The 72089-nt window shown below is 47.5% G+C and overlaps 2 protein-coding genes and 1 pseudogene across 5 annotated transcripts; 2 read left to right on the top strand and 1 right to left on the bottom strand.

Moving 5' to 3' along the window:
* Nucleotides 1-29113: 29113 nt before the first annotated feature.
* LOC109770405 (uncharacterized) lies at nucleotides 29114-30170 on the bottom strand (annotated as a pseudogene).
* A 1887-nt stretch (nucleotides 30171-32057) lies between these two features.
* Nucleotides 32058-39281, top strand: LOC109770404 (uncharacterized). 4 transcript variants are annotated; one of them, XM_040399639.3, is made up of 9 exons: nucleotides 32058-32547; nucleotides 34038-35634; nucleotides 35714-35781; nucleotides 36715-36839; nucleotides 36927-37110; nucleotides 37198-37632; nucleotides 37719-38036; nucleotides 38120-38179; nucleotides 39045-39281. In XM_040399639.3, the coding sequence occupies exons 1-9, from the start codon at nucleotides 32161-32163 to the stop codon at nucleotides 39117-39119; spliced, it is 3249 nt and encodes a 1082-aa protein (XP_040255573.1). In that variant the 5' UTR covers nucleotides 32058-32160; the 3' UTR covers nucleotides 39120-39281. The 4 variants fall into 4 exon arrangements, with proteins under 4 accessions (XP_040255573.1, XP_020184693.1, XP_073365067.1 ...); XM_020329104.4 differs by having other exon boundaries at nucleotides 36706-36839; XM_073508966.1 differs by having other exon boundaries at nucleotides 32067-32547; nucleotides 34041-35634.
* A 14821-nt stretch (nucleotides 39282-54102) lies between these two features.
* On the top strand, nucleotides 54103-55239 carry LOC109770403 (uncharacterized). Its single transcript, XM_020329103.3, has one exon. The coding sequence runs from the start codon at nucleotides 54204-54206 to the stop codon at nucleotides 54855-54857; it is 654 nt and encodes a 217-aa protein (XP_020184692.1). The 5' UTR covers nucleotides 54103-54203; the 3' UTR covers nucleotides 54858-55239.
* The last annotated feature ends 16850 nt before the right edge of the window (nucleotides 55240-72089 follow it).

The raw sequence follows: 72089 nt of genomic DNA, 5'->3' as shown, positions 1-72089 counted from the left end.
GCATTAACGTAATTTAAATATATCTTCAAAGTACTTTAAATCTGGCTCGACATTTCGGTATTAAAAATATTTTGGAACCCATAGAAATATGCGAAATTGGCCCTGGCCAACCAAAAAAATGGACTGCAATAAATTGCATAAGAAGTCACAATGAGCTATATATATATTATTAAAAAAAGAGGGAATGGTCTGACTTATGGGCCTATTAAGTTGACGCGTATGCAAGATTTTTTTAGTTATTATATACGTCAACAAACGATTCTAGCAGACGTAACCATTGGATGTCAATCCAACGCCCGTCGTATTTCTTCAATCTCTGATCTTCTTGCTCCAGCCGCCAAATCCAGCGCCGGCGGGACTGCCTGCTCCCGCCTCGCGTGCAGGCCTCACCACCCCCTACTACTCTCACCGCTGGCCAGGGCATCCCTCTACTCACCCACACCCCTTGTTATTCTGCAGTGACGGCAGCCTCACACCGCAGCCGAACTAGTGAACCCTCGTACTCCTCTCCGCGTGGGCATCCACTGCCGCGTCTTCCCCGGCTCCGCGTTGTCCCCTTCCTAGGCCTCGTCGTCGTCCACCGCCCTGGTGCTCTCGGCGCGGCATGGTCAACGTGGTCAAGGAACGACTTCCATCGGAAGAGTACTGTCGTGGAGAGGCTGACAGCTGGGTCCACGGCAGCCGCAAGGAAATGCCTCCTTATTACGCGGAAAATAATTATTCCTCCACCTGACAGCAGGGACCCACTGGACGGGCCACCGTATTTGGCGAAAAAAAATGTTTCCCCCCTGACTGTTGGGACCCACCGGACGGGCCGCCGTATTTCGTGAAAAAAACGTTCCCCCCGCTGTCAGCTCGGACCCACCGGAAGTGCCTCCTTATTACGCACAAAAAATGAATACTCCCCCTGCTAGCTGGGACCCCGTATAGTGGGAGGCTGACTTGTGGGCCTACTAAGTTGACGGGGACGGAGGGCTTTGTCAACTTAGTCAATATGCACGATTCTAGCTCCATTGACCGTACGATGTCCATCCAACGGCCGTAGTGCTTCTTCAACCTCTGGTCTTCTTGCCCCAGCCGCCCAAACCAGCGTCGGTCGTGCCTCGTGCTCCTGCCTCCCGTGGCCGGCTACGATGCCGCGGAGGCCTCACCGCCCCCTACTACTCCCACCGCTGGCCAGGCCATCCCTCTACTCACCCACACCCCCTGTTATTCTGCGGCGATGGCAGCCTCACACCGCAACCGAACCAGTGAACCCTTGTACTCCTCTCCACGCGGGCTTCCACTGCCGCATCTTCCGCGGCTCCGTGTCGTCCCCTTCCTAGGCCTCGCCGTCGTCCACCGCCCTGGTGCTCTCGGCGCGGCATGGTCAACGTGGTCAAGGAACGACTTCCATCGGAAGAGTACTGTACGTGGAGAGGCTGACAGCTGGGTCCACGGCCGCAGCAAGGAAGTGCCTCCTTAATACGCGCAAAATAATCATTCCTCCAACTGACAGCGGGGACCCACCGGACGGGCCACCGTATTTCACGAAAAAAACGTTTCCCCATGACTGCTGGGACCCACCAGCTACATCTTCGCACGCAAGGAAGTGCATCCGGGCAAAAAAAATGATTTGCCCCCCTGACTGCTGGGACCCACCAGCTACATCTTCGCAGGCAACGAAGTGCCTGACAGTCAGGACCCACCTGGTTGAAACGTATGCAGCGTTGTCATTCTGGTCACGAACGTGTAACTACATACTGGTCGATGTAGAGGCGCGCACGTGTCGTAGTAGAGGCGCGCACGTAGCATGTACACGTACGTATAGCGGCCAGGGTGCAAGAAAGTAAATACGGCGACGTATGTACATACGGGCGGGGTCTTGAACGCCTACTCGCGCGTACGTATGGCCAGGGCTCATGTACATGGCTGGGTCAAAACGGAGAAACAGCGTCTTCGTCGTGTTCATGGGGAGCCAACCGGCTGGGTCGGAACGGAATGCGTCGTCGTGTTCATCGGGAGGGCTTGGACGGAACAGCCGATGGAAACGAGGCCTGGCATACCGCAGAACGGAGGAAACGGCCTTGTGTTCGACCGGCCATGTTCGAAACGGGATCTTGTTCATCGGGAGGGGTCTGGCGTACCGCAAAACAGAGGAAACGGACCTCCTACGGTCGAAACGGGGGTCCTGTTGATCGGGAGGGGTGTGGCATACCGCAAAATGGAGGAAACGGACTTGTGTTGGAGCGCTACGATCGAAACGGGGGTCCTGTTCATCGGGAGGGGTGTGGCGTACCGCAAAACGAGACTCCACGGGATACTGTTCATCTCCACCGTTGACCCCCTCCAGCCTCCACGGGCTACTGTTCTTCCACCGTCGACCTCCTCCAGCCTCCACCTGCGACTGTTCATCCACGGGCTCCTGTTCATCCAGCCTCCACCGCGCGCTACTCCACCGGCTACTGTTCAACCAGCCCTCTCCACGGGCTCCTATTCAACCACCCCTCCACGGGCTACTGTTCATCCAGCCCTCCACCGTCTACTGTTCATCCTGCCCTCCACGGGGTGGTCCTGTTCATCCTGCCCTCCACGGGGTCCTGTTCATCCAGCCCCAACCGGCTCGAAAGATCGGGGTCCTGTTCATCCAGAGGCAACGCCACGGGGTCCTGTTCATCCACCCCCACCGGGAACTGTTCATCCAACCCCCCCCCCAGCAACGCTCACTGTTAATCCAGAGGCAGCATCGATCGGCTTCAGTTAGCAGCAGTAGCGAAGGAATCGCTCGATTGGGTTCAGTTAACAGCCATCGATCGATCGCTCGGGTTCAGTAACGCGTAGCCTGCAGTGCAATCGCTCGGGTTCAGTTAGAGCCCAACGCCTCGCTCGGGTTCAGTTAGAGCCCAACGCCTCGCCCCCACGCGTGTGCGTATACGAGAGAAACGCGCATCGCTCGGCCCCGACCACCCACCGTAACCAGGAACACCCCGATATTTTCCTCGCCCTCGCTTCTACCACAGTTTTTTCTGTCATGGACGGCCCAAAGAATGTCATGCAGCTGTGTCTCCGGCCCGCCCAGGACGAAAAGCCCATTTTCTGTCATGATTTTTTGTCATAGAAGTAGGACCCCACCACATCTATGATGATACCGTGTTTTGTCATAATTATTGTCATAGAAGTGTCATAAGTATGACAGAAAAAAAATTCATTCGGCCCAAAATGTCACGGATGTGTCTTTTTTTGTAGTGGATCGACACATGGACAAAGTCATGCTTGTCGAGTCCTTAGGATACAACCTCATGTCAGTCTCAATGCTTTGTGATCTTGATATGGTTGTTATCTTTGGCAAGTATCGTTGTGTTGTGATCATGGAAGCTGACAATTCCAAATTCTTCGAAGGCTTTAGGAGAGGAGATCTATATATTGTTGATTTCTCTACAGGACCACAACCAGCTATATGTCTACTTGCAAAAGCTTCAGAAGGTTGGCTATGGCATCGACGACTAGGTCATGCTGGCATGAGGAGCTTGCACACACTCGCGAAGAAGAAGCATGTCATTGGCATTGAGAATGTCAAATTCCTCAAGGATCACTTATGTGGAGCCTGTGAAGCTGGAAAGATGACCAAGGCTAGGCATCCGGCGAAGACTATCATGACTACCACTCGACCATTTGAATTGCTTCACATGGATCTCTTTGGTCCTAACCATTACTCTGCATTCACTAATGAAGCATCTCAATATGGCTTTGTTATTGTTGATGATTACTCTCGTTACACATGGGTGCATATTGTCACTTACAAACGTGAAGTGCAGGAAGTCTTCAAACGATTTTCCTCAAGGGCTTCAACCAACTTTGGTGTGAAGATCAAGCACATCAGAAGTGACATCAACATTCCAGGTCCTCTCACACGCTCAAGAGCTTCACATTTGTCTAACTTTTGTGGGCACTTTGCTTTCGTCTCTATCACAGAGCCCACTAAGGTAGATGAAGCATTTCTGGAGCCTGAGTGGATTCAAGCTATGCAAGAGGAATTACATCAATTCGAGCTCAACAACGTCTGGGAACTGGTCAAACGTCCAGATCCTCGCAAGCACAATATCATTGGCACAAAGTGGATCTACCGCAACAAGCAAGATGAAAATGGCCTTGTGGTTAGGAATAAGGCACGGCTTGTAGCTCAAGGCTACACACAGGTTGAAGGAATTGATTTCGATGAAACTTTTGCACCTGTTGCTAGACTTGAGGCTATTCGCATATTACTTGCTTATGCTAACCATCATAATATCATCTTATATCAAATGGATGTGAAAAGTGCATTCCTCAATGATAAGCTTGAGGAAGAAGTATATGTTGCTCAACCCCTAGGTTTTGAAGATCCAAAGCATCCTGACAAAGTCTTCAGACTCAATAAGGCCCTCTATGGCCAAAAGCAGACCCCTCGGGCGCGGTATGATACTTTGAAGGAATTCCTCATGAAGAAAGGCTTCAAACCCGGTTCACTTGACCCAACTCTTTTCACTAAATCCTATGATGGTGAATTGTTTGTGTGCCAAATATATGTTGATGATATCATTTTTGGCTGTACTGACCAACGTTACAATGATGAATTTGCCTATATGATGAGTGAAGAATATCAAATGTCTATGATGAGAGAATTGAAATTCTTCTTAGGTCTTCAAATTCGTCAACGGCGCAATGGCATATTCATATCTCAGGAGAAATACCTCAAGGATTTATTGAGGAAATTCGGCATGCAAGATTGCAAAGGCGTCAAAATTCCTATGCCCACAAATGGCCATCTATGCACTGATGAAAATGGTATTGACTTCGATCAAAAGGTATACCGCTCCATGATTGGTTCTTTATTGTACTTATGTGCATCTAGGCCAGATATTATGCTTAATTAGTGTTTGCATGTGTGCCCGATTTCAAGCTACACCGAAGGAATCACACCATAAGGCTGTGAAACATATTCTTCGATATCTAGCTCACACACCAACACTTGGATTATGGTATCCCAAGGGCTCGGCTTTTGATCTCATTGGATATTCAGACTCTGACTATGCTAGTGATCGTGTGGACCGCAAGTCAACAGCAGGCACATGCCATTTCCTCGGACGATCCTTGGTCTGTTGGTCCTCGAAGAAACAGAACTACGTATCACTGTCTACTGCTGAAGCTGAGTACATTGCTGCTGGTTCTTGTTGTGCTCAATTGCTATGGATGAAGCAAACCCTCAAGGACTACGGCATCAACATGAAGAATGTGCCTCTCTACTGTGACAATGAGAGTGCCATCAAGATTGCTCATAACCCAGTTCAGCACTCGAAGACAAAGCACATTCAGATTCGTCATCATTTTCTTCGTGATCATGTGTTGAACGGTGACATCTCTATTGAGCATGTGAAGACTGAAGAACAGCTAGCCGATATCTTCACAAAGCCCTTGCATGAAAAGAGATTTAGCAAGTTGCGGTGTGAGCTAAATATCCTAGAATCTTTGAATGTCCTTTGAAAAGGATACACATCCTAACACTTATACAAAATTGATGACTTAGATGTGCAACACGCGAAGAAACGTTTTTCTTCAATCAATGAAGACTAACACTCTAAGTGTGAATAAATTAACGAAGAATTTGATTCTCAGAACCCTACGACAATTGTATGCGGTCTCTGAAATCATCATTCTTATACGGTGGGTCACGCCTCATTCTTCAATTTGAGTTTTTCCTCATTTTTGAAATTCCTCAGTTGATCAATTTCTTCAACTTTGCATTGTCTTCACTCTTTCCGTTGTTGTTCTTCATTGGCAATATATATATATATGAGTTTATGTCCTCTACAGCATTCACTTATTGCTATTTCTTCAAGTTGTTTTTCTGCTAAGTGAATGTGATCGGACCCTTCCCCCTCTATGCTAAACTCAACCCAGTCTACTCACAAATTCTTCACGTGCGTTCTATTTGAAACTCGTTCAAAATCTTCACTGTGTCCTTGTCAGCTGAAGAATTTGTGAATGAAACTTCAAAAATTATCTTATCTGAATTTTCGGTGTTTGCCGCTAAAACCGTTCCACATTCCATGATGGACTTATCCATTCACCCACAATCTCGCACGATCGCCACCTCTTAGTACGTGGGTGACACATGTCACACGAATGAGAAGGGTCAGGGGCACGTTCGTCCAATTTCCTCGGGCGAGCAGTTTTTCACTTCGGCTATAAATACCCCCTCCCTTCCTCACTTTGTTTTTACTCCGCTCGACCTCGCTCCCTCTCTCGAGCTCTCAAAACCCAGCGCCGCCGCTACTTCCATCGTCGCCGGTGAGGAAGAGCTTCACTGCCTCGACCTCGTCGCCGTCGTACTCGCGCCGGCCGCGGATTTCTTCACTCCGCCGCCGCCGTAGTTGTCTTCCTCTGCCAAGTTAGGGCGTGGAAGATCCAAACTGACGAACTTCTAAATCTACACCTCACAGTTCGTCGTGTTCTTCGTCAAGGGTAAATGAAAGTTACTTTTACTGCCCTTGTTGATTCTGATGTTCTCTACAAAATCTTCAAAAGGTGTTTATTCTTCAAATCTTCACACACTAAACACCTCACACAACATCTGTTCTAGATCTGTTTCCCTAAGCAACATTTTTCTTCAAGATTCCTCAGTTGTGTGGATTTTCAATCTATACAACTCTGGAACCTAAGTCAAAGAACGCTTAGTGAAATTCCTCAAGACTCATCTGGCCATATTCCTCAAACTTGTTCTATTTGCAAAAACTTCTGAGAACGCATATGACCTCTCCAAATTCTTCACAACTATATTCTTTTCATAGGTACCCATGTCCGCTGCTGAATCTCTAGGTTCTCATCAACTTAACTCATTTGCAGCGTTCCTCGAAGAAAAGTTACACACCTCTTCAGAGAATTCTATTGTTCAAATTCCTCAGCTGAAGAAAATGGCTGACGGCAAGAAACCTCAGAAGGGAGGAAAGAAATTGGAAGTCAACACAGCGTTCGAAATCCCTGAGGATATTTATGATGAATATTGCACACCTAATGAGGCCAAACATGGCAAGGAGACCAAGAATGAGCGCAAAGTGCACATTCAAAGGATAGAGAGGAGATGGGCCAGAAAATGGAGGAAATATCGATATGTTACACCCAAGTACATGAAGAAATTCGTTGTATACCCTCCATGCCCAAGACCTCCATTGGCACCTGGCCAAGTTGCTGATCCCTCTAGCATCAGAAGAGGTGAAGAATTCCCAAAGGAATGGGCTAAGCGTCAAGCCAAGCTGGCCAAAGTGGCAAAAGAAGCAGTGAAGAAATTCAATGAAGATTCTGCTACTGCTATTGAGGCCTCTACAAGCAAGCCTAAGAAGGCCATGCCAAAGAAGCCCGCGCACAAGCCCATGGCTTCTGCATCAAAGTCCTCACAGCCAAGCTCATCTGCAATGCCCTCATGGCCCAGCTCCTCAGCAAAGCCCTCACGGCAAATTCCTCAAGCTGCACCAGCTCCTCCAAAGTCCTCAGCTCCTCCTTCCAAATCCTCAGCACCAGCGCATCTTGCCTCGTGCCAAAGTACAATAGGCATCTCTATTGCCTCAGGAGTCTCTGCAAGTTCTTCTGCTCCTCCGCATTCTTCAACTGGCCCCACTCTGCTGAAGACTAAGGCCACTACTGGACGAGGCTCTCGACCAAGTCCGCACAAGAAGCAGGTCGCCTTCCATGTGCCTTCTGATGATGATGAAGCTGATGATGAGGAACTCACTGAAATCATCATAGACAGGCAGCATAGGGCTGCTAGAGCCAAAGGCAGCAATGTGCCATTGATGCTGGATCCAAAGCTGATCCTCGACTTCATCGACTTGTGGCACAAGGACCCCAAGACACCTCTGCCTGAGATGAACCTCACTCCTGGTCAAAGTCATGTGTTGACTGCCTTCATTGATGAGGAGAAATGGAAATTTGAATAGGGGCGGAAGGTGAAGAAAGCGCAATACAAGAAAGAGCGCTTTCTGAAGCAAAACGTTTTGAAGCTTTCACCTGAAGAACTTGTAGCTTTGCAATCAGAAATCAAGAGTCTGAGTGAGGAATTTGATCGCTACTATGCTGACTGGCTTGGAGCCAAAGTCAGGTTTGTGTAGTTAACTGAGAAATTCACTACCAATGTTGCAGCATCAATGCAACAAGAAATTCCTCAGGCTGAGATATCAGCTCAGTCGACTGAAGAACATGCCAGCACCGCTGATGAAAATCAGGCTGTTGATGAAACTGCTAGCACCAGGGCTGATGACTGCATTCCAGCCGCTGATAACTCTGCCAGGGCAACCACTAGTGTTGCGCCTGAAGAAACTGTCAGGACAGCTGAAGCTTCAACCGATGTGCTTGAAGAAATTGATAATGCCAGGGCAACTGCATCAGTTGTGCCTGAAGAAAATGAACCAATTTCCTCTGCTCCTCCTACACCTACACCAAGTCCAATTCTTCCTTCTGCATCAGATGCGAAGAAGACCAAGGCTGCGGAGCGTGCAGCCGTGAAGAAAAGGAAAACATCAACTTCATCAGAATCTTCAGCTCCGAAGAAGATGAAGAAATTGACAAGCTCTTTTGAGCATCCTATTGATGATGTTCCTGTCTCAAGCATGCCATCAAAGGAACTCGTTCCCTTTGGTGAAGACTATGTGATCCCAAGCGGATCCGATGATGATATTCCTTCTGCTGCGACTTCAGAGCAGTTGGATGAAGAAATTGAAGTGGATACCATACCTTCAACTCCAGTTGTCTCATCGCCTATGGCTCAGTTCACAGATGAAGAGGCCAGCGTTGAAGAAATGAGTGAAGAAGATGAGGATGTGGACATTGGGAGCACAACACCAGTGATGAATGACGACTTTTGGGAAAGTCAGCACCCCAATTCTCCTTTGTTCACTCCTCTGCAACAAATTCCTCAGGCCCCTGTGCATACTGAAGTTCAAATGGGCTCTGCCGAACATCACTCCACTCCTTCCATTCATGAAGAGATTCCAGCCACTAGTGCTGATGAAATTGCTGCTGAAGAATTGAAGACCCAGGCTGCCACTGAAGAAGAAACTGAAATTCCTCAGCCTGTGGATCCTGATATTGTGATTCCTGAGGCCGTGATGCAATTGACTGACACTCCTCAGCCCAAGCCAAAGGATCCCTTCTCAAAGAAGCAAAAATTCAAGGCTGATGACTTCTTCCACGAGCACGTATTCTTCACGGACTACAACCCCTATGACTCTGCTCATCTTAGAAGGAAGCGTTTCTGGACTGCCAGCCAAGCCAACTTCTATTCTTCACTGCTTTTCAACAAAGTCAAAGTCTTCGACCATGAGCATATTCCTCACGTGGACATGGAATCACTGCCTTGCTTCACGCCAGTCCTCAGTGTTCTTCCTGACACTGGACTGCTCAACTTCTGCACTGATATTGTTGATTGGAATGAAGAGCTAATTCTTCAGTTCTATGCAATGCTGCACATCACAGGTGATGTTGCCGATGTGAACTCTTGGGTATTGGACTGGATGACAGAGAATACTCACTTCAAAGCACCGGCCTCTGAATTGCTTCATGCCCTACCTGTCAGTCCTCCCTTTGAAGGAGCTCGTTGCATATACCATGAACCTGAACTTACCGCTCACTACATGCAAGTGTTGATGAAGCCGCTGAAGCCCGGTCAAGCCCCAAGGACCAAATTCCTCGTGAAGGAATTGATGTATGTGCCTAGAACTGTCAATCGCATTCTGACGAAGACTTTGAGTCCAATCAAAGGCCACGACTCGAATGATGAAGAAGTCGTTGGCATCATGAAGAATCTGCTATTCAATATCATGCATGGCATTCCTGTCAACTATCATGATTTCTTCATGAGGACTCTGGCAAATGTTGCACTCTCTCCGTTTGAGTTGAAGCCTTACGCTCCTTGGATTATGAGATTCCTCAGAACAAGGTCTTCACTCAACTACAAGGCTGACTTTGAGAATCATCTCAGCTACTTGCCCCCCATTGAAGTCCTCAAACGGACATTTTCCTTAGCTGATGAAAAGGGCAAGGCCACTGCTGTTATTGATGAAGGCTTTCGTCCATTGGATGGTCAATTCCGCAAAGCTGCATCCTACTCCACCAATGATGACTCTGCCACTCATGACTCTACCGCAAATGCTTCAAAGCGAAATCCTCAAGGCATAGCTGCAAGGGTGATGACTGATCGTGAGCTTCTCCTCAGTCTTCACCAGAAGGTCGATCGCAACCAAAAATGGGTTAAGCGTCAGTTTGGTTCAATTCTTCACAACATGACTGCTACACACAATGCAGTGAAGAAAAACCATTACTACCTCCATGAAGTCTTCGGTCGCACCTGGGCTGTTCTGTCACATCTTTATGGTGAAGAAGATCTGAAGCAAATGGGTCTCAAGCAGGACTTTGACTGGTCTCAACCACCAGCGAAGAAATTCAAGAAGGTCAAAGTTCCCTCCTTGGTGGACAGCTCATATTCTTCATCACGCGACACGGGCGAGCATGAAGATTTGGACGACACTGCGGCAGGCCCTACTACAACAACCGACCCCAACAACGCTGGCGCTCCTCCATGTACATGATATTCTTCAGGGGCGTTAGTCCTCATTTTTCCATCCTTTTGGTCATTCGATGACAAAGGGGAGAAATTTGAGTTAGTCTTCAAGCGGGTCTACATATATGGGCGTTTTTTTTTACTAAGTCACAACTCTCGTTCTTTTGAAGACTTTGCTGGATCGAGTTGTAAACTTAAACCGGATGGTGGTCTGATACTTTTGTTGTGTTCTTCTACATGCTTATTCCTCATATATGTTAATGCACGCATGCTGAACTACATCAGTCACCATATTTCATCATGCATTTCAAATTCTTCATATCATATGTTAAATGCTTGTATGAATTACAAGATATAGGGGGAGATCTCCATGATTCTACTCTTCAAGTGTGCATTGCTTCAAAAGCAAATTCCTCACTGTGCACATCTTTAGGGGGAGTTCTTCTATATCTTGCAATCAAATTCCTCAATTACAGTATTTACACTTCATATGTTTATCCCCGTTGAAAACTTAACCTATATTGTCATCAATCAACAAAAAGGGCGAGATTGTAAGTGCATCTAGTGCCCCTTAGTGATTTTGGTGTATTGAAGACTCATAGGTTAAGGAACTAATGTGTTTGTGAGTGTACACAGGTCTATAAGTCTATGAGGAGTTTGATATTTACAGAGAAAGTTGACCCCTAAAAATGAATGTCTTCGACTGAAGACTTTGGATTTCTGAAGACTTTGAAAATGAAGAAATTGGTGTGACCATGAAGACTTGGTATTCATACGAGGAACATGAAGCGTGAAGACTTTTGTTTTCGTAGTTTCTTTTTCTTTTTCTTGAGTCATAGGAAACACCGTACTGTTAAAGGGGGTCGAGGAAATACTAAGGAAAAATTTCCAAGTGATGCTCAACTCAAAATCATACACCTACCAATCCTTTTGAGTGAAGCCATTGGAAATCTCATACAACTCAGTCAATTTCTTCAGTGACAGAGACGAAGTTCTTCTGGTCTCTGAGGAATTTGTTCTGACTGAGGAGTTAGGAATTCGCCTGTGCGGATTGCCTACAAGTGAGGAACATGATAGCCCTGAGGAATTTGAGCCTCAAATTTCCGACCGTTGCTGTGCTACACGCCAGTTGTCCCAAAATATCTACCCACCTAACGGGCATATCATTGAAGGGCATTTATGTCTTATCATGTCGGGCTGCTCCCTAGGCTATAAATAGCCGCCCCCTACAACCACTAGCTGGTTGGCTGCTCCGAGAGAAACTGACACTCGTCATTTGAGAGCATCCCATCCTCCGAGGACTTTGAGCGAAAATCATCAGGTGAGGAAAACCTGAACACCTACAATCCCAAAGTGATTGAGCATCACTGAAGAGATTGATCCTGCGTGGATCCGATACTTGTTACCGTTGAAGACTGTGCATCTTCCAGACGGTTAGGCGTCATGGTCTAGAGCATCCAAAAGGAAATTGTGGATCGCTGAGTGACCGACTTTGTGAAGGTTTGGAAGTCACCTGAAGACTTACCACGAGTGATTGGGCGAGGTCTGTGTGACCTTAGCTCAAGGAGAATACGGTGAGGACTGTGTGTCCGGGACTGTGTGTCCTCGGGTTTAAATACCAAGCCGCTCCAACCAGACGTAGAACTGTCACGGTAGTTGGAACTGGTCTACCAAATCATTGTCTTCACCAAGCCTACTGGTTCTATTTCCTCAACTCTTTCATTTCCTCATAACTGTGTTGTGTGCTTGTTCATATCTGTTTGAAGACTTTGACTGAAGACTTTCTCAATTTCCTCAGTTCAATTTCTTCAGTCTGTTTGTCTTCATCCTGTTTTATCCTGTGTTTACACTTCCTGTACTCTGTGTCTGTTTTCATTTCATCATGATGTCCATGTTAATGTTCTGTCATGTATGCATCTGAGTACTTATTCCGCTGCAAGTAGTTCTTCGCTTAGGAATTTCCTCACCCTAAAATTCCTCAGTGAAGAACTCATAAAAATCGCCTATTCACCCCCCCTCTAGTCGACTTAATGCACTTTCAACGTCGGGTTGCGAGGTGTTGTTTTTTTGTCTGCAGGTGCTGCTTACGTTGTGTTGCTTGGTTCTCCTACTGGTTCGATACCTTGGTTTCATAACTGAGGGAAATACCTACCGTCACTGTGCTACATCATCCCTCCCTCTCCAGGGAAATACCAACGTAGTTCCAGCTACCATCAAGGAAGAATTTCTGGCACCGTTGCCGGGGAGGATCTTCAACATAACCAGGTTCCTAATCACAAATCTCATCTCCTTGAAATTTACATTATTTGCCATTTGCCTCTTGTTTTCCTCTCCCCCACTTCACAAAAATTTGTCGTTTTATTAGCCTTCTTTTTCGTTTGCCTTTTTCTCGTCAGATCTCATGTTTGCTTGTGTTGCCATGTGTCTTCTATTTGCTTGCATCTTCGCTTGCTAAAGATCTATTGATATGGATCCTCATCCACTTGCTAATCTTTTCAAGAGATCCAATTATGATGAACCCATTGCTAGTGAATTGAGTTCACTAGATTATCTTGATGAAGTTTTGCTTGACATTCGTCAATCTGAAAATTGTGATGAATAAATTTATGAAGTGATTCATGATAGCTCCTTGAATGAAAAGCATGATTGCAATGATTTTACTATAAATTCTATTAATGTCAATTGTGCTAATAATATGCAAAACCCCAAGCTTGGGGATGCTAATTTTGCTATGTCCACTACTTTGGAGAATTATCAATCTTGTGAATTTTTTGGTAAAAGTGGGTATGGAGAGGTTATGACTTTATTTGATGATAATCCCACTATTTGGAAGAGTGTCAACTTTGCATGCATGTGGATCATATAGATAATATGTTATGTGATAGCTATATTGTTGAATTTGAATATGATCCTACACGTAATTATTATAAGAGAGGAAAATATGGTTGTAGAAATTTTCATGTTACTAAATTACCTCTCGTTATGTTGAGATCGGCAATGTTTTATTTCTCTCCTTTGCATATGCTAGATATTTGTTGTCTTGAAAATTTGTTTTCCTATAAAATTCCTATGCATAGGAAGTATGTTAGACTTAAATGTGTTTGTCACATGTTTCATGATGCTCTCTTCGTGTTTCAATTATTATCTTTCGTGTGAGCATCATTGAAATTTTATGCCTAGCTAAGGGCGTAAAACTATAGCGCTTGTTGGGAAGCAACCCAATGAATAAAATTTATTTTTGCTTTTTGCTTTCCGTTCTTGAGTGTTTACACAATTATGCTACTGGTATGATTGTGCTTTTTATGTTTTAATTATTGTTTGAGCCAAGTAAAGCCTTTAGGATCTTCTTGGGTGATAGTTGTTTGATCTTGCTGAAAAATACAGAAACTTTGTGCTCACGAAAATAATTTTCATAAATCACAGAAAAGAGCTTTTGCTCATATTCTTTTTGCAGAAGATTAATATACAAATTACCCTGGTCTTCCTAATTTGGTTGAATCTTTGGAGTTCCAGAAGTATTCGCTAAAGTCAGATTACTACAGACTGTTCTGTTTTAACAGATTCTGTTTTCTTTGTGTTGTGTGCTTATTTGACGGCTCTATGGTTTTCTTTGATGAGTTTTTGCCATGGGAAAGTTGGAATACAGTAGATATAATACAAAAACAAAATATGAATTGGTTTGATACAGCACTTATAGTAGTGGTTTGCTTTCTTATACTAACGGATCTCACAAAGGTTTTGTTGAGTTTTGTGTGATTAAAGTTTTCAAGTTTTGGGTTATCTTACGATGGATGAAGGAAGGATTCAAGAGCCTAAGCTTGGGGATGCCCCGGCTGTTGGGGAACGTAGTAATTTCAAAAAAATTCCTATGCACACGCAAGATCATGGTGATGCATAGCAACGAGAGGGGAGAGTGTTATCCACGTACCCTCGTAGACCGATAGCGGAAGCGTTATCACAACGCGGTTGATGTAGTCGTACGTCTTCACGATCCGACCGATCAAGTACCGAACGTACGGCACCTCCGAGTTCTACACACGTTCAGCTCGATGACGTCCCTCGAACTCCGATCCAGCCGAGTGTTGAGGGAGAGTTTCGTCAGCACGACGGCGTGGTGACGATGATGATGTTCCACCGACGCAGGGCTTCGCCTAAGCTCCGCAACGGTATTATCGAGGTGCAATTTGGTGGAGGGGGGCACCGCACACGGCTAAGAGATCTCAAGGATCAATTGTTGTGTCTCTGGGGTGCCCCCTGCCCCCGTATATAAAGGAGCAAGGGAGGAGGAGGCCGGCCCTAGGAGGGGGCGCACCAAGTGTGGAGTCCTACTAGGACTCCCTAGTCCTAGTAGGATTCCACCTCCCATATGGAATAGGAAAAGAGGAAGGGAAAAAGAGAAGGAAGGAAGGGGGCACCCCCCTTCCCTAGTCCAATTCGGACCAGACCAAGGGGAGGGGTGCGGCCACCCTTGAGGCCCTTTTTCTTCTTTCCCGTATGGCCCAATAAGGCCCAATACGTATTCCCGTAACTCTCCGGTACTCCGAAAAATACCCGAATCACTCGGAACCTTTCCGAAGTCCGAATATAGTCGTCCAATATATCGACCTTTACGTCTCCACCATTTCGAGACTCCTCGTCATGTCCCCGATCTCATCCGGGACTCCGAACTCCTTCGGTACATCAACATACATAAACTCATAATAAAACTGTCATCGTAACTTTAAACGTGCGAACCCTACGGGTTCGAGAACTATATAGACATGACCGAGACACGTCTCCGGTCAATAACCAATAGTGGGACCTGGATGCCCATATTGGCTCCCACATATTCTACGAAGATCTTTATCGGTCAGACCGCATAACAACATACGTTGTTCCCTTTGTCATCAGTATGTTACTTGCCCGAGATTCGATCGTCGGTATCTCGATACCTAGTTCAATCTCGTTACCGGCAAGTCTCTTTACTCGTTCCGTAACACATCATCCCGCAACTAACTTATTAGTCACAATGCTTGCAAGGCTTATAGTGATGTGCATTACCGAGTGGGCCCAGAGATACCTCTCCGACAATCGGAGTGACAAATCCTAATCTCGAAATACACCAACCCAACAAGTACCTTTGGAGACACCTGTAGAGCACCTTTATAATCACCCATTTACGTTGTGACGTTTGGTAGCACACAAAGTGTTCCTCCGGTAAACGGGAGTTGCATAATCTCATAGTCATAGGAACATGTATAAGTCATGAAGAAAGCAATAGCAACATACTAAACGATCGGGTGCTAAGCTAACGGAATGGGTCAAGTCAATCACGTCATTCTCCTAATGAGGTGATATCGTTAATCAAATGACAACTCATGTCTATGGCTAGGAAACATAACCATCTTTGATTAACGAGCTAGTCAAGTAGAGGCATACTAGTGACACTCTGTTTGTCTATGTATTCACACATGTATTATGTTTCCGGTTAATACAATTCTAGCATGAATAATAAACATTTATCATGATATAAGGAAATAAATAATACTTTATTATTGCCTCTAGGGCATATTTCCTTCAGTCTCCCACTTGCACTAGAGTCAATAATCTAGTTTACACAGTAATGATTCTTACACCCATGGAGCCTTGGTGCTGATCATGTTTTGCTCGTGGAAGAGGCTTAGTCAATGGGTCTGCAACATTCAGATCCGTATGTATCTTGCAAATTTCTATGTCTCCCACCTGGACTAAACCCCGGATGGAATTGAAGCGTCTTTTGATGTGCTTGGTTCTCTTGTGAAATCTGGATTCCTTTGCCAAGGCAATTGAACCAGTATTGTCACAAAAGATTTTCATAGGACCCGATGCACTAGGTATGACACCTAGATCGGATATGAACTCCCTCATCCAGACTCCTTCATTTGCTGCTTCCGAAGCAGCTATGTACTCCGCTTCACATGTAGATCCCGCCACGACGCTTTGTTTAGAACTGCACCAACTGACAGCTCCACCGTTCAATGTAAATACGTATCCGGTTTGCGGTTTAGAATCGACCGGATCAGTGTCAAAGCTTGCATCAACGTAACCATTTACGATGAGCTCTTTGTCACCTCCATATACGAGAAACATATCCTTAGTCCTTTTCAGGTATTTCAGGATGTTCTTGACCGCTGTCCAGTGATCCACTCCTGGATTACTTTGGTACCTCCCTGCTAAACTTATAGCAAGGGACACATCAGGTCTAGTACACAGCATTGCACACATGATAGAGCCTATGGCTGAAGCATAGGGAACATCTTTCATTTTCTCTCTATCTTCTGCAGTGGTCGGGCATTGAGTCTTACTCAATCTCACACCTTGTAGTACAGGCAAGAACCCTTTCTTTGCTTGATCCATTTTCAACTTCTTCAAAACTTTGTCAAGGTATGTGCTTTGTGAAAGTCCAATTAAGCGTCTTGATCTATCTCTATAGATCTTAATGCCTAATATATATGCAGCTTCACCGAGGTCTTTCATTGAAAAACTCTTATTCAAGTATCCCTTTATGCTATCCAGAAATTCTATATCATTTCCAATTAGTAATATGTCATCCACATATAATATCAGAAATGCTATCGAGCTCCCACTCACTTTCTTGTAAATACAGGCTTCTCCAAAAGTCTGTATAAAACCAAATGCTTTGATCACACTATCAAAGCGTTTATTCCAACTCCGAGAGGCTTGCACCAGTCCATAAATGGATCGCTGGAGCTTGCACACTTTGTTAGCTCCTTTTGGGTCGACAAAACCTTCCGGTTGCATCATATACAACTCTTCTTCCAGAAATCCATTCAGGAATGCAGTTTTGACATCCATTTGCCAAATTTCATAATCATAAAATGCGGCAACTGCTAACATGAGTCGGACAGACTTAAGCATCGCTACGGGTGAGAAGGTCTCATCGTAGTCAATCCCTTGAACTTGTCGAAAACCTTTTGCAACAAGTCGAGCTTTATAGACAGTAACATTACCATCAGCGTCAGTCTTCTTCTTGAAGATCCCTTTGTTTTCAATGGCTTGCCGACCATCGGGCAAGTCAACCAAAGTCCATACTTTGTTCTCATACATGGATCCCATCTCGGATTTCATGGCTTCAAGCCATTTTGCGGAATCTGGGCTCACCATCGCTTCTTCATAGTTCGTAGGTTCGCCATGGTCTAGTAACATGACCTTCAGAACAGGATTACCGTACCACTCTGGTGCGGTTCTTGATCTAGTTGACCTACGAAGTTCAGTAATAACTTGATCTGAAGTTTCATGATCATTATCATTAACTTCCTCACTATTTGGTGTAGGTGTCGCAGAAACTGATTTCTGTGATGATCTACTTTCCAATAATGGAGCAGGTACAGTTACCTCATCAAGTTCTACTTTCCTCCCACTCACATCTTTCGAGAGAAACTCCTTCTCTAGAAAGGATCCATTCCTAGCAACGAATATCTTGCCTTCGGATCTGTGATAGAAGGTATACCCAGCAGTCTCTTTTGGGTATCCTATGAAGACACATTTCTCCGATTTGGGTTCGAGCTTATCAGGTTGAAGTTTCTTCACATAAGCATCGCAACCCCAAACTTTAAGATACGACAACTTTGGTTTCTTGCCAAACCATAGTTCATAAGGCGTCGTCTCAACGGATTTTGATGGTGCCCTATTTAACGTGAATGCAGCCGTCTCTAAAGCATAACCCCAAAACGATAGCGGTAAATCAGTAAGAGACATCATAGATCGCACCATATCTAGTAAAGTGCGATTACGACGTTCGGACACACCATTACGCTGTGGTGTTCCGGGTGGCGTGAGTTGCGAAACTATTCCACATTGTTTCAAATGTAGACCAAACTCGTAACTCAAATATTCTCCTCCACGATCTGATCGTAGAAACTTTATTTTCTTGTTACGATGATTTTCAACTTCACTCTGAAATTCTTAAAACTTTTCAAATGTTTCAGACTTATGTTTCATTAAGTAGATATACCCATATCTGCTTAAATCATCTGTGAAGGTGAGAAAATAACGATATCCGCCACGAGCCTCAATATTCATAGGACCACATACATCTGTATGTATAATTTCCAACAAATCTGTTGCTCTCTCCATAGTACCGGAGAACGGTGTTTTGGTCATCTTGCCCATGAGGCACGGTTCGCAAGTACCAAGTGATTCCAAAATTCCATCAGTATGGAGTTTCTTCATGCGCTTTACACTGATATGACCCAAACGGCAGTGCCACAAATAAGTTGCACTGTCATTATTAACTCTGCATCTTTTGGCTTCAACATTATGAATATGTGTATCACTACTATCGAGATTCATTAAAAATAGACCACTCTTCAAGGGTGCATGACCATAAAAGATATTATTCATATAAATAGAACAACCATTATTCTCTGATTTAAATGAATAACCGTCTCGCATTAAACAAGATCCAAATATAATGTTCATGCTCAACGCTGTCACCAAATAACAATTATTTAGGTCTAATATTAATCCCGAAGGTAGATGTAGAGGTAGCGTGCCGACGGCGATCACATCGACTTTGGAACCATTTCCCACGCGCATCGTCACCTCGTCCTTAGCCAATATCCGCTCAATCCGTAGCCCCTGTTTCGAGTTGCAAATATTAGCAACAGAACCAGTATCAAATACCCAGGTGCTACTACGAGCATTGGTAAGGTACACATCGATAACATGTATATCACATATACCTTTGTTAACCTTGCCATCCTTCTTTTCCGCCAAAAACTTGGGGCAGTTCCGCTTCCAGTGGCCAGACTGCTTACAGTAGAAACACTCAGTTTCAGGCTTAGGTCCAGACTTGGATTTCTTCTCCTGAACAGCAACTTGCTTGCTGTTCTTCTTGAAGTTTCCTTTCTTCTTCCCTTTGCCCTTTTTCTTGAAACTAGTGGTTTTACTGACCATCAACACTTGATGCTCCTTTTTGATTTCTACCTCCGCAGCCTTTAGCATTGCGAAGAGCTCGGGAATTGTCTTACTCATCCCTTGCATATTATAGTTCATCACGAAGCTCTTGTAGCTTGGTGGCAGTGATTGAAGAATTCTGTCAATGACGCTATCATCCGGAAGATTAACTCCCAGTTGAATCAAGTGATTGTTATACCCAGACATTTTGAGTATATGCTCACTGACAGAACTATTCTCTTCCATCTTGTAGCTATAGAACTTATTGGAGACTTCATATCTCTCAATCCGGGCATTTGCTTGAAATATTAACTTCAACTCCTGGAACATCTCATATGCTCCATGACGTTCAAAACGTCGTTGAAGACCCGGTTCTAAGCCGTAAAGCATGGCACACTGAACTATCGAGTAGTCATCAACACGTGACTGCCAGGCATTCACAATGTCTGCAGTTGCTGGTGCAGGTGGTACACCTAGCGGTGCTTCCAGGACGTAATTTTTCTGTGCAGCAATGAGGATAATCCTCAAGTTATGGACCCAGTCCGTGTAATTGCTACCATCATCTTTCAACTTTGCTTTCTCAAGGAACGCATTAAAATTCAACGGAACAACAGCACGGGCCATTTATCTACAATTAACATAGACAAGCAAGATACTATCAGGTACTAAGTTCATGATGAATTTAAGTTCAATTAATCATATTACTTAAGAACTCCCACTTAGATAGACATCTCTCTAATCATCTAAGTGATTACGTGATCCAAAGCAACTAAACCATGTCCGATTAACACGTGAGATGGAGTAGTTTCAATGGTGAACATCACTATGTTGATCATATCTACTATATGATTCACGCTCGACCTTTCGGTCTCTGTGTTCCGAGGCCATATCTGTATATGCTAGGCTCGTCATGTTTAACCTGAGTATTCCGCGTGTGCAACTGTTTTGCACCCGTTGTATTTGAACGTAGAGCCTATCACACCCGATTAACACGTGGTGTCTCAGCACGAAGAACTTTTGCAACGGTCCATACTCAGGGAGAACACTTTTATCTTGAAATTTTAGTGAGAGATCATCTTATAATGCTACCGTCAATCAAAGCAAGATAAGATGCATAAAGGATTAACATCACATGCAATCAATATAAGTGATATGATATGGCCATCATCATCTTGTGCTTGTGATCTCCATCTCCGAAGCACCGTGCTTGTGATCTCCATCTCCGAAGCACCGTCATGATCACCATCGTCACCGGCACGACACCTTGATCTCCATCGTAACATCGTTGTCGTCTCGCCAACTTATTGCTTTTACGACTATCGCTACCGCTTAGTGATAAAGTAAAACTATTACATGGCGATTGCATCTCATACAATAAAGCGACAACCATATGGCTCCTGCCAGTTGCCGATAACTCGGTTACAAAACATGATCATCTCATACAACACATTATATCACATCATGCCTTGACCATATCACATCACAACATGCCCTGCAAAAACAAGTTAGACGTCCTCTACTTTGTTGTTGCAAGTTTTACGTGGCTGCTACGGGCTTAGCAAGAACCGTTCTTACCTACGCATCAAAACCACAACGATAGTTTGTCAAGTTGGTGCTGTTTTAACCTTCGCAAGGACTGGGCGTAGCCACACTCGGTTCAACTAAAGTGAGAGAGACAGACACCCGCCAGTCACCTTTAAGCAACGAGTGCTCCGAGCGGTGAAACCAGTCTCGCGTAAGCGTACGCGTAATGTCGGTCCGGGCCGCTTCATCTCACAATACCGCTGAACCAAAGTATGACATGCTGGTAAGCAGTATGACTTATATCGCCCACAACTCACTTGTGTTCTACTCGTGCATAGCATCAACGCATAAAACCAGGCTCGGATGCCACTGTTGGGGAACGTAGTAATTTCAAAAAAATTCCTACGCACACGCAAAATCATGGTGATGCATAGCAACGAGAGGGGAAAGTGTTGTCCACGTACGCTCGTAGACCGACAGCGGAAGCGTTATCACAACGCGGTTGATGTAGTCGTACGTCTTCACGATCCGACCGATCAAGTACCGAACGTACGGCACCTCCAAGTTCTACACACATTCAGCTCGATGACGTCCCTCGAACTCCGATCCAGCCGAGTGTTGAGGGAGAGTTTCGTCAGCACGACGGCGTGGTGACGATGATGATGTTCCACCGACGCAGGGCTTCGCCTAAGCTCCGCAACGGTATTATCGAGGTGTAATATGGTGGAGGGGGGCACCGCACACGGCTAAGAGATCTCAAGGATCAATTGTTGTGTCTCTGGGGTGCCCCCCTGCCCCCGTATATAAAGGAGCAAGGGAGGAGGAGGCCGGCCCTAGGAGGGGGCGCACCAAGTGTGGAGTCCTACTAGGACTCCCTAGTCCTAGTAGGATTCCACCTCCCATATGGAATAGGAAAAGAGGAAGGGAAAAAGAGAAGGAAGGAAGGGGGCGCCCCCCTTCCCTAGTCCAATTCGGACCAGACCAAGGGGAGGGGTGCGGCCACCCTTGAGGCCCTTTTTCTTCTTTCCCGTATGGCCCAATAAGGCCCAATACGTATTCCCGTAACTCTCCGGTACTCCGAAAAATACCCGAATCACTCGGAACCTTTCCGAAGTCCGAATATAGTCGTCCAATATATCGATCTTTACGTCTCGACCATTTCGAGACTCCTCGTCATGTCCCCGATCTCATCCGGGACTCCGAACTCCTTCGGTACATCAACATACATAAACTCATAATAAAACTGTCATCGTAACTTTAAGCGTGCGGACCCTACGGGTTCGAGAACTATGTAGACATGACCGAGACACGTCTCCGGTCAATAACCAATAGCGGGACCTGGATGCCCATATTGGCTCCCACATATTCTACGAAGATCTTTATCGGTCAGACCGCATAACAACATACGTTGTTCCCTTTGTCATCAGTATGTTACTTGCCCGAGATTCGATCGTCGGTATCTCGATACCTAGTTCAATCTCGTTACCGGCAAGTCTCTTTACTCGTTCCATAACACATCATCCCGCAACTAACTTATTAGTCACAATGCTTGCAAGGCTTATAGTGATGTGCATTACCGAGTGGGCCCAGAGATACCTCTCCGACAATCGGAGTGACAAATCCTAATCTTGAAATACGCCAACCCAACAAGTACCTTTGGAGACACCTGTAGAGCACCTTTATAATCACCCATTTACGTTGTGACGTTTGGTAGCACACAAAGTGTTCCTCCGGTAAACGGGAGTTGCATAATCTCATAGTCATAGGAACATGTATAAGTCATGAAGAAAGCAATAGCAACATACTAAACAATCGGGTGCTAAGCTAACGGAATGGGTCAAGTCAATCACGTCATTCTCCTAATGAGGTGATCTCGTTAATCAAATGACAACTCATGTCTATGGCTAGGAAACATAACCATCTTTGATTAACGAGCTAGTCAAGTAGAGGCATACTAGTGACACTCTGTTTGTCTATGTATTCACACATGTATTATGTTTCCGGTTAATACAATTCTAGCATGAATAATAAACATTTATCATGATATAAGGAAATAAATAATACTTTATTATTGCCTCTAGGGCATATTTCCTTCACCGACATCCCAATCTATTATCCAAGAATGAGCAACCACCTAAGCTTGGGGATGCCCCCGAGTAGCATCCCCGCTTTCTTCCAACAACTATCGGTATTTTACTCGAGGCTATATTTTTATTCGTCACATGATATGTGTTTTGCTTGGAGCGTCTTGTATGATATGTGTCTTTGCTTGCTTTATTTTGTGTTTTAAGTCATCAATCCTTGCTGGACACACCTATTTGAGAGAGCCAAAATTATATCATGACTTGTTAGAATTGCTCTCTGTGCTTCACTTAAATCTTTTATGAGCTAGGACTTGCTCTCTTGCTTCACTTAGATTTATTTGAGAGTTAGTAAAATTTGGAAGAAATTCTCTCTTGCTTCAATTAAATTATTTTGAGAGAAAGAAAATTTGTTATGCTCATGATCGTCACTTATATTTGTTTGAGCTTATGAAAAGCAACACATGAAAATTAGTCCCAAAGTGATAGATATCCAAGAAGGATAAAAGAAAAAATGTAATGAAGATCATTGGACAAAATAACCTTGATTCTTAGTAATAGTTTTGAGATATGATGATGTGATATGTGAGTTATGATGAGTAATTGTGCTCTAGTAAGAATATTGGTGTTAAGGTTTGTGATTCCCTATGCATGCACGAAAGTCAATAATCATGCAATGAAAATTATATCCTACTTGTGGTGCATTATTCGGTGTTACTTATGCTTAATGCTTGCTTCACGAGATTATTCGTTTCTTGGTTGGTCGCTTCTCAATCTTTTTGCTAGCCTTCATTTTGCACCAAGTATGATCTCTACTTGTGCATCCAAAATCCTTTAAACCAATTTTGCCACATGAGTCCACTATATCTACCTATATGCGGTATTCTTTTGCCGTTCTAAGAAAATTTGTATGTGCCATCTGTAATTTTCAAAATAAACTTCTCTTTTGTGTATTTGTTTCGCTCGTGAAACGGTAACGGGTGGCTAATATTTTCCATGTTGGATGTGTTATTCTCACGATGAGTGTTTATTCACTTGTCATTGCACGAGAGTAAGGCAAAGGTTTTAGGGATTCCCAGTCCTGAAATGCAAAAATGAATTTACTTTATGTTGTCAAATAATAAATTCCTTGGAAAGTGTTGGTATGGAAGGCACCTGTGGATATGGCTAGCCATGGAAAGTGAAAGTATGGTGGAAAAAGGAATAAATTTTATTTCTGTTTGGGAACCGCCTATGGCATATCTAGCATGGAAAGTGTTTGTAGCTCTACGTCGTTTTTGTTGGTGTGATGGATACACCACCCAAAATGTTTTTTATCTCAAATTTTTTGCTTTGAGCTCTGGCACCTCTACAGATCCCTACTTCCCTCTGCGAAGGGCCTTTCTTTTACTTTATGCAATTTTTATTTTGAGTCTGCATCTTCTCTTACAAAGGCACCAACTAAGAGGCAATATGATCGTACTTAAGTATTGGGTGTAGCTAATATTCGAGTGTGTTTCATGAATGGATCAATGTTTGAGCATGATGGACTAGGGATAACTTGTTTTAGCATTGATATTTTGAAAGACATGGTTGCTCGTTGACATGCTTGAGTATCTAAATTTTTATGTCAAAACTAGACTATTGCTTTGAATCACATAAAAAGTCCAAATGTCCATGCTATAAAGAAAATAATATGATATGACTTGATGAACAGCACTCCACATCAAAAATTCTATTTTTATCACTTACCTACTCGAGGACGAGTAGGAGTTAAGCTTGGGGATGCTGATACGTCTCCAACGTATCTATTATTTTTTATTGTTCCATGTTGTTTTATTGTCAATCTTGGATGTTTTATAATCATTTTATAGTCATTTTATATCATTTTTTGGTACTAACCTATTGACATAGTGCCAAGTGCCAGTTGCTGTTTTTTCCATGTTTTTTACATCGCAGGAAATCAATATCAAACGAAGTCCAAATGCCACGAAACTCCACAATGATTTTTATGGGCTAGAAGGAAGGCAATGGGCCCTGGTTGCACTTGGGGGGTACCCCGAGGGGGCACAGGCCACCAGGGCGTGCCAGGAGGCCCTGGCGCGCCCTGGTGGGTTGTGCCCACCTCGGGTGCCCCCCGAACCGCCTCTTTGCTCTATAAATACCCCAATATTCCAGAAACCCTAGATACATCGACGAATATTCATCCAGCCACCGCAGAGTCCAGAACCACCAGATACAATCTAGACACCATCACGGAGGGATTCACCACTTCCATTGGTGCCTCTCTGATGATGCGTGAGTAGTTCTTTGTAGACCTTCGGGTCCGTAGTTAGTAGCTAGATGGCTTTCTCTCTCTCGCTGAATTCTCAATACAATGGTCTCTTGGACATCCATATGATGTATCTCTTTTGCGATGTGTTTGTTGGGATCTGATGAACCTCGAGTTTATGATCAGTTATATATGTTTATATCCATGAAAGTTATTTGAGTTTCTTCGATATCTTATATGCATGATCTCTTATAGCCTCGTATTTATTCTCCGATATTTGGGTTTTTTTGGCCAACTTGATCTATTTATCTTGCAATGGGAAGAGGTGCCCGGTAGTGGGTTTGATCTTACGGTGCTTGATCCCAGTGACAAAAGGGGAACCGACACGTATGTATCGTTGCTACTAAGGATGAAAAGACGAGATCTATATCTACCGCCATATAGATAAACGGACCTTGTCTACATCATGTCATCGTTCTTATTGCATTACTCTGTTTTTCCATGAACTTAATACACTAGATGCATGCTGGATAGCGGTCGATGTGTGGAGTAATAGTAGTAGATGCAGGCATGAGTCGGTCTACTAATCTTGGATGTGATGCATATGTAATGATCATTGCCTGGATATCGTCATGATTATTTGAAGCTCTATCAATTGCCCAACAGTAATTTGTTTACTCACCGTTTGCTATTTTTCTCGAGAGAAGACACTAGTGAAACCTACGGCCCCCGGGTCTTCTTCCTCATATATTTGCCTTGCGATCTACTTTTTTGTTGCATTTTTATTCAGATCTATTAAACCAAAAATACAAAAATATTTTGCTGCACTTTATTTTATTTATGATCTATTATTTCAATCTATCATAATTTTATCCTGTCTCCTTGCCAATTTCTGGCGCCGTACCCCGGAAGGGATTGACAACCCCTTTAACACGTCAGGTTGCGAGGTGTTGTCATTTGTGTGCAGGTGCTGCTTACGTTGTGTTGCTTGGTTCTCCTACTGGTTGATACCTTGGTTTCATAACTGAGGGAAATACCTGCCGCGCTGTGCTACATCATCCCTCCCTCTCCATGGAAATACCGACGTAGTTCCAACTACCATCAGACACTCATAGGCGGTAGGGTTCACCGGTGATGATCTAAGTGTGTGTGTTTCCTAGAGTTTGTGAAGTTTGGTGGTCACCTTAAGGTCTATAACTAGTGAGCCCTCAAAAAGTTCTACCACTAGTGGACTGAGATCATACTTTGTGGGCCTAGGTTCAAGGACAAGAATGTGTGACTTTGTGTCGTGGGAATACTTTGTGTTCCCCACAACTATCCAACGTAGATTAGCTTCCCTTAAAAGGAAGTGATACATCCGATGAATACCATGCTAGTGAAAAAATTACCATTCTACAACAAAGAAAATTGCCACACATGTCCATGAATTGACATGCTACATCATGGAGAATTGTCGTGCTACAATAGAGAAAAACGCCATCCTATAATAGAGAAAAATGTCATGCTATAACAAAGAAATTGCCACACATGTTTCAGGTATTGTCATGTTACTTCAAAGGGAACTGCCATGTTTCATAGAGAAATTGACATCTTACGTGACTCATGTTACATCAGAGGGACATGTCGTGCTATACCCCTTTGCTCCAGCCCTCGTGCGAACTCTCGTCTAGGGTTTCCCTGCCTCTCGCCGGCGCCGGTGCCGGTCCTTCTCATCTCCTATGGTCCTTGGACCATGTAGGCAGGGACGGGCCCAGGATTTAGGAGTCTGTATTCAAAATTCAAAGGCACATTTTTTTCACAACCACTTGTTTTTGTCATGTATAAATGATTACAACACTATTTATATATGAATCGTATAGTATACAAAAGATAAAAAACAAGGGAAGAGTACCACAGATTCATATAATTGATCATAACTTGATTTTTTTACCTGAGATCATAACTCGAAATTGTTCAACATATGAAAGTACTGATTATTCAACATATCAAAGTGGCAACATATGATAGAAATGGAAGGTACAATAACTAATACTCACTCTGTACCGGTGCATAAGTCATCTTACAAAAACCAAATAATCCTGGAACACTTAGGCATGGTGCATTAACTCCATCCTTGTTTCTTGTTTCTTGACATGAATGAAGAAATTAACCAATAAGAGACGTGGGGCGTGTATATTTTTAATGACTTGAGACTACCTAGCACGACATGCAGTGGTTAGTTCATTGCATACAATGGTATTAATTAGAAAATAAAAATTAAGTTCCCTCGTTTACCCCTCCGACTTGGTGGCGGTGCACAACGTAAGGTGACTTATGCACTCGTACGGAGGGAGTATTAATGCCAATATAAAATAAATCCACCCAGTATTACTAATGCCAATGTGCCCAAAACAAAAGAAGATTTGACCAACAAACAACTCTGAATCTGAAGCACCTCCATAAAAATGAATCCTAGAAAACCATCTAAGAATTAACTAAAATGGCCGTAAGGAAAGCACATCCCGTGGAGAAAAAATAGAAAACATATCTGAAAAGAGCAATCTGTCGATTGTCGAACGAGCTCGGTGAATCGACTCAAAACCTCCACCATGGATGCATGCGTGGCACCATCGCATGCCAGCATAGCACCGCGACCGATTCCCCTGCCACCTTGCGGCTGCACAGCGTACTTTCTAGCGATGAGATCTGAGAGGAAGCATCGGTTTGTGTTATTTTAGCAGATCGATCAAGGCTGCATGCGATTACCCCCATGTCCACTATGGGCGTGTTTGGTTGCCGTTTCCTACAGTTCCTTCATCGCATACATTTGTCAACCCAGCCTGGTTGAGCAAAAACAGGCCCTAATACGCCATCTGCAACTCGTTTGGTTGCCTGCATCTAGTGTCCCTGCATTAGGTAATACGCAAGTGCACTTTGTTTGGTTGCCTGCATTGGCCCAAGCGGCACATGAACACGGCGTTTGGTTGCATACGACGTACACGTTGTACTTATCTTGTACCCTAGTTGGTGAGCTTACCCACACCTAGCACACCAACACCACAGCACAGCAATGGCGATGAACTGGGCGAAGATGATGAAGTTCTTCAGCATCAGCCCAAACTGACGATCCACCTTGACACCTCCAACCTTGCCACCGACAACACTGCTGCCTCCGTGCTGTCGCACCTAGTCGGAGTAAGCTTGTTCTGCTGCCTGCCTAGTCTTGAACCCTCTATGGCTGTTGTTGCTATACGATGCCACTTGTGCACTGGCTTCTTCCCATGAACTATAAACCCCTAGAACCTTACCGATGAACACGGCATAGCACTTGCCCTAGCAATGCACAAGAGCAAGAGTTGAAGCAGCAAATCAATGGAGCACACAAATAGCAAGCAAAGCAGCACACAAACAACAATGGAGCAGAAGAGAAGAAGTAAAGCATGCATGATCATACGGCATAGCAAGTTCTTCCTGGCACTACCTTGGTGTTAACCTACCACCACATCCAAAAGAGGGTGTCGTCCTACCACTGCAAGTTCACCATCAGCGTGAGGGGTTAGTATATACCACCTCACCAAAATATACAGACCATCAAATAGTTGTTGAGCCCTAGCTAAACAAAATGTACGTCGTCATCGTCATCGTCGTCGCCACCGCCATCACCGTCGGGGATCATGCACGCTCACAGGCAACACTGCTCTAGTAGTAGTGCTTGCCCAGCCAGCTCCTGAGCCACAGCACCCTGTGAGCGTCGGCCATGGCAACGAACCCAACACCCTAGGCCTTGTTGTCAAGCAGGTGGCTGAGAGCTGCCATGAGAGCCTCCTCGCTGAAGCCACCCTGGGTCATGACAGCGCCATATAGGTCAGGGTGGACGTCGAGGGGCTTGTACTCCCTGATGGTTGTTGCCACCTCCTTCACCGCCTCCGTCATGCTGCAAAAGACATTGATCTCCTCCTCCATCAGGCCTCCTCTCTTCCTCTTCCTATCATGGACGGGGTCAAATGGCTTGTCGAAGGGCTTCGCAGCGGGCTTGTCAGGGCCATCAAGGACCTCGACGTCCGGGGTCCGAGGGAAGTCTGGCATGGGAGACCAAGAGGCTCCCCCGAGCCCATGGCATGCTTCCCAGTTGCCAGACCGAAGGAGAAGATGTGCTGCATCTGGCTGTAGTTCTGTATGGGTGTGTTGAAGAACTCAGCGTCCCTTGGGTGGTCCTAATAATGAAACACGAGTGTTGTTAGTTGCGATTAGGAGTAGGCAATGGTGGACAGTATGAAAAGGAAGAGGGTTGTGAGCTAACCGCGACATGGCCGGCATAGTGCTCTGCCTCCAGAACTATGGAGCAAGTGTTCTCATCCCATGAGGCACCGCTAAGGTCTCTTAGCTTGGACACTTGGATCCATCGACCTCTCCATTTCCTCAGGTGGTTGTACACCTGGGTGGCAGACACCTCCTGCCCACAGAACTCGAACACCTGCTTCGCAACGGTGTTCAAGTGCACCTCCTTGAAGCCCTTGTCAGTCCTAACCCCACTAGAGATGAGCTCACACATCTTGTTCAGCACGAACGTGGACATGAACGGCTGCCACTTCATGTTGTTGGACCTACCATCCTTCTTTGCCTTTGCTGCTACTAGCTTGAGTGCAGCGGCAGCAGCAGCAACAACAGGAGTTGGCTCAACGAGCACTACTGGCACATAGAGGGAATCAGACGCGAACACCTCTGAATCAGGTGCCATCTCGAACATAGACTGCGAGTCCTCGACAAACAATGGAGCAAACTGGTCGTCGGACAGGACAAGGGCCTGACTAAGATCTTGTGTCTGCGTGGTCATGTCCTACAATTGTAGCACGCTTTGACGGTAAGCATAGCACACAACATACCGGACAATCCATGAAAGCAGAAGCATACATGTACATGGTTCATCACTATCATACTAAGCACATATGGTTCATCGCTATCATACTAAGCATACCAGACAACCTATGAGCACGAACATACATCTACAACAAATAACATGCTACAAATGGACCACCAATAGGTAAAAATCACAAATCTAAGCACGAATCAACACAAGCACAAGGTTCAACTTCAAACTCTACTACTAATCTAGCCTACCACATGCTTGAACATCTAGCCCTACCATAAATTGCAACCGCAACATGGCAATAAACCATATCAGCTCACAAATTAGACCACTAATCAACCATGCATCTAGATCAAACCCTAGCTGCAGCTCAGATCTAGTTAGAAGGAACAGAGAGAAAGGGGGATTGAACTCACAGAGGCCATGGCTGCAGCTCGAGGACGAGGGGGGCAGTCGAGGAAGATCAACGTCGGCCGGTGAAGGAGCGCCGACCCCGTGGACCGCCGGCCGATGAAGATGCGCCGCTTACTTGCTCGTCGGTGCTGATGGGCGTCGGTGGGAAAGCTCGAACTGAGGGAGAATGGTGGAGGGAGTTGGGGCGGTGAGGGAGGTGGCTAAATAGGGTGGACTCGGCGGGAGGTGAGCCGAAATCCTCCCGCCGATTTTTCGGCGACGCGGGCGAGCTCGCGCCATCTCCTTGCTCGCATGAGGGGAGAAGCACGTCGCCCTCCCCTGCCTCGCCCGAGCCAGGCTCGCGAGCTACTGCCGATTCGGGCGTTTCCCCTGGGCCTGGCCTGGCCTGGACGTGCTTTAAGTTCCGTGCGATGCGGGCCGCACAGTGAACGCAGGCTACCAAACGGGCTCAATCTTTCCCGCACGGGCCAGGCTGGGCTCTATGCGGGCAACCAAACACGCCCTATAAGAATTTCGAATTGGGATGGGACATGGCAGATACGTGAAGGAGAATCGGGCCATTAGGCCATGTTGGAGCGAAAAGGGAGAGAAACAAGAGCAGGTGGGCTGGCTAATCCATGGGGGTAAGGCCGCGTGAGGGCTCCATTTTTAGATGTTTTTTTGAATTTTGTTAAGGTTTATGCCATGTGTTAGGAAGATGAGGCGGCGACGACTTCTTGAAGATGGAATAAGGTTCTTCCAGCCTAGCCCAGTCCTGGTGATGCTTCACGCGTTGTTGGAGGGCGTGTGGAGGTGTGTCTCCGGCGAATCTTGTGGGATTCGGTCGGCGTTTGTCTTTTGTGGATCCACCTGGATCCGATCTTCGTTTGCTTACGTATGTGTGTTTGGAGGTTGGATCCTTCTGATCCATGCTTCTCTTAATCGGCGACAGTTGATGTTCTGATGCGCTGGTCCTATGAAGCCGACCGCCCACTACAACAATGTTTGCCCGGCTTGCTCCAGTGCTTGTAGTCGTCGCTAGGTGGCCTACGGGCCTGAATATAAATTTTACTTCTAATGTTCTTTGTACTAGCTTCACAACTGATGAATAGATCAGAAGTTTCTCGTAAAAAAAGAGGGACATGAGGGGGGGGGGGGGGAGTAAAGGGGTAAGATGCGGCTTGTGTTGTTCTCTCGTATTGCCACGGTACCCCCACGACAATTGTTATGTGTCATTTGCGCTCAAACACGTCACACACCATTCCCAAAGAACGGTCTTTCTATAACAGTTGACAAAATCAAAAATTGCAGAATGTTGACGACTTTATATGAGATTTGCAAGAAAAATTGATAACCAACCGTTCACTAGCAAACATTTGACATTTGTCAAATATTGGTGGCATGGCAACTTGTGCCGCTTTTCCATGACAGAAAACAACTGACGGGAGAGTAGCCAGGAAACTCTGTTTCGCGTAAGTAGCTGTCGGCATAATCATCTCACACAGAACAGAACAGTAGCGCTCACAGGGGGAAAGTAAAACCCTATCAGCCGCCGCGTCCTCCCATGGCGGCGCCGCCGGGGATCCTCGAGGTGCGATGCGCGGGGTGCGGCGAGACCCTGGAGGTGGAGCATGGCCTCACGGAGTTCGCCTGCCCCGACTGCGGCATGGCCCAGTCGCTCCCGCCGGAGCTCATGCCGCCCCGCCCTCGCCGCGCGCTCCCGCTCCCCGGACGAGGCGCCCCCTACGCCGCGCCCGCCCCGCCCGCCGCGCCCGCTCGGGTCACGTGTGGCGGATGCGGATCCGTGCTCAGCGTGCCGCACGGCCCCGGGCGATTCGCCTGCCCGCTCTGCGGCGTCGAGCTCGCGTCCTTCCCCCTCGCCGCAGTTCCGGTCGTGGTCTCGCCCACAGCCGTCCCAATCTCCTCCCCCCGGCCAATGAATGCCTCAGAGGTACTGCTCGCAGTCGTTCGCTCCAAGGGACTCCATTGTCATGCATTGTTGCTTAGCTTAGTGCCAGTGGTTGTTGCTACGATGCTAACATTTCTGGCCACATGAGCTTGAAGAGGCTACTAGAAGCATTGCTAAGAATGTGTACTGCTTGTGTCGTCGCTGTTTAGTTATTGAACATTTCTGACTTGTCTAATAATTCTAGTCAGTGAGGTTAAATCAGGCCAGGAATTTAGTGCTAGGATGTTTTACTTTACTTTTCAATAGCTTGGTTCAGTAAGCTGTGGCCAATGTAGGGTCCCCATCTCCCCGATTTTGTTGTAGCAGTCTGCATTTTTTCTCTTGTTCGGCTAGAAACAGACAAGGTTAAAGGCTACCTGCAGAATTGAGGATTGCTGGTCCTTTTTAGAACAATGAATTATACTCCTGGCAATAATAAGCAAGTTTGGTGAAAAATTAATCAAAGAAAAAGCTAAAGAAAGGGATACAAGCGCAGGAAGTCCTTCGGATAGCTCAAGATTTGTGCTAATTGATAAGTTATAGTGAGTCACAAACAACTTTATTTACTGAAACCAGTGTGGCAATGGAATGTGGGTTTTAGATGCTTTGAAAATTTTAGACAACCTCATTGGATGTGATATTTCTTGTTCCGCTCTTCATTCCAAAACCAATATTTAGGAGTCGGATGGTCTCGTCGATCTCTGACTGGCTGGGGAACTAACTCACCAACTATACAAATGCCACACTATTATAATAAAATATATGAAGGCAGGGAGGGGAGACGAACCTGAAGTCAGAAGCATCTCCCATGTTGTACACTACCCAAATCAGAGCATGATCTGTGTCGCAGAGAAGCTACTACTGTGGCACAACAACTTGTACTGCTGTTGGACCCAAAAACAGAGGGAGAAATGCTAAGCAAAGGAGCCAGCAAACCAGACTTAGTTCAGAGGACCAACAACCATGCACCTTTGTGACATGGGTGGCTGATGAGGACCAGGTCAAGGAGAAGAGTTGTCTTGGTCGGTGTCCAGCGGCAGCATGTTGGTAGGGTCCCTATTCCAGTGCCAAGTATCAACTTGTAGACTCGTCAGAGTGAAACATAATGTTACTGCCACTGACCATAGAAAAGTGTTCTTTTTACACATTTAAATTTAATTTATTTGTTTGTGCAAATTGAACCATGGGTTTTATTACCTTATAGCAAAAGCTTCAAAAATATCAAGATTATGAACAGAAACTTGTTTATCAGCTCCATGGAGAGCTCCATGGAGCCATAGCTCCACTCGCTATCGTCGTTGGATGCTTCACTGGAATTTGTGCCCGTTATGAATATGTATTCATGATAAACTTATACAGTTATCATGTGATCAATCCAATTTTTGTTAACATGTTGGTCAAAGTTGACAAAGAATTGTACGCATTTACCAATGTGATATTTTTTTAGTATCTATTGTTCAATTTTCTTCTCTTTGTTAACCCATATTGTGCAGCAGGTGCAGCAGCCTTCGAGTCAATCAGCTCGTGCAGGCATGGTTCAAAAGCCCATTCATTCAGAGCTGACACATAGTCAACAATACAAGCATTTTTTTGGAGAGGAGTCCTTCAACTCATTTCGAGCTGAACCAAGAACACAGATTGATGCAGCAAGGACGCTACTAATTGAGCCTCCTAATCCTTCAGTCTGTAGGGATGAGTCACATACTGAACCTGTCCAAGGAACTCTTGCCAGGCCTGGCAAGAGGACACAAATTGATGCAGCAAGGACACTACAAAATGAGCTTCCTATTGCTTCAATCCACAGGGAGGAGTCACATACTGAACCTGTCCAAGGAAATATTGCCAGGTCTGGCAAGAGGACATATAGATTTGTATTTGGTCCAAAATCGTGGCAGGAAGGAAATGTCCAGAAAGAGCAGCCTAACCAGGTTGTCCATGCATCACAGGCTCAAGTTATGCCCACAGAGTCTTCAGTTCATACAAACCAGGCAGCAGGAAGGTTTCCTGATGACCCAATTCCGATTCATAGCAAGCAGATAACTGAACATGTGGATGTCCCTAGTGCTACCGAGCATGGGCAGATGCGTTCTCAGCATCAAGTTGTCCATGAACGGCAGGCAGGTGAAAATCCTATTGACACAGTCCACATGGAGCAGGAAAAGGTGGACTCTGCTTGCAAGCCATCAAGCGAAAATAGGAAGAGCGCCGAAAATACTAAAGGAAATCATAAGAGGAAAAACAGTAATTTGATAAATGTCCACGCATCACAGGCACAAGTAATGCCCACTGAGTCTTTGGTTCATATAAACCAGGCAGACGGAGGGTTTCCTGATGACACAATTCCAAAGCACGGCAAGCAGAGAACTGAACATGTGGCTGTCCCTAGTGCTATCGAGCATGAGCAGGTACGTTCTCGGCATCAAGTTGACCATGAGCAGCAGGAAGGTGAAAATCCTAGTGACGGAGTCCACATGGAGCAGGAAAAGGTGGACTCTGTCTGCAAGCCATCAAACAAAAATATAAAGAGCACCGAAAATACTAAAGGAAATCGTAAGAGGAAAAACAAGAGTTTGATGAATTCTTCTAATGAGCGGCCTCAGCTTAGGCGCAGTAAACGCCTGTCAAAGGGATCATCACCAGACCTTATTGATGTTGAGCCTATCCAGAAGTTAGATGCTTCCCCCCATCAAAATCATTCAGAAGCTCCACAGATTGAGAGTAGCATAGCTGGTCAAACACTCTCTCCAAAGATTGGGTGGGCACTTCCTAATCCTGGTTCTAGTTCATCGCATGAGCATGAGATTCCCCAAAAAAGCTTTAATGGGATTGACCAGCTTGATGGAAGTGATGAGGAAGTACATTCAAGTCCATCAGATGGTCAAAATCAGTATATGGATGGACAAGTGGCAGAAGCAGCTTGCAGTGGCAAGAACCACTCGGAGCAGGTGCGACTCAAGCCTCACAGCAAGAATTTTGCAGAGCATGGCAGGCCGATAAACTTGGCTGCTTCATGCAGCCGCCTTGCTGCCTTGTTGCCTGTTCCAGCTTCCGCTACTTTGCCCACTATTTCCTCGCTTTCTTCACCTGAAAGTATGTCCCTCTCTGCAACCTATTTGGTAATCTCTATTGAGAGCTGTGTATCACTAACATGCGCCTCCCATTCTTGCAGAGCTACCACCTCAGTGCAGCAGTCCAATAACACCGCATAACCAACCACGAGCAGTTATATATTCCCAGGTCCCTCTCCTCACCCCTTCTTTACTGAACTTTGTTTTCAATGCATAGTCAGAAGTGTTATGTGTGATGTGCAGTGTTCGTCTGACAGCAATGCATAGTGTCACTTGTAACTGTTGTGCCGCCATTCAAATGTGTTCTTGCCAATGGCTTGGTGAGATGGGTTTTGATTATTACCATTTGAAATTGATACTTCCGATGCAGGTTTGCGAACTTGTGATGTTAGCTTGAAAACTTTTTTTTTTAGAACGTTAGCTTGAAAACTTTTTTGTCAGTTAAAAGGTGTTGGCATGAGTTTCATCTGTAGTAGCTTTCCTTTGGTTTAGTGTTAATGTTTCATGCTAGATTAATTGTATTACAAATGGAAAGCACTGTATTGTCAATGGGATCTCCTCCAAGCTGTAAGGCTACCCGAAATGGTGCCCTGCATGTCCTTCTGGGACAGGCTGTTGTTGTTAAAGGACTGTTAGGTGTCCATTATAAGGCATGTTTTCAGTTTACCCTCCATTTCCGTGGTTTGTAGCGACAGGCACTGTTTGGCATCCGCCTTATGTGTCGCCTGTCGTAGGACTCATTATCGGCCGTTGTCTTTCCTCGTGGTTTCTGTGTTGGACTGTATGTGATTTTGGTGTATAGGAAATTAGGGATTGAAGTTGTCCAAAGAGTGTATTTCTTTCCTCAAAGGTCTGTTGGTCATGGGTATGGATGTTTTACTTGTGGATGCATCGTGTTGTCTTCTTTCTTGTGGTATGTCTTAATCCTCGCGTATCTTCTTAAGCGGCACGTCAAGGCACACCAAAGGTTCTTGTTATGATAGAAACACCCAAGGATGTAACTTTTGCAAGAGGTGTTCTTTTTTTCCGAAAAACTAAGAATTTCATCTTTTCATGGAAATCTTCGTGATTGTCTGATATCGAGCAATTTCAGGATGCACAGTGTGATGATATGCTATCAGGATCTCTTAGCAAGTCATCGAAAAAGCGCAAGGGGCGTGGCCCTTCATTGCTAGTGGAACCACGCGAAGAAGCTGATAGGCCTGTGTTGACGCCCAGTGGTACAGAGTAAGTATCCACCCTGCCTTTATGTTTGTCGATGGTCGGAGAACTGATGCATTCTGATCTTCATGTGTCAATTTAATTTGTAACCAGCAACTGGAGTGTCCACCCGCCGTTTCCTAAGAAGGTAGCAACTACCATCTCCCTTCTTATCAAGCAGAACTATCCTGGGACCTGTATTTCAGTGGATGACGAGGGAAGATCCTGTGAGGTTGTGGTTCACTATTGGCACCAATGCCCTCCAGATGTACGGGTTACCGTGTTGGATGAATTCCTTGTGAGTAACTAATCAGGATGTCTCAAACTATGTTTTGCTCACTGTAAGATTTGCAAGTGATGATTTCCTGTCATTTGAATACTGCAGAAACGCTACAAGTGGGCCCCTGGCCACGAAGAGGAATGCCAGAAGATCTTTGAGCGAAAAGCAGTTAGACAGTTAGTTAACCTCTTTTGCTATGAGAAGCAAAGGGTTAGAGAGGAGTTGGCAGCAAAGAAGTTCAAAGGATCTTCGGCGGTTGGTAGGGCCAATGGAGAATTAGAAAAAGGAGACGATAGAGAAGATTCAGAGGAACGACAGGGAGATGGGTCCGTTGTGTCGATCGACCATGATGATCCACTGAATTGGAAACCGTTTGTCCCTGATTGGATGCAACCAGCATGGTGGGAAATGTTGTGTGACCATTGGGCCCAAGACGAATTTATGAAGGTTTCGTACCAAAAAAGGAAGAATCGGAGTGCAGGAGGCCACCCCTCTGGTGCTGCAGGCTCACAAATCATAGCAATGCATCAGCACCCTAAGGTAATAAGTTAATAACTAAGAATGCAGTTTCTGGGTGCTATGATTTTCAGAATGCATTGATGATTCTGTTTTGTTCTACTTTTCAGGATACCACATCCCGGCATGCTGAGGAGGCCAGAGATCCTCTGCTAGGCCCCCATCCTGTGCAAGAGCAGGCGGGGAGCTCGAAGCATGGGAGGTACCAAGGTACTCCTGTTGCCAGCAAGAAGGCCCAGACTGATTCATTGTCAAAATCCTCCCCAGATTTCTTGAGCAGACAGGGACAACAGCCAAGATTCACACAGGAGCAGGTGCAGCTTATGATTAACCAAGCTCTACAAGGACTGAATGAAACTTGGGAGAAGAAGTTTCTGTCCTTGGAGCAAAACATGCGCAGCGTACCCTCGGCACGTGCTGTTCCTGTCGTAAGAAAAAAAAAGCCGACATTTTAACTCGTTTAACAGGGGTTTGATGTCTATTTTATCATTTCTGACACATCCTTTTGTAGGGTGCTAAGAGATCAGCGGTGGCTGTTGCAAGGGACAAGCGATGTCAAATTTCACGGCAGGTAATGATAAAATCTACCTCATATCTGTACATACATCTATAGATAATGGGTGGAGGGAGAAGAGGCCCCTCGGTATATTCAAGGGAAGAAAGTAGCTTCTGATGGATGGGGTCTGTGGGGGATAAAATCCGGGTTTTCTCGCATGTACTCCCTCCGTTCCTAAATATAAGTCTTTTTAGAGATTTCAAATGGACAACCACATACGGATGTATACAGACATATTTTAAGGTATAGATTCACTCATTTTGCTCCGTATGTACTCACTTGTTGAAATCTCTAGAAAGACCTATATTTAGGAACGGAGGGAGTATATGTCTGCAGATACATGCACATGCACCCAAGTATTGGGTAGCAGTAATATGTTTTGCATTGCATATGTAGAAGAAACTGAGGTCTTTTTTAAGTTGGTTGGCGGTTGGTGATGTGTAGTACTCCCTCCGTCCCAGAATGTAAGACGTTTTTGCATGCTAGTTTAGCATGCAAAAACGTCTTACATTGTGGGACAGAGGGAGTAATAGTTAAGCAAACTGCAGAAAATGAAACAGAAACCATGAACCACGGTGGGCAAAACCTTTTAGACCATGTGAAATCATATTGAAACTGTCCAAAAAATCATCATTGAGCTTCACCCGACGAGGTATACTTTCAGTCCTTGGTAGCATGCAGCTTGTGAAGCTCTGGTTGCCAAGTTCTTCCGCTGGGTTTCGCGCTTGCAGAAGATTTCACATCCATTGGTCATACCTATCCAGTGCACTACATGCATTGTCTCTGGATCTACCCGTGGCACTCTCCAGCTCAGACTGGCCGGAGAGAGAGAGAGAGAGCGCGCAAACTGACACGGTTTCACGCTCTGATGCTTTTGCAGGACACATTCGATTCGGCGGAGGGAGAGGAAGATCCAGACGACGGCGAGGAGCAGGATGATGTGCGTTGGAGTTAGACCCAACGCGCCAACGCGGGCCTCCTGTTGTGGCTCAGATTTTGTCTATTGGAGGACGGTGCATCTGCACGGGAGCAACCAGCCCCGCGTGCGTGTATCTGAGGGTGTAAATCATGTGCGAATCCCTTTGACCCAGATAGATCATGTGCATATGTTTTCAAAGTCGTCCCTCTGAACTCGCTTCTCCGACGCGGCTTTGTGGTGGCCGTGTTGGTTTGTTTGGCGCGGAGGCGTCGTGACCTTCGCTTTACCGCCGGCCATCACGCGGTGCAACACGCCACCTGCGCGTGCCCACGCGCTGGCGCTGGCGGCCCCGTCCGTCGTGGGCAACGTGACGCCTGTCTGCCTGCCCGCCCCGGTTTCCCTGCATCCTCCTGCCCGCTCGTGTCGCCGGTCTTCTTGCAGATAAAATAATCCGGCGCTGTGGTTCGTCAGACGTGTTTGAATAAGATTGATCAGAATGGTTACTTCCTATCCTAGGTTGGGCGTTGGATCGTCTCATCATCCAATCCAGTCGCTCTTGGCATCAAATCACCTGCAGCGAGAGGGATAGTCATAGTCCATCGATATTCAAAAATTTGAACTTCTGTTCTCCGTTCCGAAGCCCTGGCGTCTCGCACCTCCAACTCCCGAAGCTACGAGACCGACCACCAATCGAACGCTACGTAGCTTTACAACGATGTGGAGCGGCAGCCCAAGCCAATCAACCGATTCGGTCGGCCACGGCCAAGGGAGCCCGCCCAACTACCCGTCGTCGCTCGGTTGCGGTTGCAGCCTTGCAGGTGTAAAAGAGACCTGTCGGCGTGGTCAGACAAAAGGCGAATCGGGTCCGCGAGCGACCGCACAGCGCGCCGGGTGGGAGCGGAAAGCCACGGCGAACGGGGAAACGGCGACGTCACCGCGGGCCCCGCGTGGCGCCAGCCGCCGATCCACGCCCCACTATTAAAATAGCAAAACAAAGCGCGGATATCCCATCCCATCATCCACTGGCCGAGCGGCGGCCGGGCGCACACGCGTGTGGAACGGGGAACCCCGGAGGGGCCCGCCGCCACACGGCTCCCCACCTCGTCCGCCCGCCGCCGCCCTCGCAGTCGTGTCCGTCCCCACCCGTCTGGCCGCCTGCCTTGCGGTGCTCGGCCACGCTGACATGTGGACGCCGCAACGGTGGACGCGCGCGCGCGCGATCCGGGAGGCGCGGGGAGCGCGACACGGACACGGACGGACGGTGTGAAAACCTGCGGTGGGCGACGCGGGGCGGTGGGACTTGTGGGGATCTGCGTGCCGTGTGAGGTGTGCGGGGTGCGGGGACGTGACGCAACCCGGCACCCACCACCCACCGCGGCGAGCGGCGAGCGGCGTGGGCTGCCTCGGCCCCAAAAGCAGGCGGCTGGAGCGACTCCGTGATCCGCTGCGGTGGACGACGTGTGCGCTCCAGGGGCGCTGGAGTAGTGAGCGCAGCGAATGTGAGTGCCATCTGACGCCGAGCGAGCAGCGTCCTAGAGCAAAAACAATCTCGCTGCACTTGCACGGTTTGGTATGTGCAAGCAAAGCATTTTGGCTGTTCACAGAGCATCTACCATTAGATGCCAGAAACAGCCGTCGGTACAAAGAATTGTAATTTGAGACACTTTAGGCAAACACACACACCTCCCATGCTCTGTCTTTATGAAGTGATGTTTTCTTACATCTGCCCTAAATTTTTGCGGCAAATGTTGCGTATATTTGCATGGGCTGCCTGAAAACAAAAACGACATGGCAGGAACCCAACCGTCGCGATGAAACTTCCCCTCCATCATTTGATCCCACCCCTGCCAGTTTTGCCCAGTTCTTGCTGCTGCCGCGACTCCGTCGACCGCTCCCAACTGTGACGCCAACGCCCGACTCCGGCTGTTCCCTAACCCCCATGTGCCCGCCGGCGAGCCGCTAGTCCTTGTCGAGCTCTCGATGTTTGGTCATCGCATCACCGCTAGATTTGGCCGCATCCCACGGCCCCCCTCCGGACCATGCCCCGTCCTCGCCGCCTTTCCTTGGCATCGAGTAACCTTCGCCGGCCAAAACCGAGCCCGACACCTAGTAACAGTCAAATCTGCCTCCCCACCTTCCGATCTCATGCTTTAATTACTTCCCAAATTTTAGGGCACTAGTTATAGCAAGAAAAAATACATATGGACAAAAAAGGAATCGCTTGGAGATGAAGATGGACAACGTCCAAGCATGAACTCCCAGGTGGAGCCTTCAAGAAGGGCACGACACGGAGTGCTGCCACCGCCTGATCAAGGGAACAGCCATGATGGAGCCTCCGGGAAGGGAACGTCGCCTACAGATGCCGCTCCCTCGTCCTGGAGAATCCAGGCAAGATAGTCACCCTGACGTTTCCACACCTCTGCCGAACCGGAGTGCCGCCAGACATAGGAGCACCTGCAGCACCACTGTTACACTACGCCGCACACCAACAGCCATGCCACCCACATGACCATAGTAGCTAGTGCACATCCGACCCGCACGTCCCGCCTTGAGCACTATGTCTCCCACTGCCAGGATTGACACCCTACAACCCGACACCCCTCTCCCCCGAGACCAACCAAAGATACGTGCTTTGCCCCGATCAGCACCCCTACGACTGGCGGAGCCGCCAGCAAATCCCTGCTTCAAACATCGTCAGATCATAGATAAAGCAGCACCAGGGCGGGGAAAAGGGGAGGAGCGGATCGAGTACATGACCAACGCCCCCATGCATCGGTGATGGGAGGGCCAACTGTTGGAAATATGCCCTAGAGGCAATAATAAAATGGTTATTATTGTATTTCCTTGTTCATGATAATTGTCTATTGTTCATGCTATAATTGTATTAACTTGAAACCGTAATACATGTGTGAATACATAGACCACAACATGTCCCTAGTAAGCCTCTAGTTGACTAGCTCGTTGATCAATAGATGGTTATGGTTTCCTGACCATGGACATTGGATGTCATTGATAACGGGATCACATCATTAGGAGAATGATGTGATGGACAAGACCCAATCCTAAGCATAGCACAAGATCGTGTAGTCCGTTTGCTAAGAGCTTTTCTAATGTCAAGTATCGTTTCCTTAGACCATGAGATTGTGCAACTCCCAGATGTCGTAGGAATGCTTTGGGTGTACCAAACGTCACAACGTAACTGGGTGGCTATAAAGGTGCATTACAGGTATCTCCGAAAGTGTCTGTTGGGTTGGCACGAATCGAGACTGGGATTTGTCACTCCGTATGACGGAGAGGTATCTCTGGGTCCACTCGGTAATGCATCATCATAATGAGTTCAATGTGACTAAGTAGTTAGTCACGGGATCATGCATTACGGAACGAGTAAAGTGACTTGTCGGTAACGAGATTGAACGAGGTATTGGGATACCGACGATCGAATCTCGGGCAAGTAACATACCGGTTGACAAAGGGAATTGTATACGGGATTGATTGAATCCCCGACATCGTGGTTGATCCGATGAGATCATCGTGGAACATGTGGGAGCCAATATGGGTATCCAGATCCCGCTATTGGTTATTGGCCGGAGAGATGTCTCGGTCATGTCTGCATGGTTCTCGAACCCGTAGGGTCTACACACTTAAGGTTCGGTGACGCTAGAGTTGTTATGGGAAATAGTATGTGGTTACCGCAGGTTGTTCGGAGTCCCGGATAGGATCCCGGACGTCACGAGGAGTTCCGGAATGGTCCGGAGGTAAAGATTTATATATGGGAAGTCATCATACGGTCACCGGAAGTATTCGGGGGTATGCCGGTATTGTACCGGGGCCACCGAAGGGGTTCCGAGGGTCCACCGGGAGGGTCCACCTGCCCCGGAGGGCCTTATAGGCTGTTGGTGGAAGGGAACCAGCCCCTAAGTGGGCTGGGCACCAACCTCCCCCTAGGGCCCATGCGCCTAGGGTTGGGGGAAACCCTGGAGGGGGCGCCCCCCTTGACTTGGGGGGCAAGCCACCCTCCCTGGCCGCCGCCCCTCCCACCAGATGGGATCTAAGGGGCCGGCCCCCCCTCTCCCTTGCCCATATATAGTGGAGGGGTGGGAGGGCAGCCGCACCCCTGGCCTGGCGCAGCCCTCTCCTCCTCCAACTCCTCCTCCTCCTCCTCCGTAGTGCTTAGCGAAGCTCTGCCGGAGAACCACGAGCTCCATTGCCACCACGCCGTCGTGCTGCTGGAGTTCTCCCTCAACTTCTCCTCTCCCCTTGCTGGATCCAGAAGGAGGAGACGTCCCCGGGCTGTACGTGTGTTGAACGCGGAGGCACCGTCCGTTCGGCGCTAGATCGGATCTTCCGCGATTTGAATCGCTGCGAGTACGACTCCATCAACCGCGTTCTTGTAACGCTTCCGCTTAGCGATCTTCAAGGGTATGAAGATGCACTCCCTCTCTCTCGTTGCTAGCATCTCCTAGATTGATCTTGGTGACACGTAGGAAAATTTTAAATTATTGCTACGTTCCCCAACAGTGGCATCATGAGCTAGGTCTATGCGTAGATTCTATGCACGAGTAGAACACAAAGTAGTTGTGGGCGATGATTTGTTCAATTTGCTTACCGTTACTAGTCTTATCTTGATTCGGCGGCATTGTGGGATGAAGCAGCCCGGACCGACCTTACACGTACACTTACGTGAGACAGGTTCCACCGACTGACATGCACTTGATGCATAAGGTGGCTAGCGGGTGTCTGTCTCTCCCACTTTAGTCGGATCGGATTCGATGAAGAGGGTCCTTATGAAGGGTAAATAGCAATTGACATATCATCGTTGTGGCTTTTGCGTAGGTAAGAAACGTTCTTGCTAGAAACCCATAGCAGCCACGTAAAACATGCAACAACAATTAGAGGACGTCTAACTTGTTTTTGCAGGGTATGCTATGTGATGTGATATGGCCAAAAGGATGTGATGAATTATATATATGTGATGTATGAGATTGATCATGTTCTTGTAATAGGAATCACGACTTGCATGTCGATGAGTATGACAACCGGCAGGAACCATAGGAGTTGTCTTAATTTATTGTATGACCTGCGTGTCAATGAAAAACGCCATGTAATTACTTTACTTTATTGCTAACCGTTAGCCATAGTAGTAGAAGTAATAGTTGGCGAGACAACTTCATGAAGACACGATGATGGAGATCATGGTGTCATGCCGGTGACGAAGGTGATCATGCCGCGCCTCGAAGATGGAGATCAAAAGGCGCAAGATGATATTGGCCATATCATGTCACTTTATGATTTGCATGTGATGTTTGTCATGTTTACATCTTATTTGCTTAGAACGACGGTAGCATAAATAAGATGATCCCTCACTAAAATTTCAAGAGATGTGTTCCCCCTAACTGTGCACCGTTGCGAAGGTTCGTTGTTTCGAAGCACCACGTGATGATCGGGTGTAATAGATTCTAACGTTCACATACAACGGGTGTAAGCCAGATTTACACATGCGGAACACTTAGGTTGACTTGACGAGCCTAGCATGTACAGACATGGCCTCGGAACACAAGAGACCGAAAGGTCGAACATGAGTCGTATAGTAGATACGATCAACATGGAGATGTTCACCGATGATGACTAGTCCGTCTCACGTGATGATCGGACACGGCCTAGTTGACTCGGATCATGTATCACTTAGATGACTAGAGGGATGTCTATCTGAGTGAGAGTTCATTAAATAATTTGATTAGACGAACTTAATTATCATGAACATAGTCAAAAGGTCTTTGCAAATTATGTCGTAGCTTACGCTTTAGTTCTACTAAGATATGTTCCTAGAGAAAATTTAGTTGAAAGTTGATAGTAGCAATTATGCGGACTGGGTCTGTAAACTGAGGATTGTCCTCATTGCTGCACAGAAGGCTTATGTCCTTAATGCACCGCTCGGTGTGCTGAACCTCGAGCGTCGTTTGTGGATGTTGCGAACATCTGACATACACGTTTTGATGACTGCGTGATAGTTCAGTGTGTGATGCTAACGGTTTAAAATTGTGGCACCAAAGACGGTTTTGAAACGTCGCAGAACATATGAGATGTTCCAAAGACTGAAATTGGGATTTCAGACTAGTGCCCACGTCAAGAGGTATGAGACCTCTGACAAGTTTCTTAAGCCTGCAAACTAAGGGAGAAAATCTCAATCGCTAAGCATGTGCTCAGATTGTCTGAGTACTACAATCGCTTGAATCGAGTGGGAGTTAATCTTACAGATGAGATAGTGATGGTTCTCCATAGTCACTGCCACCAAGCTATTAGAGCTTCGTGATGAACTATAGCATATCAGGGATAGACAGGATGATCCTTGAGCAATTCGCGATGTTTGACACCGCGAAAGTAGAAATCAAGTAGGAGCATCAATTGTTGATGGTTAGTAAAACCACTAGTTTCAAGAAGGGCAAGGGAAAGAAGGGATACTTCAGGAAACGGCAAATCAGTTGCTGCTCTAGTGAAGAAACCCGAGGTTGAAACCAAACCCGAGACTAAGTGCTTCTGTAATGAGGGGAACGGTCACTGAAGCAGAACTACCCTAGATACTAGGTAGATGAGAAGGCAGGCAAGGTCGACAGAAGTATATTGGATATACATTATATTAGTGTGTACTTTACTAGTACTCCTCGTAGCACTAGGGTATTAGATACCGGTTTGGTTGCTAAGTGTTGGTAACTCGAAATAAAAGGCTACGGAATAAATGGAGACTAGCTAAAGGTGAGATGATGATATGTGTTGGAAGTGTTTCCAAGGTTGATGTGATCAAGCATCGCATGCTCCCTCTACCATCGAGATTGGTGTTAAACCTAAATAATTGTTATTTGGTTTTTGCGTTGAGCATAGACATGATTGGATTATGTTTATCGCAATACGGTTATTCATTTAAGGAGAATAATGGTTACTCTGTCTATTTGAATAATACCTTCAATGGTCTTGCACCTAAAATGAATGGTTTATTGAATCTCGATCGTAGTGATACACATGTTCATGCCAAAAGATATAAGATAGTAATGATAGTACCACATACTTGTGGCACTGCCACTTGAGTCATATTGATATAAAACGCATGAAGAAGCTCCATGTTGATGGATCTTTGGACTCACTCGTTTTTGAAAAGATTGAGACATGCGAACCATGTCTATTAGTATATATACATGAAGAAAGTCCATACAGATGGATCGTTTGGACTCACTTGATTTTGAATCACTTGAGACATGCAAATCATATCACATGGGCAAGATGACTGAAAGGCCTCGTTTTCAGTAAGATGGAACAAGAAAGCAACTTGTTGGAAGTAATACATTTTGATGTATGCAGTCTAATGAGTGATGAGGCATGCAGTGGATATCGTTATGTTCTTGCTTCACAGATGATTTGAGTAGATGCTGAGTATATTTACTTGATGAAACACAAGTCTGAATTATTGAAAGGTTCAATTAATTTCAGAGTGAAGTTGAAGATCGTCGTGACAAGAGGATAAAATGTCTGTGATATGATCATAGAGATGAATATGTGAGTTACGAGTTTGGCACACAATTAAGAAATTATGGAAATTGTTTCACGACTAATACCGCCTGGAACACCATAGTGTGATGGTGTGTCCGAACATCATAACTGCACCCTATTGGATATGGTGCATACCATGATGTCTCTTATCGAATTACACTATCGTTTATGGGTTAGGCATTAGAGGCAACCGCATTCACTTTAAATAGGGCACCACGCAATTCCGTTGAGACGACACCGTATGAACTATGGTTTAGAGAAACCTAAGCTGTCGTTTCTTAAAAGTTTGGGGCTGCGACGCTTATGTGAAAAAGTTTCAGGCTGATAAGCTCGAACCCAAAGCGGATAAATGCATCTTCATAGAATACCCAAAACAGTTGGGTATACCTCCTATTTCAGATCTGGAAGCAAAAGTGATTGTTTCTAGAAACGGGTCCTTTCTCGAGGAAAAGTTTCTCTCGAAAGAATTGAGTGGTAGGATGGTGGAGACTTGATGAGGTTATTGAACCATGACTTCAACTAATGTGTAGCAGGGCACAAGAAGTTGTTCCTGTGGCACCTACACCAATTGACGTGGAAGCTTATGGTAGTGATCATGAAACTTTGGATCAAGTCACTACCAAACCTCGTAGGACGACAAGGATGCATGCTACTTCAGAGTGGTACGTAATCCTGTCTTGGAAGTCATGTTGCTAGACAACAATGAACCTACGAGCTATGGAGAAGCGATGATGGGCCCGGATTCCGACGAATGGCTCGAGGCCATAAAATCCGAGAGAGGATCCATGTATAAAACAAAGTGTAGACTTTGGAAGAACTACTTGATGGTCGTAAGGCTGTTGGGTGCAGATGGATTTTAAAAGGAAGACAGACAATGATGGTAAGTGTCACAATTAAGAAAGCTCGACTTGTCGTTAAGATGTTTTCCGGCAAGTTCAAGGAGTTGACTGCGATGAGACTTTCTCACTCGTAGCGATGCTAAGAGTCTGTTGGAATTATATTAGCAGTTACTGCATTATTTATGAAATCTTGCAGATAGGATGTCAAAATTGTTTCCTCGATGATTTTCTTGAGGAAAGGTTGTATGTGATACAACCAGAAGGTTTTGTCAATCCTGAAAGATGCTAACAAGTATCCAAAGCTCCAGCAATCCTTCTAAGGACAGGAGTAAGCATCTCGGAGTTGGAATGTACGCTTTGATGAGATGATCAAAGATTTTGGGTTTATACATAGTTTATGAGAAACTTATATTTCCAAAGAAGTGAGTGGGAGCACTATAGAATTTTTGATGAGTATATGTTGTTAACATATTGTTGATCAGAAATGATGTAGAATTTCTGGAAAGCATGCAGGGTTATTTGAAAAGTGTTTTTCAATGGAAAACCTGGATTAAGCTACTTGAACATTGAGCATCAAGATCTATAAGGATAGATCAAAAACGCTTAATAGTACTTTCAAATGAATACATACCGTGACAAGATTTTGAAGGAGTTCAAAATAGATCAGCAAAGAAGGAGTTCTTGGCTGTGTTACAAGGTGTGAGTATTGAGTAAGACTCAATACCTGACCACGGCAGAAGAGAGAGAAAGTACGAAGGTCGTCCCCTATGCTTTAGACGTAGGCTTTACAATATGCTATGCTGTGTATCGCACCTGAAGTGTGCCTTGCCATGAGTTAGTCAAGGGGTACAATAGTGATCCAGGAAGGGATCACATGACAGCGGTCGAACTTATCCTTAGTATCTAGTGGACTAAGGAATTTTCTCGATTATGGAGGTGGAAAAGGAGTTCGTCGTAAGGGGTTACGTCGATGCAAACTTTGACACTAATCCGGATGACTCTGAGTAGTAAACCGGATTCGTATAGTAGAGCAGTTATTTAGAATAGCTCCAAGTAGCGCGTGGTAGCTGCATCTACAAGATGACATAGAGATTTGTAAAGCACACACGGATCTGAAAGGTTCAGACCCGTTGACTAGTAACCTCTCCCACAAGCGAGATATGAACAAACCCCATGGGTGTTGGATTCATTACAATCACATAGTGATGTGAACTAGATTATTGACTCTAGTGCAAGTGGGAGACTGTTGGAAATATGCCCTAGAGGCAATAATAAAATGGTTATTATTGTATTTCCTTGTTCATGATAATTGTCTATTGTTCATGCTATAATTGTATTAACTTGAAACCGTAATACATGTGTGAATACATAGACCACAACATGTCCCTAGTAAGCCTCTAGTTGACTAGCTCGTTGATCAATAGATGGTTATGGTTTCCTGACCATGGACATTGGATGTCATTGATAACGGGATCACATCATTAGGAGAATGATGTGATGGACAAGACCCAATCCTAAGCATAGCACAAGATCGTGTAGTTCGTTTGCTAAGAGCTTTTCTAATGTCAAGTATCGTTTCCTTAGACCATGAGATTGTTGTTGGGGAACGTAGTAATTTCAAAAAAATTCCTACGCACACGCAAGATCATGGTGATGCATAGCAACGAGAGGGGAGAGTGTTGTCCACGTACCCTCGTAGACCGACAGCGGAAGCGTTATCACAACGCGGTTGATGTAGTCGTACGTCTTCACGATCCGACCGATCAAGTACCGAACGTACGGCACCTCCGAGTTCTACACACGTTCAGCTCGATGACGTCCCTCGAACTCCGATCCAGCCGAGTGTTGAGGGAGAGTTTCGTCAGCACGACGGCGTGGTGACAATGATGATGTTCCACCGACGCAGGGCTTCGCCTAAGCTCCGCAACGGTATTATCGAGGTGTAATATGGTGGAGGGGGGCACCGCACACGGCTAAGAGATCTCAAGGATCAATTGTTGTGTCCATGGGGTGCCCCCTGCCCCCGTATATAAAGGAGCAAGGGAGGAGGAGGCTGGCCTTAGGAGGGGCGCACCAAGTGTGGAGTCCTACTAGGACTCCCTAGTCCTAGTAGGATTCCACCTCCCATATGGAATAGGAAAAGAGGAAAGGAAAAAGAGACGGAAGGAAGGGGGCGCCCCCCTTCCCTAGTCCAATTCGGACCAGACCAAGGGGAGGGGTGCGGCCACCCTTGAGGCCCTTTTCCTTCTTTCCCGTATGGCCCAATAAGGCCCAATACGTATTCCTGTAACTCTCCGGTACTCCGAAAAATACCCGAATCACTCGGAACCTTTCCGAAGTCTGAATATAGTCGTCCAATATATCGATCTTTACGTCTCGACCATTTCGAGACTCCTCGTCATATCCCCGATCTCATCCGGGACTCCGAACTCCTTCGGTACATCAAAACTCAATAAAACTGTCATCGTAACGTTAAGCGTGCGGACCCTACGGGTTCGAGAACTATGTAGACATGACCGAGACACGTCTCCGGTCAATAACCAATACCGGGACCTGGATGCCCATATTGGCTCCCACATATTCTACGAAGATCTTTATCGGTCAGACCGCATAACAATATACGTTGTTCCCTTTGTCACCGGTATGTTACTTGCCCGAGATTTGATCGTCGGTATCTCGATACCTAGTTCAATCTCGTTACCGGCAAGTCTCTTTACTCGTTCCGTAACACATCATCCCGCAACTAACTCATTAGTCACAATGCTTGCAAGGCTTATAGTGATGTGCATTACCGAGTGGGCCCAGAGATACCTCTCCGACAATCGGAGTGACAAATCCTAATCTCGAAATACGCCAACCCAACAAGTACCTTTGGAGACACCTGTAGAGCACCTTTATAATCACCCATTTACGTTGTGACGTTTGGTAGCACACAAAGTGTTTCTCCGGTAAACGGGAGTTGCATAATCTCATAGTCATAGGAACATGTATAAGTCATGAAGAAAGCAATAGCAACATACTAAACGATCGAGTGCTAAGCTAACGGAATGGGTCAAGTCAATCACGTCATTCTCCTAATGAGGTGATCTCGTTAATCAAATGACAACTTGTGTCTATGGCTAGGAAACATAACCATCTTTGATTAACGAGCTAGTCAAGTAGAGGCAGACTAGTGACACTCTGTTTGTCTATATATTCACACATGTATTATGTTTCCGGTTAATACAATTCTAGCATGAATAATAAACATTTATCATGATATAAGGAAATATATAATACTTTTATTATTGCCTCTAGGGCATATTTCCTTCAATTGTGCAACTCCCGGATACCGTAGGAATGTTTTGGGTGTACCAAACGTCACAACGTAACTGGGTGGCTATAAAGGTACATTACAGGTATCTCCGAAAGTGTCTGTTGGGTTGGCACGAATCGAGACTGGGATTTGTCACTCCGTATGACGGAGAGGTATCTCTGGGTCCACTCGGTAATGCATCATCATAATGAGCTCAATGTGACTAAGTAGTTAGTCACGGGATCATGCATTACGGAACGGGTAAAGTGACTTGTCGGTAACGAGATTGAACGAGGTATTGGGATACCGACGATCGAATCTCGGGCAAGTAACATACCGGTTGACAAAGGGAATTGTATACGGGATTGATTGAATCCCCGACATCGTGGTTGATCCGATGAGATCATCGTGGAACATGTGGGAGCCAATATGGGTATCCAGATCCCGCTATTGGTTATTGGCCGGAGAGATGTCTCGGTCATGTCTGCATGGTTCTCGAACCCGTAGGGTCTACACACTTAAGGTTCGGTGACGCTAGAGTTGTTATGGGAAATAGTATGTGGTTACCGAAGGTTGTTCGGAGTCCCGCATAGGATCCCGGACGTCACGAGGAGTTCCGAAATGGTCCGGAGATAAAAATTTATATATGGGAAGTCATCATACGGTCATCGGAAGTATTCGGGGGTATGCCGGTATTGTACCGGGGCCACCGAAGGGGTTCCGGGGGTCCACCGGGAGGGTCCACCTGCCCCGGAGGGCCTTATGGGCTGTAGGTGGAAGGGAACCAGCCCCTAAGTGGGCTGGGCACCAACCTCCCCCTAGGGCCCATGCGCCTAGGGTTGGGGGAAACCCTGGAGGGGGCGCCCCCCTTGACTTGGGGGGCAAGCCACCCTCCCTGGCCGCCGCCCCTCCCACCATATGGGATCTAAGGGGCCGCCCCCCCCCCCCCTCCCTTGCCCCTATATATAGTGGAGGGGTGGGACGGCAGCGGCACCCCTGGCCTGGCGCAGCCCTCTCCTCCTCCGTAGTGCTTAGCAAAGCTCTGCCGGAGAACCACGAGCTCCATTGCCACCACGCCGTCGTGCTGCTGGAGTTCTCCCTCAACTTCTCCTCCCCCCTTGCTGGATCAAGAAGGAGGAGACGTCCCCGGGCTGTACGTGTGTTGAACGCGGAGGCGCCGTCCGTTCAGCGCTAGATCGGATCTTCCGCGATTTGAATCGCTGCGAGTACGACTCCATCAACCTCGTTCTTGTAACGCTTCCGCTTAGCGATCTTCAAGGGTATGAAGATGCACTCCCTCTCTCTCGTTGCTAGCATCTCCTAGATTGATCTTGGTGACACGTAAGAAAATTTTGAATTATTGCTACGTTCCCCAACACCAACCACGTCAAAACCCCATCCATCTTGCCTACCTTCCCAGCGTCATCCCACCATGGATGCCGCCTCGGATCAGCGCGAAGCCACCCACCGTTGCTTTTGTGCTTCCTCTGTATCAAAATGTAAGATGTTTTGGTAAGCTAGTTTTTAGCTTTAAAACGTCTATATTTTAATACAGAGGTACTCCCTCCATTCTATAATATAAGAGTGTCTTTGACACTAATACACTCTTATATTAATGTAAAAAATACTTTTATATTATAGGACGGAAGCAATAGTATATATTGCGGTGGAGATGCTATTCAGCTGGGACATGACACGGTTTTATGCACGTAAATTTCGCACCAGGTAGGCAAAATCTAGTCTATCTAGCATACTCATCGAAACAGTCAGTACAAGTGCGGCCGTACACCCTAAACACTGCTAAATGAGCACGACGAAGCTTCGAGGCGACGCAACCAACAACTCTCCCCCTCGGCCGCCGGCAGCGTGCAGCGAACAGCGAGACAAATCAATTCTCCGCTGGCTTTCGTATTCACCGTCCGAACAGGAACGGCGGCGACCGGCCGGTGCTTCCGTCCCGATCCAGACACACGTAGCACGTCGACCAATAATACAAATACTCCGCCCCCACGCAGATCTCCCGCGAATCCGCCCGGACCGGACCGCTGCCGCCGCCGTGCCACGCAAGGAAGGAAGGCGCGGCGCAAGTGCGGTGCGGCGGCCCCCTCCTCCGGATTATTTTTGCGGATTAATTAAAAAAAACGAGACCGCTTCCCTTTTCCCCCGTCCCCGTCGGCCCGTCGACGTCCCAACACGTAGGCTGCACCGCACCGCGGGCCACGCGGCCCGCCGCGAGACCCGGCCCCACGCGGCGGCGGGGGCGTGGCCCGTGCGCGCGCGCGCGCGGTGGGAAACTGCATGCTCGGCGGGCGCACGTCGTCGGGTCGGGTCGGGTCGGGTGGTGGAGAGCGATCGGGGTGGGCGGACGCGGACGGCGATACCGTTGGCTCGCTCGCGGCCGCAGCAGCACCGTTGCTGTCTGTCTTTGTGGCCGGGCGCACGGAACTACTGCCACCGAATCGCACGCACGCACGCACTAGCGCGCCCGCACCACCACCGGCCGGTCGCTTTGCAGCGGCGCTTGACGCGAAAACACACGACCGACCACGTACGTACCTCAGGCCCAGTCAGTCAGTGGACCGAATCGCACCGCGCGCATGTGTGGAAAGCTAATAAGAGACTCTTCGGTAGAAGAAGCGATTTCGTTCGTATGGTCCGGTAATTACCTTTCGCTGCTGCAAAGTGATTAAATCCGTGGGCATCGGTAACTGTTGCTCTCGGTACAAGACGGGCCACGTGCATTTTTGGTCTAAAAAAAGGACACAACTCGTGCCGCATACGAATACCGAACCAACTAACACTTGCGTACGTGTACGACGAGGGGAAAACGAAACGTAATCAAGGCCTGAAACTTGCGCGGTTACCATTCCATCGATGGACGGCCAGAATAAAAAGTTGTACGTACCCCTCTGTCCAAAAATATTTATTAAAGAATGGATAAAAATGAATGTATTTAAAATTAAAATACGTTTAGATACATCCATTTCTCCGACAAGTATTTTTGGACGGAGAGCTACAAAGAAAGAGATACACACCGTGAACTAACGGTGTAGAGAATCGGGGTACCTCACCCTAACCAAACCAGCACTGCTCAGTACAGTACAGTACAGAGTGACCAAGCGACCAACCAACCACACCGCACCTGCACTGCACTCGCGCACCAGTACACACACCACCAAATAATCGAAAGAAAAAAAAAAGTTAGAGGGAGAGAGGTATTAGCGGAGGAACAGACGACGCGGGGCGGCGCGTCCACCTCCCCTCCTCTGGCTGGCTGTGGGTCAAACCGCCCCTCCCGCCGGCCCCTCCACGCCCCCCGCCTCCGCTATTAATACCGCGCCCCCCATCGCCTCTCCTCCCCCAGCTCCAACCAGCCAGACCATCCAACCAACGCCGCACCGCAACAACAACCGCCGCGCACGCGCCGAGCACGGTCGAACACTTGCCATGGCTCCCAAGAACGCGCTCCCCGTCGCCGTCGCCGCCGCCGCGGACGCCGGCATGGAGCCCAGGTTCCGCGGCGTGCGCAAGCGGCCGTGGGGCAGGTACGCGGCGGAGATCCGCGACCCGGCCAGGAAGGCCCGCGTCTGGCTCGGCACCTTCGACACCGCCGAGGCCGCGGCCCGCGCCTACGACGCCGCCGCGCTCCACTACCGCGGGCCCAAGGCCAAGACCAACTTCCCCGTCGGCACCGTCGCCGCCTTCGCCCACGTCCCGCTCCCGCCGCCCAAGGCGCTGGCCGTCAGCCCCAGCAGCAGCACCGTCGAGTCTTCGTCCCGGGACACGCCGGCCGCGGCGCCCGCCGCTCCTGCTGCTGCTGCCCCCGCGCCCCCGCCGGCGCTCGACCTGAGCCTGGCGATGCCGGCCATGGTGGCGGCGCAGCCGTTCCTGTTCCTGGACCCCAGGGTCGCGGTGACCGTGGCCGTGGCCGCGCCGGCGCCGGCCCCCTGCCGGTCAGCGGCGATCAGCGGCATGAACAAGGTGGCGTCCCGCGAGGAAGAGCAGAGCGACACCGGGTCGTCGTCATCCGTGGTGGACGCCTCGCCGGCCGTGGGCGTGGGGTTCGACCTGAACCTGCCGCCGCCGGTGGAGATGGCGTAGGAGATGGACCGATCTCGGTCGCCCGATGACGACGCGGCCCGGAAGTAAAGCAAAGCGCTCTCGTGGTAGAATTTAAAGTTTAGAAGAATGGCGTGTACTTACTAGTAAGAGGTTAATCGGCCGTTTAATTGCCAGGATCGATCCATCGATGGGTAAGGGTAAGTAGGTGTACATAGATCGCGTGCGTGCGTTTTTTGCATGGGGAGGCAGGTAGGATGAAACACATCCATCTATCTGCTCCCAATGTTACTTACAATTTCCTTAAAAGCAAGGGAAAAAAAGATAAAAAGGAAGAAGCCAGTAGTAGAGCATTTTGTTCTTCAGTGTACAATATTTGATCTCTGTCTCTCGGATTAATGTGAAATTTATGATTTCCATTCCATTCTTGACCGTGTGTTGTTCTTCATTCTTCGGTGTGTGGCTGTTGTGTATGATTAGTTGAACTGTCTTGATTAATTACTGGCATGCTAGTAATAGTAATCATAACATGGTTCTTTGGGGTATCTACTGACTTGTTTTTCGAGGGAAACTGGTTCGATCATCGAAGAAGTAGCGAGTTCTTATGTTCGGACCAGCAAAAGAAACTATCCAGTTCAGTCCCTCTGGCATGGCTGCTGAAGATTACCCTTACCAAGGCACATTCATCGTCGTCCCGACTGCAAAAGCTAAGAACTGCGGACGCGTCGTTGAATTGAACGGTCCAGTGGGTCGACGAAACTGCGCAGCGCGGCTGCTCCGCCCGGCGACCGACAGCCCACACGGACTGACACGCGGGGCATCCTGAGAGAGGCGGGCGGGGGAAACCGCGGCGGCGACTTGGAGCCGACGACGCGCGGTGCATGGCCTGGCCCGCCCCCCGCGTGGAGCAGGGGTCCCCCGATAGGAACGAACGGGTCCGCCCGTACACACCACACACGGCGCGCGGACCGGAGAGCGATCGCGGGACTCGCGTCGCGTCGTCAGGCAGCGGGGGCAGCTGAGCGAGTGAGAGTCACGCGGTCGCGCTCGCGCGATCCCGCGCCGCAACCGCAACAGCCGGCCACTCGCGCACGTTTGACGCCGTCCTGCCTGCCACCTCCCTTTAGCTTCGGACCGCGGCAATGACCGACCCGTGGGCCCTTGCCTCCACCGTGTGTGATCGCGTGGTCGCGCGGTGCCGTTGGCCCGCCCGATATATTCATCTTTGTTTAGCACGGCACCGGCACGGGCACGATCGCGGATGTGATAGTTCGTGGCTGGATGCTCAGAGCGAAGGCTGCTGCGTCCACTGGTTTGGCTACGGCTGGAGGGAAGATCTTGCAAGCAAGCATATCCGCTTTTACGCGAGATCGCTTCAACATTTTACGTTCTTATTACGGGCGCCTCAGCAGAATTTTGAAGTCCGCAGTTGTCGTGATTGGCTCTGCCCGTTGAATCAAGCGGCATGCTAGTGGTTAGTTACGTCAGAGAAGGAAAAGGAAACTACGAGAGGCGAAAAGGAAACTGCCCAAATCTCTTGCTCTGCTGAGGGCCACATCGGCGGTTCCCTACCTCTCCGGCCGTCGTTGCGACGGCCGGAGAGTGGAGGGCCCGTCGATCAGTGAGGAAGGCGTGTAGATGGTCGGTTTAGGTTCCTAGAGGCGCAACCAAGGTGGTGGTGGTGGCGGCGCTGTAGAATAATGGTGTTGGAGTTTGTTCCCCATCTCGGCTAGGCCACTTGCGGCAGCGTCGACAAACTTCCGACGTTATCTTCCCCCGGATCCATCGATTTGGTGGTCATTTGTTTCTCTAGGAGCGGTCTTCGCAGCGGAGGCGACGGCCGGCTAGGTGAGATTTTGTCCCTCGATCCCGACTTCGCCATGGCAAGGTGGTTCTTGTTCTTGCTGTGAGGGTGCTGGGTGTGGTGTTGTGTGATGCTGCTAGTTGCCGCCAGTGGATTTCGCCGTTTGTACAAGAGCTCTTCATGGACTTCTAAGTTGTGTTGTCGCCGGCGTGATAAAGCAGTGGCCATCCTTCTTTTCTTATGGCGTGCTAGTCCCCTTGGACCGAGGCTAAAGACTCCCCGTCCGCGTTCATTTCGGCTGCAGATTTCAAGGTCATGCTGGTTCCGGTAGGCCGGCAGCCCGCGATGGATGGAGCGGTTGGATGGTTCCTTAGGGATTTGGTTTTTCTTTTTTTGCAGGATAATACTTGTGTTACTCAAAACTATCCAGGGTTACAATCATGACCGGCAATGTCGGGTAGTTCATGAGGACTCGATCCAAGCCACACAACAGTTCGGAACTGTGATCGTCCAAAATTTGCCAAAAAGTGACTAGCATTATTTTCGCTGCGCACAACACGAGTAATACAAGAATTACGCTCGATCAAGCTAGCTTTGATCTCCTCTATCAGGAAAGCATATTTTATTCTATTCATATCTCCAGTATGAATCATCTTCACTGCTTCAATGTTGTCTGATTCTTGGTTCTGGTTTCCATGTTTGTTGGGGTGCTTTGTACTCCCTCCATTCCCTTAAAGAAGGCCACAAACTCAAATTACATGTATCAAGGTAAAATTTAATGACTGCTTTGCAAGTCAATTATTCTTTTCGTTAACCGTAATCATTAATACGTCCGCAGGAATGGAAAGAAAGTAGCACAGTGTCATTATGACTACATGCATGCAAGTATTAAACAAGTTAATAGCACGAGGAAACATCATTAATTTTTGTCTCGATTATTGTTAGTGGCCTTGTATAGATGCAAATTGCATTTTTTTTATAGTGACCTTGTATAAGGGGATGGAGGGAGTATGTAATTTGGAGATCCTTTTCACGCACAAAAAAGTGGTTACTTAGCCCTACTTGTCAGTTTGATTTCCCTTTCGAGAGGAGTTTGCTTGCTGTCAATCATCGGTTTCGAAACTAACCGGGTCAAGGTGCGTGAAAAGGTAGTTATAGCTCAGGGGGCTGCTCTTCTTTTGGAAACCAGCAAGTTTTCCCTACCTATCGAATAACCTCGAATATTCTGTGGAAACAACTTTTACCTCGCAGTCAAATTGCCAATATTGCATCCTGGGCGGAACTGTCTGCAGAAAAGCGAAAAGCTGGAGCGGAATGGGAGTATGGAAACACTGGTCTCCCCTCGACTGGAGACACTCGGTCTTCTCTCTCTTCACCGTCAAGGCACCGGCTCCGGCAACGGAGTACTACTTCGTTCGGGAATAACGCTGTCCTTTTCGGCCCTGAACCCGAGCGATCCGGCCGGCCGGCCAATGAGGAGTCAGCACGCGGCAGCACGGCCCACAGCTGGCAGACGTCGGCGGCTTTGAGTTTGGATCCGACGGCGCACGGCGGAATAAAATAACCAGCGGATCAGGAGCCGCGCGCTGGCTGCTGGCATGGCATGGCAGGTGCGTAGAACCGATCGAGGGGCGCCGTGCCGCGAGCACTCCTCCATCTGAGGCGGCGCCGAACCTACCGCTACCAGCCCGCTGGCCCACGCGCGCTTCTTCGGTCGAAGCAAGGCGCGTCCCGTGGTCGTGCACCCCACCCAGCCAGCCCGCCGCCGCCGCCGGCGTTGAAATTGTGCACGCCTAGACGGCGGATTCGCTAGATTCGATGGCCAGCTATCCATCCAGTGCGATACGCGCGGTTAACCAGCCGTGCAGCGCATGGTTTCTGTCTTTCTTCCACCCGTTTGGCTCGCAACGCGTAGCACGGATGACGGATGTTCCTCTCCGGCGACCGACACCCACACGCGGAAGATCCTTGGAGTAGGGGGGCAGGGGGCGGGAGGACTGGGAGGGGACGCGGCAGGGGCAACGACTTGGAGGCCGCGACGACGCGCGGTGCTGCGCGGAGGAGGGTCCGTCCAACGGGGCCAGTAGGGACGAACAAGTCCGCACGTGCCAACTTCACCGCACGATCCCAAACGGACGTCCGTTTGGTCCGTATTCTATCTGTTTGGATAGGGCAAGGGATCGTGTCCGGGCGTGTCCTGGGATGCGGTGGCCGTGCGCCCAGCGTGCAGCCGCATCCGTTAGCCCCATCCAGTTCACGTCTATTTAAAAAAGGAGCAACTTTTAAATGCCAAGCCCTAGTTTATCAGGCCAGCGGCCCCAGCTCATCACGCCGGCAACAGAGCCAGCGGCTACACGTCCAGCGCCGGCATCAGCCAGCGGCCGGCAACACAGCCAGCCTCCAAAATGAATAGTTGTCCTCGCCGGCAACACAGCCAGCGGCCGGCTGAAGGAAATATGCCCTAGAGGCAATAATAAAGTTATTATTTATTTCCTTATATCATGATAAATGTTTATTATTCATGCTAGAATTGTATTAACCGGAAACATAATACATGTGTGAATACATAGACAAACAAGAGTGTCACTAGTATGCCTCTACTTGACTAGCTCGTTAATCAAAGATGATTCTGTTTCTAGCCATAGACATGAGTTGTCATTTGATTAACCACATCACCTCATTAGGAGAATGAAGTGATTGACTTGACCCATTCCGTTAGCTTAGCACCCGATCGTTTAGTATGTTGCTATTGCTTTCTTCATGACTTATACATGTTCCTCTGACTATGAGATTATGCAACTCCCGTTTACCGGAGGAACACTTTGTGTGCTACCAAACGTCACAATGTAAATGGGTGATTATAAAGGTGCTCTACAGGTGTCTCCAAAGGTACTTGTTGGGTTGGCGTATTTCGAGATTAGGATTTGTCACTCCGATTGTCGGAGAGGTATCTCTGGGCCCACTCGGTAATGCACATCACTATAAGCCTTGTAAGCATTGTGACTAATAAGTTAGTTGCGGGATGATGTGTTACGGAACGAGTAAAGAGACTTGCCGGTAACGAGATTGAACTAGGTATCGAGATACCGACGATCGAATCTCGGGCAAGTAACATACTGATGACAAAGGGAACAACGTATGTTGTTATGCGGTCTGACCGATAAAGATCTTCGTAGAATATGTGAGAGCCAATATGGGCATCCAGGTCCCGCTGTTGGTTATTGACCGGAGACGTGTCTCGGTCATGTCTACATAGTTCTCGAACCCGTAGGGTCCGCACGCTTAAAGTTACGATGACAGTTTTATTATGAGTTTATGTATGTTGATGTACCGAAGGAGTTCGGAGTCCCGGATGAGATCGGGGACATGACGAGGAGTCTCGAAATGGTCGAGACGTAAAGATCGATATATTGGACGACTATATTCGGACTTCGGAAAGGTTCCGAGTGATTCGGGTATTTTTCGGAGTACCGGAGAGTTACGGGAATACGTATTGGGCCTTATTGGGCTATACGGGAAAGAAGAAAAAGGGCCTCAAGGGTGGCCGCACCCCTCCCCTTGGTCTGGTCCGAATTGGACTAGGGAAGGGGGGCGCCCCCTTCCTTCCTTCTCTTTTTCCCTTCCTCTTTTCCTATTCCATATGGGAGGTGGAATCCTACTAGGACTAGGGAGTCCTAGTAGGACTCCACACTTGGTGCGCCCCCTCCTAGGGCCGGCCTCCTCCTCCCTTGCTCCTTTATATACGGGGGCAGGGGGGCACCCCAGAGACACAACAATTGATCCTTGAGATCTCTTAGCCGTGTGCGGTGCCCCCCTCCACCATATTACACCTCGATAATAACGTTGCGGAGCTTAGGCGAAGCCCTGCGTCGGTGGAACATCATCATCGTCACCACGCCGTCGTGCTGACGAAACTCTCCCTCAACACTTGGCTGGATCGGAGTTCGAGGGACGTCATCGAGCTGAACGTGTGTAGAACTCGGAGGTGCCGTGTGTTCGGTACTTGATCGGTCGGATCGTGAAGACGTACGACTACATCAACCGCGTTGTGATAACGCTTCCGCTGTCGGTCTACGAGGGTACGTGGACAACACTCTCCCCTCTCGTTGCTATGCATCACCATGATCTTGCGTGTGCGTAGGAATTTTTTTGAAATTATTACGTTCCCCAATAGTGGCATCCGAGCCTGGTTTTATGCGTTGATGCTATGCACGAGTAGAACACAAGTGAGTTGTGGGCGATATAAGTCATACTGCTTACCAGCATGTCATACTTTGGTTCAGCGGTATTGTGAGATGAAGCGGCCCGGACCGACATTACGCGTACGCTTACGCGAGACTGGTTTCACCGTTCGGAGCACTCGTTGCTTAAAGGTGACTGGCGGGTGCCTGTCTCTCTCACTTTAGTTGAACCGAGTGTGGCTACGCCCGGTCCTTGCGAAGGTTAAAACAGCACCAACTTGACAAACTATCGTTGTGGTTTTGATGCGTAGGTAAGAACGGTTCTTGCTAAGCCCGTAGCAGCCAAGTAAAACTTGCAACAACAAAGTAGAGGACGTCTAACTTGTTTTTGCAGGGCATGTTGTGATGTGATATGGTCAAGACATGATGTGATATAATGTGTTGTATGAGATGATCATGTTTTGTAACCGAGTTATCGGCAACTGGCAGGAGCCATATGGTTGTCGCTTTATTGTATGAGATGCAATCGCCATGTAATAGTTTTACTTTATCACTAAGCGGTAGCGATAGTCGTAAAAGCAATAAGTTGGTGAGACGACAACGATGCTACGATGGAGATCAAGGTGTCGCGCCGGTGACGATGGTGATCATGACGGTGCTTCGGAGATGGAGATCACAAGCACGGTGCTTCGGAGATGGAGATCACAAGCACAAGATGATGATGGCCATATCATATCACTTATATTGATTGCATGTGATGTTAATCCTTTATGCATCTTATCTTGCTTTGATTGACGGTAGCATTATAAGATGATCTCTCACTAAAATTTCAAGATAAAAGTGTTCTCCCTGAGTATGCACCGTTGCAAAAGTTCTTCGTGATAGGCTTTACGTTCAAATACAACGGGTGCAAAACAGTTGCACACGCGGAATACTCAGGTTAAACTTGACGAGCCTAGCATATACAGATATGGCCTCGGAACACAGAGACCGAAAGGTCGAGCGTGAATCATATAGTAGATATGATCAACATAGTGATGTTCACCATTGAAACTACTCCATCTCACGTGTTAATCGGACATGGTTTAGTTGATTTGGATCACGTAATCACTTAGATGATTAGAGAGATGTCTATCTAAGTGGGAGTTCTTAAGTAATATGATTAATTGAACTTAAATTATCATGAACTTAGTCCTGATAGTATTTTGCAAATTATGTTGTAGATCAATAGCTCGCGTTGTTGCTTCCTTGTGTTTATTTTTTGTTCCTAGAGAAAAATTATGTTGAAAGATGTTAGTAGCAAAGATGCGGATTGGATCCGTGATCTGAGGATTATCCTCATTGCTGCACAGAAAAATTATGTCCTTGATGCACCGCTAGGTGACAGACCTATTGCAGGAGCAGATGCAGACGTTATGAACGTTTGGCTAGCTCAATATGATGACTACTTGATAGTTTAGTGCACCATGCTTAACGGCTTAGAATCGGGACTTCAAAGACGTTTTGAACGTCATGGACCATATGAGATGTTCCAGGAGTTGAAGTTAATTTTTCAAGCAAATACCCGAGTTGAGAGATATGAAATCTCCAACAAGTTCTATAGCAAAAACATGGAGGAGAATCGCTCAACTAGTGAGCATGTGCTCAGATTGTCTGGGTACTACAATCGCTTGAATCAAGTGGGAGTTTATCTTCCAGATAAAATAGTGATTGACAGAATTCTCTAGTCACTATCACCAAGTTAGTAGAAGTTCGTGATGAACTATGGTATGCAAGGGATGACGAAAGTAATTCCCGAGCTCTTCGTGATGCTGAAATCGACGAAGGTAGAAATCAAGAAAAACATCAAGTGTTGATGGTTGACGAGACCGCTAGTTTCAAGAAAAGGGCAAAGGGAAAAAGGGGAACTTCAAAAAGAACGGCAAGCAAGTTGCTGCTCAAGTGAAGAAGCCTAAGTCTGGTCCTAAGCCTGAGACTAAGTGCTTCTACTGCAAAGGGACTAGTCACTGGAAGCGGAACTACCCCAACTATTTGGTGGATAAGAAGGATGGCAAAGTGAACAAAGGTATATTTGATATACAGATTATTAATGTGTACTTTACTAGTGTTTATAGCAATCCCTCGGTAATTGATACTGGTTCAGTTGCTAAGAGTAGTAACTCGAAACGGGAGTTGCAGAATAAACAGAGACTAGTAAAAGTGAACAAAGGTATATTCGATATACAGATTATTGATGTGTACTTTACTAGTGTTTATAGCAACCCCTCGGTAATTGATACTGGTTCAGTTGCTAAAGAGTAGTAACTCGAAAACGGGAGTTGCAGAATAAACAGAGACTAGTAAAAGGCGAGGTGACGATGTGTGTTGGAAGTAGTTCCAAGATTGATATGATCATCATCGCACACTCCCTGTACTTTCGGGATTAGTGTTGAAACTAAATAAGTGTTATTTGGTGTTTGCGTTGAGCATGAATATGATCTGATCATGTTTATTTCAATATGGTTATTCATTTAAGTTAGAGAACAATTGTTGTTCTGTTTACATGAATAAAACCTTTATGGTCATACACACCAACGAAAATGGTTTGTTGGATCTCGATCGTAGTGATACACATATTCATAATATTGAAGCCAAAAGATGCAAAGTTAATAATGATAGTGCAACTTATTTGTGGTACTGCCGTTTAGGTCATATTGGTGTAAAGCGCATGAAGAAACTCCATACTGATGGGATTTTGGAATCACTTGATGCTTGCGAACCGTGCCTCATGGGCAAGATGACTAAAACGCCGTTCTCCGGAACTATGGAGAGAGCAACAGATTTTTTGGAAATCATACATACAGATGTATGTGGTCCGATGAATATTGAGGCTCGTAGCAGGTATCATTATTTTCTGACCTTCACAGATGATTTGAGCAGATATGGGTATATCTACTTGATGAAACACAAAGTCTGAAACATTTGAAAAGTTCAAAGAATTTCAGAGTGAAGTGGAGAATCATCGTAACAAGTAAATAAAAGTTTCTACGATATGATCGCAGAGGAAAAATATTTGAGTTACGAGTTTGGCCTTCAGTTAAAACAATGTGAAATAGTTTCACTACTCACGCCACCTAGAACACCACAGTGTAATGGTGTGTCCGAACGTCATAACCGTACTTTATTGGATATAGTGCAATCTATGATGTCTCTTACCAATTTACCACTATCGTTTTGGGTTATGCATTAGAGACAGCTACATTCACGTTAAATAGGGCACCATCAAAATCCGTTGAGATGACGCCTTATGAACTGTGGTTTGGCAAGAAACCAAAGTTGTCGTTTTCTTAAAATTTTGGGGTTGCGATGCTTATGTGAAAAAATTTCATCCTGATAAGCTCAAACCCAAATCGGAGAAATGTGTCTTCATAGGATACCCAAAGGAGACAGTTGGGTACACCTTCTATCACAGATCCGAAGGCAAGACATTCGTTGCTAAGTATGGATCCTTTCTAGAGAAGGAGTTTCTCTCGAAAGATGTGAGTGGGAGGAAAGTAGAACTTGATGAGGTAACTGTACCTGCTCCCTTATTGGATCACAGAAATCTGTTCCTGTGACTTCTACACCAATTAGTGAGGAAGTTAATGATGATGATCATGTAACTTCAGATCAAGCTACTACCAAACCTCGTAGGTAAACCAGAGTAAGGTCCGCACCAGAGTGGTACGGTAATCCTGTTCTGGAGGTTATGTTACTAGACCATGACGAACCTACGAACTATGAAGAAGCAATGGTGAGCCCAGATTCCGCAAAATGGCTTGAGGCCATGAAATCTGAGATGAGATCCATGTATGAGAACAAAGTGTGGACTTTGGTTGACTTGCCCGATGACCGGCAAGCAATTGAGAATAAATGGATTGTCAAGAGGAAGACGGACGCTGATAGTAGTATCACTATCTACAAAGCTAGAATTGTTGCAAAAGGTTTTCGACAAGTTCAAAATGTTGACTACGATGAGAGTTTCTCACTCGTATCTATGCTTAAGTCTGTCCGAATCATGTTAGTAATTGCCGCATTTTATGAAATCTGGCAAAGGGATAAACAAAACTGCATTCCTTGATGGATTTATTAAAGAAGAGTTGTATATGATACAACCAGAAGGTTTTGTCAATCCTAAAGGTGCTAACAAAATATGCAAGCTCCAGCGATCCATCAATGGACTGGTGCAAGCATCTCGGAGTTGGAATATACGCTTTGATAAGTTGATCAAAGCATATAGTTGTATACAGACTTGCGGTGAAGCCTGTATTTACAAGAATGTGAGTGGGAGCACTACAGCATTTCTGATAAGTATATGTGAATGACATATTGTTGATCGGAAATAATGTAGAATTATTCTGCAAAGTATAAAGGAGTGTTTGAAAGGAGTTTTTCAAAGATAGACCTCGGTGAAGCTGCTTACATATTGAGTATCAAGATCTATAGAGATAGATGAAGATGCTTGATAAGTTTTTTAATGAGTACATACCTTAACAAGATTTTGAAGTAGTTCAAAATAGAACAGTCAAAGAAAGAGTTTCTTGCCTCTGTTACAAGGTGTGAAATTGAGTAAGACTCAAAGCCCGACCACGGCAGAAGATAGAAAAAGAATGAAAGTCATTCCCTATGCCTCGGCCATAGGTTCTATAAAGTATGCCATGCTGTGTACCAGATCTATTGTATACCCTACACTGATTTTGGCAAGGGAGTACAATAGTGATCTAGGAGTAGATCACTGGACAGCGGTCAAAATTATCCTTAGTGGAATAAGGATATGTTTCTCGATTATGGAAGTGACAAAAGGTTCATCGTAAAAGGTTACGTTGATGCAAGTTTTGACACTAATCTAGATGACTCTAAGTCTCGGTCTAGATACATATTGAAAGTGGGAGCAATTAGCTAGAGTAGCTCCATGCAGAGCATTGTAGACATAGAAATTTGCAAAATACTTACGGATCTGAATGTGACAGACCCATTGACTAAAATTATCTCACAAGCAAAACATGATCACACCTTAGTACTCTTTGGGTGTTAAGCACATAGCGATGTGAACTAGATTACTGACTCTAGTAAACCCTTTGGGTGATGGTCACATGACAATGTGAACTATGGGTGTTAATCACATGGTGATGTGAACTATTCATGTTAAATCACATGGCGATGTGAACTAGATTATTGACTCTAGTGCAAATGGGAGACTGAAGGAAATATGCCCTAGAGGCAATAATAAAGTTATTATTTATTTCCTTATATCATGATAAATGTTTATTATTCATGCTAGAATTGTATTAACCGGAAACATAATACATGTGTGAATACATAGACAAACAAGAGTGTCACTAGTATGCCTCTACTTGACTAGCTCGTTAATCAAAGATGGTTCTGTTTCCTAGCCATAGACATGAGTTGTCATTTGATTAATGAGATCACCTCATTAGGAGAATGACGTGATTGACTTGACCCATTCCGTTAGCTTAGCACTCGATCGTTTAGTATGTTGCTATTGCTTTCTTCATGACTTATACATGTTCCTCTGACTATGAGATTATGCAACTCCCGTTTACCGGAGGAACACTTTGTGTGCTACCAAACGTCACAACGTAAATGGGTGATTATAAAGGTGCTCTACAGGTGTCTCCAAAGGTACTTGTTGGGTTGGCGTATTTCGAGATTAGGATTTGTCACTCCGATTGTCGGAGAGGTATCTCTGGGCCCACTCGGTAATGCACATCACTATAAGCCTTGCAAGCATTGTGACTAATGAGTTAGTTGCAGGATGATGTGTTACGGAACGAGTAAAGAGACTTGCCGGTAACGAGATTGAACTAGGTATCGAGATACCGACGATCGAATCTCGGGCAAGTAACATACTGATGACAAAGGGAACAACGTATGTTGTTATGCGGTCTGACCGATAAAGATCTTCGTAGAATATGTGGGAGCCAATATGGGCATCCAGGTCCCGCTATTGGTTATTGACCGGAGACGTGTCTCGGTCATGTCTACATAGTTCTCGAACCCGTAGGGTCCGCACGCTTAAAGTTACGATGACAGTTTTATTATGAGTTTATGTATGTTGATGTACCGAAGGAGTTCGGAGTCCCGGATGAGATCGGGGACATGACGAGGAGTCTCGAAATGGTCGAGACGTAAAGATCGATATATTGGACGACTATATTCGGACTTCGGAAAGGTTCCGAGTGATTCGGGTATTTTTCGGAGTACCGGAGAGTTACGGGAATACGTATTGGGCCTTATTGGGCCATACGGGAAAGAAGAAAAAGGGCCTCAAGGGTGGCCGCACCCCTCCCCTTGGTCTGGTCCGAATTGGACTAGGGAAGGGGGCGCCCCCTTCCTTCCTTCTCTTTTTCCCTTCCTCTTTTCCTATTCCATATGGGAGGTGGAATCCTACTAGGACTAGGGAGTCCTAGTAGGACTCCACACTTGGTGCGCCCCCTCCTAGGGCCGGCCTCCTCCTCCCTTGCTCCTTTATATACGGGGGCAGGGGGGCACCCCAGAGACACAACAATTGATCCTTGAGATCTCTTAGCCGTGTGCGGTGCCCCCTCCACCATATTACACCTCGATAATAACGTTGCGGAGCTTAGGCGAAGCCCTGCGTCGGTGGAACATCATCATCGTCACCACGCCGTCGTGCTGACGAAACTCTCCCTCAACACTTGGCTGGATCGGAGTTCGAGGGACGTCATCGAGCTGAACGTGTGTAGAACTCGGAGGTGCCGTGTGTTCGGTACTTGATCGGTCGGATCGTGAAGACGTACGACTACATCAACCGCGTTGTGATAACGCTTCCGCTGTCGGTCTACGAGGGTACGTGGACAACACTCTCCCCTCTCGTTGCTATGCATCACCATGATCTTGCGTGTGCGTAGGAATTTTTTTGAAATTACTACGTTCCCCAACACCGGCAACACAGCCGGCCTCCAAAATGTATGTTTTTCTCGCCGGCATACAGCCAACGGCCCAACGGGGACGTACTGGGCGCGGCCATCCTGACTTTGGGTCTCCTCGGGGTCGTAGGCACGGCCATGCCCACCCTCGAAGATCACGTCCTCCATTTACTAGTTGTAGAAGGGGTCGTCGACCGATGGCGTTGGTGTTGGCATTCCGTCAAACAAGACGCGGGGGGCCGGCATGGTGCCCGTGCTTGCTTTCTTTGCATCTCGACGGACGGCCGGCCGCCGCTGTTGGACCCAGGCGTAACGTTGAGGTCGATGACGGCCGCGGGGCGTGGTGTGGACAGCGCGAACAAGCCGACGTCCGGCGACCCCGAGAAACGGGTCTGGCCGTCGTGCCTTGGCGGAGGAAAGTCGGGCGACATGGGCGTGGTCTGCGACTGGCAGTGCGGAGGCCGGGCGACCGACGAGCCTGTGCTCGCCGGGCCGATGGCCCATGCCAAGCATGAGGAGGGCGTGCGCTTTGTTGACGATGTCCTCCTTCTCGTCGACCGCGGCCTTGTGCCGCGCGGCCTGCATCACATCACGCTGGACGGCGAACTTGGCCGCGGCGGCATTGACCTTGACGACCGCTCTCCGTTCCCTCCTCTTCGCCGATTCAGCGTCCAACTTGGCGATCTCCTACGACGTGCACTCCGACCGCGGCTTCCTTGGCGCCTTGGCCGCCTTCTTCTTCACCTTTCCGGGCGCGTCGACGACCAGGCCGCCGGAATTCGGTCGAGCGTCGGCCATAGACGAGGGAGGGAGAGGGGTGGCGGGAGGGACGTGCGAGGGTTTGGTGGGAATGGCGCCAAATGGGCGGGCGGGGGGTTTTGCTTTGTGCCACCGACAGGCGGGCTAGGGGAGGACAAGTGCGCGCGTCCCGCCCGTCCGCGCGCTGTCCGTTTCACCCCAAAACCGGCGCAAACTTGGGCTGGGGATGGGCCGAAAGTGGACACAAAACGGACAAAAGTCCGTTTGCGCCCGCGCGCTGGGCCGTCTGGTTTGTCCGTTTTACCCCAAACGGACGGGGGCGGACAGGATAGGGTTGCGCGGTGGAGTTGGCCTAACACACTGGGCAGGCCGTGCAGTGGGGGCAGAGGGTCACCGGTCGCACGCTCGCGCTCTCGCACGCCGCAACCGCAAGTGTCCAACCGCAACAGCCGGCCACGCACGCACATCCACGCGCGCCCTCCCGTCTGTCGCCCTAGTAGCTAGCTACTCCAGCTTCCTTTGGAACGCGGCAAAGCTGACCTCCCCACTCCACCTGAGTTACACATGATCGACACGTGCGCCCCCGTCTCCTTGTGTATAAGAGCATCTCCAGCCGTTCAGCCCCCCAGGGCGCCAAAAAGAACTGCCCGGGGGCGAACCGGCGCTAGATTGGCCCCTAGGGGCGACCTAGCTCCCAGCCACGCCCCCAGGCGCCGCTGCAAATTCAAACGTAGTCATTCCCGCGCACAAAATAGATGCCACAAATCCGGCGATCAAGCGGCCACAAGTTCGGCGATCGGATGAAAAGTTCGGCGTACAAAAAGCAGAAAGGACGCGCGTGCGCATCAGACGGCGAGGTCGGCCTCCGGCGTCGGCGGAGTCGGCGTGCGCGGACTTGGCGGGGTCTCTGTGCTTGGCGACGTCGGCGTGGCTTCTGTGCTGCGGGGAGTCTCGGCGGCATCATCGCTCGGGCTTGGCGGGGCGGGGGCATGGGCGTGGGCGTGGGCAGCGTCCTCGAGGGAAGCTGGTTTAGGATGAGGCCACGCTCTGCCAAGTACCACGCCTTAAACGCCTCGTCGTTGCTCTGGAGCATGTCTGCCCCGCCCAGCAGGAAAGCCAGGTCGGTGTTCCTCTTCTTCGCGGCGACGTTGGTCCGGAGTAGGTCGAGCTTGGCGGCGCTGCTCGACATCAACGCCGACCACCGCGCGTCGGTCTTCTCTTCACGAAGGACGGCCTGGGCCTGCGCGTCGGCGAGGCAGTGCTCGATGGACTCCTACACTCGAGCGGTGGCCGCGTCGGCGTGTTTCCCCTTCTTGGCACCTTTGTTGCCGTCTGGCCGACCTTCTGACGCGCCCGGAGTCGGCGCGTCCGGCTTGTAGGTCTCCTTGGCCTTGTCGAGGGTGCGCCGGACTTCCGCCCACTTCTCGCACTTGTCAATGCGCTTGTAAACGTGGAGGTACTTGAATTCGGCGTCGCTGTTGCTCTGCGTCGCCGATACAGGGCGAACATGCGCAGCAACTGCGCGGAGGAACAAACAGTTGGCGGGCGCACACGGCGAACAGAGGCGGGAGACCGGCGTGGCATACCTGATCCTCAACGCTGGCGCCGCTCTCCGGGCGAGCCGCAACCTCCTCGACGACCCCATGCCATTTGTTGCATGCCCCTGGATACGCCCCCAATTGTTCGCCATCGCCTTTGTAAGGGCATTTTTATCCCTTAGTTGGTTTTGGTGATTGATGACAATGCTTTTGCAGACTAATCATGTGCATCGAATATTTCAGATATATATTGACTAGGCACAAGATGATTTGGTTCCCCTCGAAGGCTATAGAAGACGGTGTTTCTCTTCGTTTCTTTTCAGTGGCATTGAGTCGTAGGGAAGCCGTACTATTAAGAGGGGGTCCGCATTGGAAAGGTTGGGTGGTTTCATCACGTACACATCTTCCTTTGCACCTCCTTTCCTCTAGCGTTTGGAGCATCCTATGTTTTCCTTGTCTATGCAAATATTGCTCTTGCTTGCCGAACTAGGGCGTGCGGTAGTACTGCTCCTTAGAGCGGTAGTACCGCAGGACCTTGCGGTAGTACCGTCCGCTGGTGCGGTAGTACCGCAAGGACCCACGGTAGTACCGCTTCTAGTAGGGGGTAGTACCGTGGTCTCTGACTTAGTTCCGCAAGTACACGTCAGTAAGGGGCGGATGTAATTTTTTACATCCGCGCCTCGCGCGGTAGTACCGCTGCTGGCTTACGGTACTACCGCGTCGGGTTTTTGCATCGACTCCAACTCTGCGGAAGTAGCCACGGATGTAATCTTTATATCCGTGGCTTCCGATCCCTGGACAGCCCCTGCCTTGCGGTAGTACCGCAAGGGGGAGCGGTAGTACCGCGCCAGCAGTACTACCGCCCTCTGCTTTAGTGCATTTTTGGCTGTTCTGGTCTCTGCTGCGTGGGCGGTAGTACCGCGGGGCCCTGCGGTAGTACCGCGTGCCCCTGCGGTAGTACCGCGCCTCATGTGCGGTAGTACCGCGCTGCGCAGGCTGAGTTGATGGATAACGGTTGGATTTGTTCTTCCACTATATAAGGGGTGTCTTCCTCCTCTAGTTGACTACCTTTTCCACCTCCAAGCTCCATTGTTGCTCCACGCTCCATTTTCGCCCGATCTCCTTCCCTAGCCAATCAAACTTGTTGATTCTGTAGGGATTGCTTGAGGAGGCCCCGATCTACACTTCCACCAAGAGAAATTTAAATCCCTCCACTAATCCCTTGTGGATCTTGTTACTCTTGGGTGTTTGAGCACCCTAGACGGTTGAGGTCACCGCGGAGCCATAGTCCATTGTGGTGAAGCTTCGTGGTATCGTTGGGAGCCTCCAATTAAGTTGTGGAGATTGCCCCAACCTTGTTTGTAAAGGTTCGGTCGCCGCCTCCAAGGGCACCAATAGTGGAATCACGGCATCTCGCATTGTGTGAGGGCGTGAGGAGAATACGGTGGCCCTAGTGGTTTCTTGGGGAGCATTGTGCCTCCACACCGCTCCAACGGAGACGTACTTCCTCTCAAAGGGAAGGAACTTCGGTAACACATCCTTGTCTTCACCGGCTCCACTCTTGGTTATCTCGTGCCTTTAGTTGTGCAAGATTATTTGTGCTTTATCTCTTGCTTGCATGTGTGCTTATTGTCTATGGTGGACCGCTTCCTTCCACTCATTTGAATAATGCCGGCCCGGCCCCTAAGATTGAAAAGAATGTAGAATTTGATTCTTGGGTTTGTCGTTTTAAGCGTCATCTAAATCATGTGAACACTAATCTTTGGAGAATCATTGAAGAAGGTTTCTATCCGCATGACCGAAATAACTTCACTCCTAGAGGAGTCGTGGATCATCAATTCAATAAGAATGCTCTCTTCATCATCCAAGAAGCAATCACACCCAAAGATCTTCCTCATCTCCGGCCCTACACCGTGGCCAAAGATGCTTGGCTCCAAGTGGTTTCCCTCTATCGGGGAAGCGCAAGCATTCAACGCTCCAACTATGAAGTGGTGCAAGATGAAGCCGATGAGTTTGCTATGAAAGAAGATGAAGAACCTCGTGAGCTTTACCGGAGAGTAACC

This window comes from Aegilops tauschii, chromosome 2 (assembly GCF_002575655.3).
Source record: "Aegilops tauschii subsp. strangulata cultivar AL8/78 chromosome 2, Aet v6.0, whole genome shotgun sequence".
Taxonomy (NCBI): Eukaryota; Viridiplantae; Streptophyta; class Magnoliopsida; order Poales; family Poaceae; genus Aegilops; species Aegilops tauschii.
Note: the sequence above shows the minus strand (reverse complement) of the source record. Positions and strands in the feature narration are given on the sequence as shown.

Excerpts from the sequence above, each read along its gene's own strand:
- LOC109770404 (XM_020329104.4), top strand. The coding sequence starts at position 32,161 with ATGGCGGCGCCGCCGGGGATCCTCGAGGTGCGATGCGCGGGGTGCGGC. Across the intron at positions 32,548-34,037 it reads GGCCAATGAATGCCTCAGAG|CAGGTGCAGCAGCCTTCGAG; the intron begins GTACTGCTCGCA and ends CATATTGTGCAG. Across the intron at positions 36,840-36,926 it reads TTGACGCCCAGTGGTACAGA|CAACTGGAGTGTCCACCCGC; the intron begins GTAAGTATCCAC and ends ATTTGTAACCAG.
- LOC109770403 (XM_020329103.3), top strand. The coding sequence starts at position 54,204 with ATGGCTCCCAAGAACGCGCTCCCCGTCGCCGTCGCCGCCGCCGCGGAC.